This window comes from Eschscholzia californica, unplaced genomic scaffold (assembly GCF_041429995.1).
Source record: "Eschscholzia californica isolate CP2 unplaced genomic scaffold, dmEscCali1.0.p SCAF_3, whole genome shotgun sequence".
Classification (NCBI taxonomy): domain Eukaryota; kingdom Viridiplantae; phylum Streptophyta; class Magnoliopsida; order Ranunculales; family Papaveraceae; genus Eschscholzia; species Eschscholzia californica.
This window is the reverse complement of record NW_028238420.1, coordinates 17550489-17622577: the sequence shown is the minus strand read 5'-3', so window position 1 is coordinate 17622577 and position 72089 is coordinate 17550489. Positions and strand designations below refer to the sequence as shown.

The 72089-nt window shown below is 37.1% G+C and overlaps 1 protein-coding gene, 1 long non-coding RNA gene and 1 pseudogene across 5 annotated transcripts in view; all 3 read right to left on the bottom strand.

Moving 5' to 3' along the window:
- Positions 1-2802, bottom strand: part of LOC147548781 (uncharacterized) — a 3433-nt gene extending 631 nt beyond the window's left edge. The window contains exons 1-6 of one of the 3 annotated variants that reach the window (XR_015237283.1): positions 2557-2802; positions 1974-2114; positions 1735-1814; positions 1385-1512; positions 254-330; positions 1-155 (exon numbers count right to left, since the gene is read on the bottom strand). The exon at positions 1-155 is cut by the window's left edge and continues 56 nt beyond it. This is a non-coding gene — a long non-coding RNA (uncharacterized LOC147548781). The remainder of the gene's footprint in view (positions 156-253; positions 331-1384; positions 1513-1734; positions 1815-1973; positions 2115-2556) is intronic. The other 2 variants (XR_015237284.1, XR_015237285.1) reach the window with 2 other exon arrangements.
- Positions 2803-40063: 37261 nt separating this feature from the next.
- Positions 40064-41265, bottom strand: LOC147548780 (uncharacterized; annotated as a pseudogene).
- A 4822-nt stretch (positions 41266-46087) lies between these two features.
- On the bottom strand, positions 46088-70747 carry HVT1 (helicase in vascular tissue and tapetum). Of its 2 annotated transcripts, none has more exons than XM_086670379.1 (15): positions 70360-70747; positions 69997-70201; positions 62436-62526; positions 61801-62122; positions 61616-61690; positions 60342-60386; positions 58329-58419; positions 58160-58218; positions 53727-53888; positions 52105-52157; positions 51214-51247; positions 50997-51086; positions 49913-50905; positions 47119-48198; positions 46088-46878 (listed from the first exon to the last, which is right to left on the bottom strand). In XM_086670379.1, exons 2-15 carry the CDS (start codon positions 70133-70135, stop codon positions 46474-46476), a joined length of 3639 nt encoding a protein of 1212 aa, XP_086526505.1. In that variant the 5' UTR covers positions 70136-70201; positions 70360-70747; the 3' UTR covers positions 46088-46473. The 2 variants fall into 2 exon arrangements, with proteins under 2 accessions (XP_086526505.1, XP_086526506.1); XM_086670380.1 differs by having other exon boundaries at positions 70324-70598.
- Between the last annotated feature and the right edge of the window lie 1342 nt (positions 70748-72089).

Genomic DNA, 72089 nt, shown 5'->3' with positions numbered 1-72089 from the left:
CAGCATCGACCAAGAAGTAAAAAACTTAACGTCTTAAGAAGATGGATTTCATAATAAAGTCTTTCATGATCATTAGGACTCAATCGAAATGATCATAAAGCTTTACTTGATTCCAAGTTATTTCAATCCCTTCAAACTCATCAAAGACTACTTGGCTACATCAAACACACCAACAAAAGATTAACCACCTCTCCTTGTAAACAAATTTAACAAACACTCATTTTCTAAAATCACCAAATCAGCCTATTAATACCTTCAATTTTGCAGAAATTATAATGGGTTCAGGGAGAATTTTATACATTGCGACTCCATGCCAAGGATTTCACAATACTGCAACAAAATTGTGACAAAAAAATGTGAGAAATTAAGGAACCAAAATTAAGACCCTACACAAACAAAGTGGGGGGAAGCCTGAAATAACTAAACTTCAAGTACGAATAACACAAAACTGCTTCAAAGTTTCAATGTTAGAAATCATTATCACAATTCACAAGTCATCAAAAAGAATCAGATCTTAATATATTATGACTCTAATTTTTGGTAGTTGCTTCATTAAAATGGTTAAGTCATACCAAATTACTTCTTTGACAAACAAGAACATCACCTTAATTAACTGTATTCGAGAACCAAACCATGAAGATAAATTATTGTGATATAAGAGGTGTTCTCGAACATAGGCATCAAGTCAGAAACTCATATGTCAATATTAACTTCGGAAGCACATAAATTAAGTAAACGAAAAACTGCCTCAAATTATTTATGTATTAAATCATGTTTAACAACCTCCGTCATTAACTTAATTATAGGCCGACTTGTAATCGCCATTACTGATTATAGCCCCAATGTTGTTGGTATTTGGTACTGTAATGTGTGAACCTTCATCCGATTAAGACCCAAGTGAAGATGACCCAAAAAAACTATTTTGTTTACAAATAATAAGGCATTTAAACTATCAAAACTCAAGCAAGGGTATTTGGTACTGTAATGTGTGAACCTTCATCCGATTAAGACCCAAGTGAAGATGACTCAAAAAAACTATTTTGTTTACAAATAATAAGGCATTTAAACTATCAAAACTCAAGCAAGATAAAAAAACAAAGCTACTTGCTCCAAACAAATCAAGAAATAGAGTCTACCACAATAAGTCTCAACACCAACAAATAATTTCTGAAAGTAGAATGTTAATTTGGATACAGAACCCTACCACAACATACATTAAGCACTACCAAACAGCTCAATATGTCATTAACTTCTTGACAATTTTATCAACACAAACAAACCAATATGATGGATAAATTAACCAGAACGAAGTTCAGATCCACTACCAAAAGGGAAAAAAGACCTATGTACCATATGATGGATAAAGTCGGAGACGAAGTTATACCCTTTTTATGCAGTTTAGTTGTAAAATCAACATTACATACATTCCAAGAAGCGACATCCTTGGGTGTGAGTGCTTCATTCATATAATCTCACCAAATAGATTGATGTCTTATACGAACATCAGGGAACCTGAAACAAAGAAAAAAATTAGATCTCTCACCTTCAAATTCATGTAACTGGAGTATATAATTCATACATAATCAACAAACATAGAAAAGAAATCATGTAAATGGAGAATACAATTACTTAATCAAAAGAAAACATATTAGAAGAAAACATATCCAATTGAAAATATATGAATCGAAATGATCAAAATACGAAAAAAAAAATTGTAAAACCCTGTATCTGTACCGGGAAAATGGAAGAAAGAATTCTTCTTCGGTTGTTTCTAACTGAAGAGGAAGGGTTTGTAAAGTCTTCTCATGGGTCTTCTTATGCAAAAATCAAGAGAGGGAGAAAAGTATTAATGAAAACCCTAAAAACCCAAATTTATGTCTGGAGCTTACCGTTTTCTTCACTGCGGCCATTTTTCAACCCAATCATAGGGACAAAAAGAAAAATTGAATTGAAGCAGGTCTGGTAGAACTTACAGGTGAGTAGTTTTTGAAAAGATGATCAACCCTCTTAAGTTCAAATCCTTTTCTCTTCTCGGTCATATTCAATGGCCTCCTTCCCTCCGATTAAGACCCAAGTGAAGATGACTACGATTTTCCTTCTAAACTCCAATGGACCTGCCAACATTTTCCCCCCATTTAGAAAATAACCCAAAAAAAAAACTATTTTGTTTACAAATAAGAAGGCATTTAAACTATCAAAACTCAAGCAAGCTAAAAAAACCAAAGCTACTTCCTCCAAACAAATCAAGAAATAGAGTCTACCACAATAAGACTCAACATCAACAAATAAATTCTGAAAATAGTATTAGAGAAATCACATTAGAAACCACATGATATTATAAACCACATCGTATTAGAGAAATCACATCACATTAGAAACCACATGATATTATAAACATAAAATCTGTACAAATTTCAGTTTCATAAACCACATCATATTAGATAAATCAATTGGGCGCCCCCTTTAGGATCAAACTATGACCTCATGAAATAAAAATTTAGAAGAAACTTCAATTCCAAAAGTCTATGAAAATCCATGAAATAGAAAAAGTCATACCTGAAAGATGGGAGTGGTCAATAATTCTACAAAAACCTCGATTAGGGTTCTTAAAACGCGATTGGGATTCTCTGAAGGGGGTCCAATTGATGAGAAAGAAAGAGAGAGAGCAATGAAGATAACGATGGTGGAGAAGTGAAACAGTGGGAAGGAAGAAAAAGAAACGGTAGTGATGGTTTCAATCTTTTGGTTTTACAGATTTAATGAGGGGCTCCACTGATGAGAAAGCAGAAAAAGCAATGAAGATGGCGATGGTGGAGTGGTGAAACGGTTGACCTGATAATGACCGAATTAAAGAAATAATTAAAGGGGGAGGTGAGATAGGGTTTGGTTACACAGTTCCACTTTGTGGGTGATTAAATTTCTTATTTTTAGGGTGGGTAATAGATCAAAGGGTGTGGATCTTCTCAAAATCGCAACCAACGACCGGATTTGTCTTTCGATTTGTCCCAGTCAGCACAAAACATTGTGTTTTGTTATATAGATTATTATGATTCATTCAAACCATATTTCTATTTCGAATCGCCATAAGTTCCATAGATTTGTTTCCACGGTCTGAATTCTCTTATTCACATTTCTTTGATTTATGTTTTCTTCACTTCTCATGGTGACTTCGCGTCTTAAACTTCGTTTTCTTTCTTTTTGTTTTGTTTTTTACACTTTTGCTCACCAGTTTGGTACCGCTCCCCCACTTCAGTTATTTAAATCGTCTAAAACAAATGTCTCTCGCATATATTTTCTCATCGGCCTTCTAATGATTTCATTTCAAATGTGGTAAGTGATTTCAAAAGTAATATTATTTTCATATGTTTCAAGTTCCAATGAGATTGAAGACTATTTCACCGTCTTCATTGTGCATTAATCTTCTTCTCTCTTGCTTCTATTATGACTGTTGTTCTTTAGATTAATTATTTCTCTTTTCCTATCAAATGTAAATACCGTAGTATTTAATTGTTCTTTAGATTAACTATTGCTACGATGCAGTTTATTTCTTTGTTTTTTCTATTTGTAATTGTTCTTCCACATTTATTGTTCTTCTTTTCATCCCTTTAATCTAAATGGTTTAATATAGTGATCACATATTGTAAAGTCTTTTATATTTTCTCTTTAATGAAAACGCCTTAATATATTTCTAATATACTGTGAAGTGTTTTCCCTTCGGGTATCTTAATATGCTACTTTTATAATTGTTTTTTTAACTTAAATAATAATTTCAATTATATATTATAAATCATTGTTGTGACGTCCCGTGCCCCAAAATAGACACGACCACGTCCCGGCAATTCACAGACGAGACAAAATTCCGGCAGGTCTCCTCTGTAAATCGAACCGGTCGCACCTGTAAACCTGTCATGCAAACCATACATTCGCATAAACAAGAATAAACTATAGAGCGGAAGCTAAACAAACTCAACCTTACTTCGGGTCGAAACCCGAACCATAAAAAAACTATAAAAGCCTCATAAACACTGACATATATATGTATTAGAGTTTGGTTCTGCAATGACTACATAGTTATAAAATAATGAAAACTCAATTAGCAAACAACCGAAGAAAACGACACAACACCACTAGCCTCGTCAGACAAGATCACCGATTGGAATACACACTCCGCCTCGGGGCTACTACAAGCACTTGCATACTGACAACTGGTAGGGGGTTAGAATACTCACCAACACGAGTTATTCTGGTAGAAGACCAATCCAAAATCCATCACATTTTCAAAAGTTTATTTAATAAGTTCTAAACATAATGACAAAACGAGTTAACAAACCAATTACTATACATACTATATACTAAACCATTTTCCTTAATCTAGCAAGCAATAACAGTGATTAGCTGCCCACCCATGGTGCGCTCCCAATTAAGAGAGAGTTCCTCAAGAGAATCTAGAGTGCGTTAGATAGTACCCGCCCATTTAGGCACTAGCTAATGCACTAACGTCTCCTCGAGAAAGAGACTTACCCCTAGCCGGTAAGTCCATCCCCCACTAAGGTACTCCACAATCATTGAAGAGTTTACCTCATGATACATATATACCTTCACTACCAAAATACATTTTTGATCACCGAGTTCGAATAAGAGAGCCGTCCCCCAATACCCATGGAAGGACCTGAACCTCATTCTCTTCGGTACCCTGACATGCATCTAATGCGATATTTCAAAATTAGTTACGTTCACATATCAAAACCGACAATCTCATTCATATTATTATCTTATAAAATACGGAAATAGAACAACCAATAGTCATATCGCACACAAAGCAGAGAGATCCCAATCAATGTCACCTCCCAAGCGAGCGGTCAGGGTGTACGACCCTGAGCCTCGAGCTGGAGGCATGAACACCAATGACCAGCAAGTGAAGCACTTTACTCCCACGGGTCTCATGACTAGTGTTGCACCAATTCACCGGTCTCACGACTAGTGTCGCACCACCTCACCGGTCTCACGCCCGCCCATATGTCATCCTAACCTCAATGGCTAGGTGCCCATAGGTTGACATACTATGAAGTCGGGTACATGCAAGAAAATCCCAAGTAGTTCACAATCACAGTAAAACATTATGAAAGCATTTCTCGTATCACAGTAAAATCATTCATTCATATTTCAGTTCATCACATAAAATCGAGTTCATGCTACCTAAACTCCAATTATAATGCCGCATATATAACTATAAGACCTAACACATTGAATTATCTATAAAACCATGCAGAGAAATGGATTCAGAACCCCTACCTCAGGCTTTGCATCACCAAAGACCTCCCGTCTACCAGACGACCTAATTCCTCCTCATTTGCATACTCTGGAATAAGGAAGAATGACCAAACACACCGAACATAAACATTAGGTTCTTATATCAAAAATCTTCGTACATAAAAAAGAATAATAAAGGAAAACAATGAAAACTTTAAACACAAAAGCAAATTCACCACCTTCGGAAGACTTCAAATATATCTAAATCGATCTCTAATGCCCATTGAATACTTGAAATTCACAAACCAACCGAATTCCCATAAACCCTATTTTTCATTTTAGAGTCTTCATAAGCTGACAAATCATATAATGAATCCTACAATATAAATCTATAACTGAAATTGTCCATTTGTATGAAATATGACAAAATTCGGGTAACTATTTCTATTCCAATTCATTCCCGAAACTAGTCCACATAAGAAATTCGAGCAGTAAAATAATTCGACAACACCCCGTCTATATATGGACACCTCGAAATAACCAATAAGATCCTAAACATGATCCTGGACATAAATCATTCAAAGAAATGTAACTATAGCCATCCCAAATAGCTCCAAATTACGAACCCAAGAGATATAAGACTCAACTATATAGTATTCGAAATAACTCATAAAACCATCAAATTAGGACGAAATTGAAAGTTTCAAACCGCTAGATATGTAAAACAAGTCGAATAGAATTACCCGGAAGAAATTTCATTGAATTCCGACAAAAACTCGCGACGAAGTCGACGAAAGAGAATCTGGAACCTTCACGGCTAAAAATCCGTTTTACAAGTCGAATAGAATTACCCAGAAGAAATTTCATTGAATTCCGACAAAAACTCGCGACGAAGTCGACGAAAGAGAATCTGGAACCTTCACGGCTAAAAATCCGTTTTCCATCTCACGGCTGTTACCTTGGTTTGAAAGTAATTGTAAAATAATTGGAAATGATTAAAGAAAGTGGGGTTTTTTCCTTTTATAAGGCTGGTGACATGTGCATGTATGCACTGGGTTGCGTGTGAGGTAGAAAATGGTTTTAAAAGTGAAAGAAATGAAGTGGGTTTCTTGGGCGCCAAGTTTCGGTTATCAAGTGCCCATGAAATTAATTAATTCTAAGTCCCTGATTTATATGTGCTACATAAACAAGTCCTACTATAATTATAACTTAATAATTCAACTTCCACTCAATTACCATTTGACCCTCAATTTAACTCGAATCAATTGTCAAATAGTCCCTCAACTAACCTTAAAAACATGGGATGTTACAATTGTTTTTTTTTTGTTTAAGAAATAACAATTTTAATTTAAGAACGTAGAGTGAGTGAGGGTTAGAGATAAAGAAAACAACACCTTAAATATTTTACAAATCTCTATATTTTTGTAAGTTAAACTATTTTTCATAATTCCGATGAGTTGGTTATCCCTTCTTTTAACAACTAGGTGTCCACCGCGCCCGAAGATCCCTTTTGGCTACGCCGTTATGAGTATACAAAGATGCGCGAAGCATTTAGTGCATGTACCTGTCACAGTGGAATATGTCTATGGTATGTTTATATCAGGGGCATGTGCATACACCTAAACGTGTATACACCGCAAAATCATTTCTACAGCATCTAGGATCATACAGTGACATGTGATTCGCATAGAAGATGCGAATTACAAGTCCTGTTTAATGATGGATGGTATAGAAATAAGAATCGCGTTATATGCACGTTTAGGTGTACACACATGCCCCTGATACAAACATATCAATAAGACATATTCCACAGTGACAGGTACATGCACTAAATGCTCCACTCATCTTTGTATACTCACAACGGCGTAACCAAAAGGATCTTCCGCGCTCGTTGGGCATGGTGGACACCTAGTATATGTATATATATATAGAAGTTTATACCCAAAAACAAATTAGAGAGGAGAGAGCAATACCTAAATTACTCTTGATCGAGAATTTATGATCTCCTCAACGCATGTGAAGAAGATATTGGAGAAGGAGATAGACGGAGTTCTCTCGGTCAAGAGGTTCATCTAGGTGAAGTTCTTGGAGTTCTCTCGGTCAAGAGATTAGAGAACTAATTCCTAGATAGGATTTTATCACTTTAAACCATGTTTAGAAATTGATTTACATAAATTCCCCATATTTTTTTTGAAATTTCATTCTCCACCAGGTTCCGTCATATTTAACACCACAAACAGTTAAACTTTTCAAAATGACTGTACTATCCATTTTAATTACAAAATGCACCAGGTAATGTTAATTAAATTACGGATTACACCAGTTTTTTGAAATTACGTTTTGCACCAGGTTCCGTCAAATTTAACTATGCTCTTGTTTTTTTCTTCTCAAATTTAACATGTTTAAACATCTATTCATAAAAAAACATTTATTTAAACTTTAGTCAAACATGGGGATTCCCCGAAGACATCTTTAAAATTAAAATAAAATTGCATTTAAGCAGCCAAGTTAACATCCATTCGACAAAACCTAACATTCATAAAAAAATGGGTATTTAGCGATACCCCCTCATCCCTAATGTCCAATTAAGGATGCCCCTTTTTTAATTGGATATTAGGGATGCCCCATTTTTTACACTTAAAAGTACTTAATTACCCTTATTTTTATTGTTTATTTTTCTTCAATTTCTTATACCTCTTTGGTGTTATGCTTACCAACAAGTTTTTGTTTCTCATAGTTATTTTTCTCTTATCCATCTTTTGCTAATTTTCCAACAACATTTATCGAAAATTTAAAATTGATAAATCACAAGAATTCGAAATAAAAATCGTAAATTGTAATAAATTTTTTTTAATATATACGAGTTATAATTAATAAAAAGAACATTAGATATCAAGAGGTCTTCTTCAAATTAGTTACATATATCAATTTTAACGTAAAATGAAAAAACAAATGTGAAGTTAAATTTTTTCTTAAAATTTACAATTTTTATTTCGAATTGGTTTAATTTATTAATTTTAATTTTTCGATAAATGTTGTTGGTAAATTAGAAAAAGATGGATAAGAGAAAAAAACTATGAGAAGCGAAAATAAGTTGGTAAACATAACATGAAAGAGATATAAGAAATTGAAGAAAAAAGAAAAACAATAAAGATAAGGGTGATTTTGTACTTTTAAGTGTAAAAAAGGGGGCATCCTTAATATCCAATTAAAAAAGGGGGTATCCCTAATTGGACATTAGGGATGAGGGGGTATCGCTAAATATGTTCTTTTGGAATGCAAAATCAAGTACTTAACAATTAAGAGTTAGGTCGAAAATTTATGGTAATGTTTTTCTGCCTCACATCTCGTCCTGTTATGGTCTGATTTACAGACTCCTGCATGCTATGTTTAGATGTCTCTACATTAGCTCCAAGCCCTGCAGTTGATGTGGAGGATACAACTGGACGTGATTTTGTTGCTTCCCGTGATGCTGATGCTGCTCGTGATGCTGCCAACTCATTTAGTGATTGTGCTGCACGTGTTGCTCTAGGAGGTACAGATGGAGGAGGAGTAGCAGACTCTCCAACCTATGAAACGTTACCTACAACTGCACTTTTGATCCTTCTCGGGTTACTTCCAATCTCGCCTCCCGCACATTTCCTGATATTATGACCAGTTTGCTTAGTGGTGGACTGTTGTGGGGGTTCGTCGGCAAACTTATATCTGTTCACCTTTGGTCTACCAGACCTTCTCATCAATGGAGGTGTATTGACAATGTCAATTGTAGGCTGCATTTGTAAAAGTAGAAGAGATTATAAGTAGGTAGTTTAACACCTGTTATATAAGAAACCGTAATAACATAATGTAATTAAGATTAAAGTATAAGGAAATCATTCACACCTCCAAATGACATAGAAAACAACACATTAAATAATAATAAGACCACTTTAAATAACAGCTAGACAACAAAATAAAGTAACTGTAACATTTGAAAAATATTACCTTTACCCAATCACTGCGATCACCAATTGGATGCACACTACCACAGCAGGACCTCTTATATGCTTGACATCTATAAAGCTCACTGCAAATACTACATAAACAATAAACAATCACTTAGTAAGATTAGTATTTGCTGATGGCAAAAAATCAGCTTCCACATTTGGTTCACATCTTCTCCTGCTCCTCGCTCCTCGCTCCTTGTTCCTTGCTCTTGTTCCTTGCTCCTGCTCCTTGCTCCTTGATCCTATTCGTCTGTTCCCAAGGGCAGAAAACCTGCAAAGTGTTCGAAAATCACTCCGACGCTCAAGTCAGTCAGGGTGCTCTTTGCAGTAAAAGAATTAATATTGATTGATCCTTTTGGGGGGCGAGTTATGAGAATTCTGAGTTTCTTGTGATCTTTTTTTGGGGTAAAAAGATCGTGTACTGTGAAGGACGATGGGAGGGCCTTTTATAGGCGATGTTAGGCCGACTGTGATTAGTGGTAGTGGTGAGGCGGTTGCCGTCAAATCAAAGGGAAATTTTCCTCTCTTGAGTATCTAGGGTTTCTCTCAGAGTCTATCCCGGATCTTTGATAAGTGGAGGTTCCTAAGTTCAAGGATTCTCCGTAGATATCTTGCCGGTGTGATAGACTCTAAAGGAGAAGTTTCCTCTTTTAGATACGTGGAGTCCAAGCTGGCTTAAACACTTCGAGATGTGTAGCCGATTGAGATCTTTCTAGAAGTTTCGGGATTAAGTCGGTAGGTCGCGTGGCGCAGCTGTCTCCCCGGTTCCGGGCCTAAGACACTGGCCGAACCTGTGTGGACCCCCCCCCCCACTCCTTTGAAGACCCCATGGCTGATCTGTCCATGTCGAGGGCGTCTTGCAGGGCTGGTTTCTTCTGACCGACCTCCCAATTAGGGAACATTTGTTGGACCATTAGGAGCTCAGCGGTCCTGCTGCCTTAAGCCGGCTGGACCTTGTTGACTTCAGGTCTGATCTTGACTCTTCAGACGTTAGTCAACGTTTGGACATTTTATGCATCATCATGTGTCCCGCCACTCCTTAGTCGAAAGTAATGAGACTGAGGAGTAGAAGTAACTTGTGTGTTTTTAAACATTGAAGACCTTGAAGTCAAGGATTTTACCTGGACCAGAGCTGTTTTGTGAAGCTCGTCTTTCTTTAGTTTCCCAAAGCAGCGTATTCTAGAGCTGATTTACACCGAGCTGGTAGATACTGCGTATGATAAAAACCTCTTTTCTTTAAGGCTGTTCTTGCCAGAACTGACTCAAGTTTTGTATTGAAGGACGCGTGGTTTGTTCTCTCGAAACACGTTTCGACTTCTGCTCAAGCAATTAATTTCCCTTTCATGCGCGATTCTGTGACGTCATAGATTCGATCTTCTGATCACGCGTTTTCGACGATACACCTTTAGGTAACTGCGCATGACAGTTCCGTCATCATGCGTGGACACATGGCGTTTCCTCGGTGGGGGAATTGACGTGTTTCCTCGAAACCCGCTGATATCCCCTCGAATCTAACCCGTCTTGAACTGTGCGTATCCTTTAGTCATTATTCTCTTGAGCGTTCCCGAGAATTGTTTGGTCTTCGCTTTAATGACCCCTCGTCTGTTTTCGAGAAGTCCTTTGGCTATTTCTTCCCAATATAAATAGTCTGCTTTGGTTTTTTAACTCCTCATTTTCAAAAGTTTAAAGAAGAGAGGATCCTTTCTTTGCAAATACTTTTCAACTTTGTTCTTTACCTTCTGTTTTCATTGGAGATCCGAGTTGAGGCCTTTGTTCAAATTCATGCTAGCTACCTGCTTGGGGGAGGTTTCTCCATAATGACCGTGGTAAAGAGTGGACTTGTCTATAATGGCCGTGGTAACCCCATGTCCCGTTTGAGGAGATTCCACAAGGAAGTAGGCTTACCCGTGCTGCCTCCAGCTGAGGTGCAGAGAAAATGACAGTAGTGGAAAGTGGGTTATTTTTTCCTCGGTTTCTTTTTGTCTTGGCATCTCTTCTGGAAAGGGGTACCTGATAACTTCTCGACCCTTCTTCAACCGAATGGCGCGACTGCTCTTCTAATCTCTCGCGTTCTTTAGTTTTTTTCTTGCTTTGTCTCTTCTTTTTGTGGATTATACCCTTTGGGAAAATGGTTGTTTAGGTCAATATATTATTAATAATAACTAAAAAAGCATGTAACATTTTGTATTAACTAAAAGTTACCAAAATAATATGAGTATTGATACATAAGTTTTAAAATAATATGGATAATTATTATTAAGGTCATTTTCTATTTTATTCTTTCCCTAAATACCCTTACCCATTTAAATCTATCTTCTCTCTAGAAAACTCATAAACTTTAGGAGTTTCTTCTTCTTCTTCTTCTTCTCCCATTCGTTCTTCTTCTTCGGTTCTTCACCTTCTTCATCTTTGATTCAATGTGTACAATTTTTGATTACTTGATAACAAACTTATGTTCTTAGGGATAATATGCGAGAACATTCTTAATCCTTTGTTTAAGTTTTCCACTACCACCATAGAGCAGCTCGGGTTTTCATCTCTTTAACACCACCACCAGAGATCTAAGAGCAGTTCGGGTTTTCAAACTCAGTTTGCATTGTACGCACATGCAAGCGCAGTTTGCAATATCGCAAATGCAAACACATGTTTGCAATATCGCAAATGCAAATACATGTTTGCAGAACAGATTGTTGCAAACACGTTTGCATAACAGATTGTTGCAAACACGTTTGCAGAAAAACGTAAAGGAAAAAAATGCCGTTTGTTCTGAGTTTTTTTTAAAAAAAAAAGTATCGAAAGTGGATCTTGTTAAAAAGCTAATGAAAAATTATTTTTAAATATATAATTTTTATAGAAGTCCGATATCTCAAACAAAAGTTATATCGATTTAATGTTTAAAGAAAAATAAAACAATTTAGTTACACAAAATGACAAAAAAGGTATTTTAGTATTTGCACACTTTTTGACCTGAATAATAATTTTCAAATGTTTTGTGTTTTTCTACTCATTTTCAATATTATTTTGACCTTTCTAGAAATTACCCCATACCTTTTTTTGTAATAAACCTGAATGCTGGTTGTAACTTCAGTGTCTTTTTCTGCAAATTCTTCCGTAATAGGTCCTGCTTTGAGAATTAATGGAATTGATATTCGCCTTTATGTTGTTTCTCTTAATATTTCCTTTTTGCGCGTCAATATGTTGGTCTTACATTCACTTATGTTCGTCGTGACTCTTCGGTGACCGTGCCCCTTCATATATAACTGCCCTTCGTGCTGTAAATATGCTAGAAAGTTCAGTACGAGTATCTTGCAATTCTCGCCACGAGTCTTCTAATGGTTAATGGAACTCTTCCTGGTGGCGACGTGAGGGTTTCTTTCTACATGGTCCTGAATGACAATGATTCCTCTGTTGAGAACTTGTGCATGGAGGTGGTCGGTGAAGGCTTCATTGAGATCCTTAGTCCTCGAGACCTTCTAGATGATGATAATCTTTCTGCGCTGGCCGTAGCCCATCCTCTCTATCCCCTGGTTTATTCATTAATCAGCGTCACAAGTGCCTCTGAACCTGCTCTTTTTTCGACCGTCGGGTTTTTCGTTCGCAGTCGTGGGGGTGGTAGGTTACTTGCCGTGATTATCAAAGCCTCGGTGGTCGTTGGCGGTCCTCCTGCTGCTCCTTCCTCTACTTTCGATGTGCCATAGTTGTTCATGAATGACGTTTCCCTGTTTTATATATATATTATATTATATATGTGTGTGTGTGTGTGTGTGTGTGTGTGTGTGTGTGTGTGTGTGTGTGTTTGTATGTATATACCAAAACAAGCAGTCAATTTGATTAGTTCTACGCTTACTAATGCAGTTTTCCTAATCTTACTACGCATGCTCCAAATGATCGCCCCTGGAAAAGAATAACTTAGATTTATTCTAGTATGACCTAGGCTTACTAATTCCTTCTGCAAAATAGAACCTGAATTAGTGTAACTGTATAGTTTTGAATGCTTTTCGTGTTTGGATTTTGCCCCTGATCATGGTTGCTGCTCTCAGGGTTGTTTTTCGTTGGCTTTAGCACAACTAGTTTAGTTAGGACTTCTCCTTCAACCCCTGGTCATGGCTTTCGCTACCAGGGCTGGTTTCGTTGGCTTTAGCGCAACTAGTTTAACTAGGACTTCTCCTTGGACCACTGGTCATGGCTTTCGCTACCAGGGCTGGTTTCATTGGCTTGGGCGCAACTAATTTTCGCCTGGACTCCTCCAGCACCCCCGGTCGTTGCTTTCGCTACCAGGGTTGTTTTGTCTGCCTAAGCATGACTAATTTCGCAAGGACTTCTCCTTATACCCCCGGTCACCTTTGCCAGGGTTGTAGGTTAACTAAGACTTCTCCTTAGGATCCTCAGTGGGGATCGCGTTTCACTCGAGTAAAGTGAGTTTAACTAGGACTTGTCCTTATAAGGATTCTGGTCGTCGTCGTAGCTACCAGAGCTGCCTAATTAGCCAGCTTGAGTACGATCAGTTTAACTAGGACTTCTCCTTGAGACCTTGGTGAAGGGTCAGTTTTACTCGAGTAAAGTTTCAGTTTAACTAGGACTGCTCCTTGAGGCTTCTGGTCGTCGCCTTGGCTACCAGAGCTACATGTTTTGCCGAAGCAAAGTGAGTTAGAGTAGGATTCCTCCTCGGAGCTTCTGGTCGTCGCCTTAGCTACCAGGGTTGCCTGTTTTGCCGGAACAAAGTGAGTTTGACTAGAATTCCTCCTTTTATAGTGTCGCCTTCTTGCTAAAAATATTTTGTTTATTCATAAAATATGTAGCTTGTAGCGCTACTTCTCTCGCCTAGCGACATTATTTGCAAAATTACTAAAAGGAAATAAAAAATGATGGTAACCTACGTGGTCCTTGACTTTTAGTCCTGCATGTCTGCCGTGGGGTCTTCGTAGAAAACATTATCTCCTCCGACGGTGGCTGGGTTAGTGGTTTCTTCTTCACAGCCCTGAGCGAAGATTAGGTAGCACTCTCTGGCTACTTCTTGATTCCCTCTGACCGTTCCTATGAGATTCGTTCCCGGGATTGAGAATTTCATCATGAGGTGGTTCATAGAGATTATCGCCCCTGGCTCTCTCAGGAAGTTCCTACCCAGTATGATGTTGTATGCATGCATCTTATCGACTATGGCGAAATTTAACATTATCGTTTTCTTCATTTCCCTTCTCCTATTAGTACGAGTTGCGATGTTGTTCCATCGGTCTCGACTTGGTTGTCGCCGAACCCTGTCAAGCAAGACTTATATAATTTGAGATGGTGAAGACTTACCCCGAGTTTTTGGAAGCATGTTCGGCTCATGATTTCGGTCGAGCTTCCTGTGTCGACTAGGATTCGCCCTACCCTCTAATTGGCTACCGCCGACGTTATCACCAGTGGGTCCGCATGTGGGGTTAGTACCCCCACTAAGTCATCGTCGGTGAAGACGATGGGTGGCGTTTCCACACTGGGCTTGATAAACAGAACTGGTGGGTTTTTCGCCTCGTTGGCATATCTGCGTTGTTCTCTTTTAGTAGCTCTGCCGAGAGTCGACCCTCCCGAGATAGTATTGATATTTCCCATGACCCAGACCGGATCCTCTGGGCCTTTTGTTGCTTTCTTGGCGGTCAGGCTCGGTTCGTCAGAGTCTAGCCCATATCCGATTCATGCTCTGTTTGATGACCTTTTATTTTTGTATTCGTAGGGTCGTTACCCCTTCTGGATGTATTTGTCCAGCTCGCCCTTCCTTACCATTTCTTTAATGAGATTCTTGAGATGTCGACAATTATCAGTTTTGTGACCGTACTCTCGGTGAAAGGCGCACCATGCTGTCATGTCTCTGAACCCGAACTCCTCCTTATCATAGTTGGGTCTGGGAAGTTTTGCTTTTCCTTTCGCTATGAGCATCTGCAAAATTTCCTCCCTACCTTTCACCAGGGTATAGGTAGCAAAGTCAGTTCTGGGTCTTCTGTTTCATTCTCGTTCCGTGTGAGGCCTAACTTCCTCTCATTCTTTCTTTCGGATCGGTTCACTTTCATACGGGATGTTTGCCACCTCCTTCATCCGTTGGTAGTTTTCTTCTTTCCTGATGAATTGTTGCACCCTCTCTATTAGCTCTGCCAGGGTATCTGGTTCCTTGCCAGAGATGTCCCTGATGACATCATCCTGCCTAAGGCATCTCAATAGGGCGGCGAAAGCAACCTTTGGCTCCAGATCGGGGACCTGCACCATGAGGTTTTGGAATCTCTGCCAATAAATTGTCAGGGTCTCGCTTTTTTCCTTGAACCACGTTGAACAGCTCGTTGGTCTTTCTTTTGATTGTGGTGCTTGCTCGGAAGGCGTCGCAGAAGACCTGGGAGAGTTGTCCAAAAGATTTGTTTGATCCCGGGGCCAGCGCTTGATACCACGCCCTGGCTGGTCCTTTTAGGATTGTAGCGAAGACTACGCACCATATGTTCTGATTGGTCGTGTATAAGTTCATTACTGCAGTGTAGTTATTGATTCCCAGTTCCGGGCGTAAGAAAATGGTCGAATTTGTGTGGACCCCCCTCACTCATTTGAAGACCCCAGGGCTGATATGTCCATGTCGAGGGCGTCTTGCAGGGTTGGTTTCTTCTAGCCGACCTCCCAGTTAGGGGAACATTCGGTGGACCATCAGGAGCTCAGCGGTCCAGCTGCCTTAAGCCGGCTTTACCTTGTTGACTTCAGGTCTGATTTTGATTCTTTAGACGTTAATCAACGTCTGGACATTTTATGCATCATCAGTATTGTTCAGAAAATAAAAAGCACAGTAATAAAATAAAGTGTAGCTACATACTTTTCATATACTTTGTCACCCCCAATCAATTACTGCACCCATATCATGTACATAAATAAATTTTCTTAATTGTCATTGACCACAAGTGCAAGTCATTTCTCCAAGATTCACTGACCAAGACTTCTCTGAGTTATTCAAGGTGACTTCCGCCTCTTCGAAATTAGTCCATCCAAGACCATATTGTGCAACTGTAGATTCCATAACTTGCACTTATTTTTGCATCCTATGGACTAATGTGATATTATCACAAGAAATGTTTTTTCTCTTCTCTTTTTATGCATAACTCTGAGCATTTGGTTATGTTTGATAAATAACACATTATTGGTTTATCCCTCAAAGGTTTAGCCCAACTATTCAAAGACTCGCTCATTTCATTTGTTGTGTGCTCTGAAGCTGAATCTTTATCATAAAAAGCTCGAGCCCATGTATGCTTTGAATCTTTCATCAAGTAATCATAAGCTTCAATGTTCAACTCCCGAATCTTGTTAATGTATTTTTCAAAGTCCACCTCTTTTGCCTTCCACATTAGACCCTGCACAGATTGATCCTTAAAATACTTCTTAAAATTAGCAAACAAATGTCGTAAGCAAAATCTTGAAGTAGCATCAGGAAACACTCTCTCTACTGCATTTACAAGACCCTTTCCTCTGTCACTCATAATGGTAAGTCTCTTGTCATGCAACATCAAGTAAGGCTTCAAAATATCGAGAAATATTGTCCAATTTGCTTCGTTCTCATAATCATAAACAATACTAGCTAATGGGTATAGACCTCCCATAACATCCAAAGCAGTGGCTGCCAGTAAATTGCCACCATACATACCCTTCAAAAAAACAACCATCTATTCCTTAATGGGTCTACAAGAATCTTTAAACCCTTTGAGTGAATATTGGTATTGCCATATAATAATATCTAAACTCCATAATTATCAGATCTATCCCATATTGTTCCATACTCCCAGGGGTTGTTTCTAAATTTTTTTTGGCATAACATCAAATAAATGAATCTTCGAAACTCCCATAAACCCTATCTTTAATAAGATTGCAGGCTCTATAACCTTTTATATAAGGAATTCTCACCATGTAATGTTCCCACATATAGTTAACAACACTTTGTGGCGTGAAACTCAAAATGTTCTGCCTGACATATTTCTCTGTTGCATCAGCACAAAACACATAAGTCCACATGTGTTTTGTGCTATTTTGAATAACTACAGTTTTTGTTACCACCCCTAAGTCCACATGTATGAACATTATGAACGCTCCTCACTTTGATTGTTTTTGTACCAACAACCTGAGACACATAAACATGCCATGGACATAAAGGTGGTTTATTCATTTCAGGATTCGCTTCATGATAAAGGGGTTTTACAGCACAAACACACAAGATCCTATCACCATCATTCCTCGGAGTCCGCATGTAAAAGTTATTCAAAATATCATATCTTTTTAGCAATCTTTCTAAACAGGGTAACAGAAGAGAATTGCACACCCTAATGAAATGCAACGGGAACTTGACTTTCATCATTGAACTCCATCTTCTGCACTTCCACATCGCGAACAAACTCAACAAACTCTTGTTCTTCTTGTGCTCGATCAAAATGTCGTGGAGGTTGAGTAGGAGGATTAACGTCTCCAGGTGGATCATCAATGTCAGCGACAAATTCGACATTGGGTTCAACCACATTACATTCACCCTCATTAACAAACCCATGTTGAGCCCAAAAGCTATCTTCATCTTCTTCAGGATCATCTACACAAATGTCATCTAATCCCAAAATATTGTCGGTTGTCGGGTCTATTTGAGGCTAAAAAATATAGGAAAAGGATCATAGGGGCCATTTTGAACATATTCATCATTATAATTAAAGGTATGCTCACTAACACAGGTAGTAACACCTTTTACAAAACAAGGATCATTATCATATATAAACTAATCTAATATGAAATAAGAGAAGAACAACAAAACACATTACTTGATGGTGGTGGAGGTATTTCAAAAATCGGTTGTCTACCCATATATATTTTTTCAAGTTGTCTGTAAATTAATTGCTCCCCAATCAACTCAGTTATTATCAACTTGAATGACTTCTTAATTAGTATCAATAGCAGCATTCGTATCATCCTCATGAATTAAAGCCGAGTTGTCGACCATTCGTTTACGATGACCCTTACCCCCAATTGGGGCGTTGTTCAAATAGTTATACATTAACAACCATATACAAAAACTAAAGAAACATTTTGTTGAACATCCGTGCACAAAAGAATTGGTCGATAACGAAACTTATATTTTGTTTTTCGAGCTCACTACGTCGTTGGGCAGTCGTATTTCACGACATGAACTGTAACATTAACATAGCCTAAAATGAATTCATAACCTTACGAAAACAATAATAATAACAATATATAACTTAACCTAAAATGAATTCATAACCCTACAATAACAATTACTGCATGTGATAATGTGATATTACAGCTCTCAGTTGCTACTATATGGAAGCTTTATATGGAAATTGCTATTAATGGTTTAGTTAGTTTTATCACTTTAGAGAGTTGTTATTGTGAGGTTTGAACCCTAGTTTGGAAACTAACTAAACCAATTTGTACATGGCGTGAAGCTCTAAACCTAATAATTGTTTTTCTCCAACTCTTCTAAGTTCTAATTCTATTCAAACAATCTAGAACATGGTGTTAAGTTCTTGTCACAATAACAACTCTCTTTTAGTTTTTGGGAAAAACTAGGTTTTCAAACCTCACAATAACAAAGTATGCTAACCTGATTTTCGGTAGGTGATTAGAGAGAGAAAATTTATCTTCAATGTTGATCGTCGGAGGCCTCCATGATCGTCGGTGAATGAGTAGAGAGAGAAAGGTGGTTCCTTTACTCGGTTATGCTTGTTCTTCCTTCTCCTCATGAGAAAAACATATTTGACCCTAAGGAATTGGGGATTCCAAATCGGAAATGACTAATCGCCCCTCATGTTTTAGAAATTGGTTTAAGGGTGAAAATTGACTTTTGACATCCTTTTAACTGTTTGTGGTGTTAAATATGACGAAACCTGGTGGAGAATGAAATTTTAAAAAAAAACATGGGAATTTATGTAAATTAGTTTCTAAAACATGGTGTAAATGATAAAATCCCTTCCTAGATTTGATGGAGATAAAGATAATGGGGAATTAATTCATTTCCTATAATAGGCTACCAGGGTATATCATAATTACAGAAACTTCTAACTAGTCAATGAATTTCAAGAAACTGAAAAGGTAATTTTTTTTTTCTAATTGTTTTTTTTTTTAATTTAATGACAGATTAGGAAGAAATAGAGAAAAGATAGGGCAGACATGTAAATGACTTCAAATGGGCTAATTTTTATTTATTTAATATTATCTTAGGGTTCTAAACACCAGGGGCGGCCCAGGCCAAAGCAACCAAAGCGGCTGCTTTGGGCCCAACCTACCCGAGAGCCTTTCTCATCGAGTTTATGGGGTAGTTTATTTGTATTAAATAAAATTATAACTAAAATGTTTGCAAGAAATGAAAAATAGCTCAGTGGTCAAGATGTTTACTACCCGAGATCCTCTCTCATCGAGTTTATGGGGTAGTCTATTTGTATTAAATAAAATTATAACTAAAATGTTTGCAAGAAATGAGAAATAGCTCAGTGGTTAAGATGTTTAGTAATAAAGTAGAGTTCAAGTGTTCGACCCCTCCTATAGCCATTATAAAATATTTTTTTGTTCATTTTTGCTTATATAGTAAAGGGGCCCCATTTCTTGACTTGGCTTTAGGCCTCAATAATTACACAAAACATTAATTATTTCGAATTGTGTCGTTTTATTTCCATCAATGAAAATTTAGTTATGTTAATCTCCATGAAATAATATTAAATTATATATTTTCTTATTAATTAAAATATAACTTTTTTTAAGGAGAAATAAACTAATATAAATGATAAAAGTTACAAAATGGACTAAAATTATATTAAATTATATATTTTCTTATTAATTAAAATATAAATTTAGTTATGTGACCATTCATGATGTTTCCGTTACAAATGGACTAAAATTATAACTAAATTAACTTCAGAAGGATAAAAAAGCATGATTCAGATTTGGCGGTCCGAGGCAGCCAAATTATGAGCATCCAAATTGCGAATACGGTTGCAATAACTGAGCTCCATGTATCGTCCATGCACTCTTGATCTTAGATCGTTGATTTCGTTCGCAATGCGCCACGACACCTCTGGATCAATGGAGGAGATTAGGTCTAATAAAACCCTATAGCCTCCTTCAATTATAAAAGCATCCAGTTCTAAGTCATCCGCTAGTTTCAGCCCACTCTCAAACCCTAGTAACTCATTGTAAATTGGAGATCTTGGTGAAATCTCTCGAGCTTTAGTTCCTATAACAACACCCTCCCAATTTCTGGCTATGGCCGCACACGAAGCTCAATCTTGTCGGTAAGAACCATCAAAAATGATTTTGATTTGTCCCTATGGAGGTGGACACCATATCCCATGCTGCACAATAAAGTTAGAGATGAAAGATCTAATAGATCAGAGACATACCTCAGTGAATCCTTTGCCTTCCAACAACAACGAGTCAGATCTGGTTTCTTATGTTGAAAATGTAACTCGTTCTGAGTTTTCCACCACTCCCACATGAGGTACGTGATGGTAAACCAATCCTTATCTCCTCTTTCGTTTTGTAAAAGGATATTAGCCAAACATCTAACTAGATCTATTAATGTAATATGGAGGTTGGTGGTTCCTGCTATGTGGTTTAAATCTCTGTATCTTGAACATTCCCCAAAAAGATGGTATGTTGTTTCGACCTCCTCCAACCCACGTAGAAGGTAGTATTGGTTTATATATGGTACTCTCTTTCCTATGTTGCTTAATGTTGGTAACCTGTTACGTACCAACTTCCAAATAAACAGTTGGATCTTCGGATCTATAGATTTCTTTTTCCAAAAAAGGTTCATGGGAAAGAGGATGCCGAGTCAGACAAATCAGGTATTATATTAATCTCTCTGTAGTAGGACTTCGTGGTAAACTTACCAATTTCAGAAGGGCACCAAATTAACTTATCCAATTGAGTTTGATTAGATAATTGAATAGATACTATAGCTGTTGCAGTAGGTTTATGAAAGTACTGTTATTATACTCACATTCCATTGATTTTGGTTATGTAGGATAAGATCGGAGACCCAAAAAAATATTTGATGGTAAGTTGTGGGTTAAAATGGGTAGGTTATTTTACACATTAGGATTTGAAGGATGTGTTCTTATTTTAGTCGTAGTACCATCACCAATGACCCAAAAAATATTATTTCGCATCGTTTCCTTAGTCTCAATTAATAATTGTCTGCCAGAATTGTGATGGTCCTGATGAACTGTTGAATGTCCCAAAATCATCAGTTTTAAAATATTTTGCCCTCAATAATTTGACCCAAACCAACTTCTGATTAGTTACGAAGCACCAAGTCATCTTGGCTATAACGACTGATTAACTTGCTCAATTGATCTTATGCCTAGTCCTCCTCTCTGTTTTGGGCTTGTTAAGATCTCCTACCTAATAAAATGTTCGGCATTTCTTTTCTTGAACAGTGTCACAGCACCAGAAATTCCTCTCTATCCTTTCTAAATCCTCTACTACCTTTTTAGGCAAAATTTGAAAACTAAATGAATGGGTACAAAAGACAGCTAAAATATTTAATGAGAACTGTCCTTCCAGCTTGTGTAATAAATTTTTGCTTCCAACCAGCTAAAGAGTTATAGAATTTATCTACTAACCACTGATAACTTTGTATTATGTTTCCTTTGTTGAGTATAAGAGCTCCTAGGTATTTGTCTTGGTTCGTCATGAGAGGAGTTGTTAATCTTTGAACAAAATGGTCTTGGATGTCCCTGTTTGCTCCCCTACTGAAGAAAAGATAAGACTTAGAGAAATTTACCTGCTGGCCCGAAAAGGAAGAGTAGTGATTCAGGAGTTGTGTAATAGCATCAAGATTATGTATATTTACTTTGCCAAAAATAATGAGGTCGTTTGCAAACAAAAAATGAGTAATGCAGGGATTAGACTGATTGATCTTGTAACCTGTAAACATACCTTTAGATTCATAATAATCAAACGAGAGAGAGAGGGATTGCGCAGAATAAAAAGGTAGGGAGATAGCGTGCATGACACAATCAGCTTTAACATAATACTGTTAAGTTCAATAGCTTTAAGGACAAGTTCCAGAAAATCCCTGTTCACTCGATCACAAGCCTTAGCCATATCCATTAGAAAAATACCCATTTTTTGCTTTCGAATTATTCATTGAGTAAAGCAACTCTTTGTAATGTTATCAATAATATGATGATTGGGCATAAAAGCATTGTGAGCCCAAGAAATAGTTTCCTCTAAATACGGTCTGATTCGACTCGCAATAAGTTTAGTGATGAATTTATAAACCGAATTGCAAAGGGAAATCACCTTAAAATCCAAGGCAATACTCGGGTTCCTTTTCTTAAGAATCAAAGCGATTGTCGTTTGATTTAATATGAGATCAATAGAACCTGTAGAGAAAACCGATTGGATATAATGAATAAGCTCTGTCCCTATCGTGTCCCGATTGTGTTGGAAAAAATAACATGGTAATCCATCTAGACCCGGGCATTTTATTGATCCCATTTCCATGACGACAACTTTAATTTCGTCCGAAGATGGAACTCTAGAGATGTAGCCCAGTTGTTCAGCCAAAGAAAACCTTATAAGCATTAAGAATTTCGGTTGGAGGTTGACATGCCTGGTCAGCTGAAAATAAATTCGAAAAATAATGTACAAATTCATTAGAAATACTTTCTATTCTTTGAGTTGTTTGCCCATCATGTGGTGTTAACTGATGAATAGTATTTTTCTGTCGTCGGGTAGACATGGCCATGTGAAATGCCTTTGTGTTCCTCTCACCATTCTGAACCCATCTAGTTTTAGCTCTTTGTTCATTGTATATTCTCCAACGACATGATTTCTTCCGAAATTCTACTCTCAACATCTAGCACCTCCATTGTAGAATCGAGCATCTGTATATCCAGAAGTCTTTTCCTCAAAATAGAGATACTATTCTTTATCATACCAAATGCTCGTTTTCTCCAACATTTGATGGAATTCTTAACTTGCTAAACCTTGTCAGTAAACGAACCTTCGCAGTTGTTCCACTTTTCCCAAAATGTAGTTTTATAATCCGCATGTTTAGTCCAAAAAACCTCAAACTTTGATATTGTTTGGATAGGATTGCTTTGGACTAAGAGTTTTAATAATATGGGTGCATGATCACTATTGTAATGTGGAAGATGAAAGATTCCTGCTTCTGGAAATTGCATCCGCCAAAAGGAGTTACAAAGCACCCTATCTAGACGCTCTTTTGTTAAGTGATGAATAGATTGACTATTTGTCTATTTGTATCCTGGGCCATTATATCCCAAATCTAACAAATTTGCATCTCAAACAAGCTGCTGAAAATGAGACAGAAAAGGAATGTGAGAACTTCCGCCCCATTTTTCAAAATTATCAGCTAAATTGTTTAAATCACCTAGGCAATTAACAAATAAGATTTGTAATGCCTTGAATTCTATGTAATAGACTATTCCACAAAGTGAGACTATGTTGTACTTGGGGAGGACCATAAACACATAATAGGTCCCATTAGGCACTTAAAAGTGGTCACTGTTGCATGAATTAAGTTGGAAGACGAGAAATGGATATCAAGATTTACATCATTGGGCCAATGAACAATTAATCTACCACTTAAGTGGGGACCGAAAAATAATTAACTAGTTTAATTTTATTAAAAAAAAAAACTAAAGGTTTATAATTAGATATTCTCGTTTCCGAGAGAAATATGATAGAAGGCTTAGTAGCGCCAAGGAACTGCTTTAATGTTTCTCTTGTCGGGTTGTTCCCAAGCCCACAACAATTTTATACAAATATATTTATGGCTTTGCCGGCATTAGGGTTGCCGGTACCCTTTTATCTACTCCATCCACAGAGATTTGTCGTAAAGTCTTCTTGTATTGCTTTTTACTTCGAACTTCAGCAATAGGCATGTCTTCGTCCATGGAAGCACTCGAAGTTGACATAATCGTCTCATTTGACTAATGGATGACTAACTTCCTGGCTTGATCATTGTAGTTGTAGTTGTAGCAAGAAAGAAAAAGTGGTAATGGCGGTGGATACCTTTCTTATATGAGACTGGGTTATTTAGATTGAGTACAAGTGTTTAATGGGATTACTGGAGTTACATTAATGGTAGACAGTGGTGGCTTCATGGTAGCAGGTTGTTATTATTAAACAGTAATCATAGCTAGCTCAATGGTTGGAGGGCCACATTACCATTCTTGTAGTTGTGGGTTCGAGTTCGCCCTTCCACATTTTTATCTTTTATTCCAGAACTCTGAAGCAATAACATAGGGTATCCATGCATTACTTTAACATAACTTGAAACTTGGTAGATTGGTTGGAGCTTAAAGTAACTTTAGGAGGGATGAAGAAGGTTGAGGGTTCAAACCTCACAATCGTTAGTTGTTGAGTGTTAGGTTAGGTTTTTAGGGTTTCTAAAATTGGCCGAATTTTTCTAGCCAATTTTAGGCTACTTTAAACTGAATTTCTAAGTTTCGCAAGACTAGTTTATAAATCTATCCTAACTAATCTTCAAATCTTATGATTTCCTTTTTCAACAGTATTTTTTCTATAAAGATCGGATCTTTATTTTATAAATTATTTTATGTTTCTCTCAATACAACACTACCCACCAAGACTAAAAGATTTCAAGAATTAAGTGTTTGATTTTTGTACTTATTAAGTGATTTTCACTTAATAAGTGCGGGCCGGCAATTTTAGGATGTTTGATTTTTCACTTAATATTGAATATCACTTGTAAGCGGGGGTAAAGTAAGTGCAAAAAAGGAAGCTCCAACTTGGAGCTTATATTTTTGCACTTACTTTCTAAGTGCAAAAAAAGACATTTTTATCCTTCTCCGAATATAATATTTACGAATATAATTATAACTAAAAAGAAAATCTTAAATAATTGATAAGTAAAAAATCTTTTTATGACTTTATCCTTCTTCACTCATCCTTCACCTACGCTTTGCTCCTAATTTTTTTCGCATATCTTCCTTCATTAATCACGGAACCACCCGAACTCTATGGTGCAACGTAAGTTTTTTCTCGTTCATAATTCTTAATTATTTGAGGTTAATATTTTCAACACAAAGTATTTATAAACCGTAATTATCTGGTATCCAAACTCGCGAGCATAATGAATTAGCATGAAATGCTAAAATGTAACTACTTTAAGGTCAAAATAGACAATCTATAATTTTTATGACATTTAAAATTAACATAAAAACAAAAATCAAGCACTTAGAAATAATGGAAAACAAACGCCATAGGACTTACAAGTGATATCACTTACTAAGTGATAATCACTTAGTAAGTGCTAAAAAATCAAACACCCTAAGTCACCAACAATTCAATTCTATAATCTTTTTCATTCTTCAAAATTGGTATAGATGCACAAGTTTAGAATATATTTTTTCTCTAATCTCTGTAGTTACTTTATTTATTTTACATTCGCTTAAATATAAATTTACATATTACTTTGTTACAATTGTTTATAACATATTTAAAACTTTGAAAGTCAACTTCGTTATCAGATGAGTGATAAATGGTTGAGTGATAATATTCTTCCACCTTAGAAGTCAAGGGTTCGAGGCATGCTGACTATTAAAAAATAAACTCCTAGAAGTCAATTACAAATTATGGATTATAAAAGTATGAAACATGTCTAAAATATTAAGTTTTTGAGTCTCTTGGTATCAATTACTTGTGGTTACTAATTTTATCAATAAAATATTTTTACAGTATTTGCTTAAAATTCAGTGATAGTAATTTTTGGAAGGACGTAATAATATTTTAGACCCCCCCCCCCCCCCCCCCCCCCCTCAAAGTAAATTCTGGATATGCCACTGATGGTAGAACTTTGGCACTCACATTTTACTAATGGATGACTAACTTCCTGGCTTGATCATTCCCACTCAACTGATGCTTTCAATAGTTCCACCAACATCACCATTGTTAATCAAGATCTCACTCCAAGCTATCTTGATGATCATGTCAGAAATATAGTTGGTCTACTCTCTAAATTGTCCTCTGTTTACTCTTTTGGATTGATATATCTATATATATAGAGAGAGAGTCAAATAGTGAAGAAAGGTTGTGGGTTGGTGGGAGGAGTTAAACAGCTTCTTCTCAGTCTCTTTAATGGGATATGTACTTCCCGATTGATCCATTTACAATAGTTTTTTCTCGATCTCTTAAAAGTTGGAGGTTTTTTTTAATGAAAGATGCAAGGTGGAAGGTTGGTGAGAGTAGTTTTATATTACATAAAACTACAATTTGGGGTTTGAAAACTAAACTCTTCTTTCTCTAAAATTTTGCCCCTAATGATCCAAACAATGGAAAAATGAAAAATATTTTCGGAGTAAATGTTTCTCGGAGTAAATGTTTTTCGGAGTAAATATTTCTCGGAGCGAATTTTTTCCCATTTTATCTCCTTTCCCCAAATTGCTAACAAACACAACCCTAGTAGTAAAAGTCACTTTAAAAGATTCATTGTACTTTGGTGTCATAGCCTTTAAAACCAGACTTTTTTGAGAGTTTGATAGGTTTTGATTGAGTAAATCTTCGAAGGCTAAGATAGTCGGACAAAACTTTATAGTATGTCCAATAAAACCACAATAGAGACAAAATCGAGGCAGTTTTCGACTCGAATCTCAAGAACAATAATTTGTGTATTGGAAAGTTTTAAATAAACTCAAGGAGGCAAAGGTTTAGTGATACAAAGCTCTCCTCTAACTCGACCAAACAGACTCCATTTCATAGCATCATCAATTGCCGTAGGCACAAAGTCCCTAAGGAACCCGCCAGTCGGTTGACAGTAGTACTATTAAGATGACCGATACGAAACCCACGTAGTTGAACCCAAAACCAAACCGATTCGAAAACATGATCCCCCGGGGAAACCTCTGGTTTGCATGGTTGGAGGATAATCAATTTCTCTTGTATAACATGGAGAACTTTCAAAGCGATGTTCAGTTCTATTGCCGCTAAAAATTCATTAAAACACATTGTCTTTAACCTCTGTAAAGAGTAAATTTATTTTGGACCATGTATGACTCTGGATAATCGTATCATAGCCTGTCCAATGTTTATTTTCTTCATGATCTGTATCCACACGACCCCATGCTTAATAACATTAATAGTTGATGGGCCTAGAAAGTTTCCTAAATAGGTCTCCACCCGCAAGTATACGGGCGTCAAGTAATAAACCGGTAAGACCGGGATCGATCCACGAAGATAGGAAGGTAATACGAATATCGAGAAAGTCTAACCCACCGGTTTAAGTGTCAGTCACTAACTCAGACTAAAAACGAAAAGATAATAAGTTGGGTTTTTAGATTGATTTCAAATAAATAAACAAATAAGGCTAACTAAACTAAAGGTGAGAGATTCGGGAAGAGTCGAGCAAGAATCGAATGAGAGGGATACTTCGATCCACAAAATCGATAGTGACTAGTATTAATGATCTATAAGCATGAACGGTCTAAAAACCCGGAAGATTTTATCATTAAAAGCAATAAAACTCATTTGTCACATCAAAACATGTTTCACGAGTATCCGACTACAAAAGTTAGCTAGACATGGCGATACAAATAATAAACGGGAAGAAAACAAAGAAAGACACGAGTTAAGGTGAGAATCTCCCTATTCCGATGAGGAGCGAGACTAAGATCGACGGAAAATATATGTGTTGAAGTGTTGTCGATCTCCCTGTAAAATAATGCAGGAGTCCCTTTAACAGAATACAATAGGTGTCCTCTCAGCAGAACTTGACCTCCCCTTAACAGTCAGTCTTCTTCTTCCTCATAAACAACTATCCACCATGAAAGCTTCTTCAAGCTTTCTCTCTCTAGAAATTGGCGACCAAATAACAAATCAAACCATACGGGAAGCAAGATAATGATGTTCCAAACAAAAGCCCCAACTTTTCCGGCCAAGAAAATGGTCGGAAATACTCGCAATAACTCCGGCCAATAAGATGAAATCCGGCTAGAAATTCTGCTACTCCCGAGCTGCTGTGAGGTTCAGCCAGTGGTTCCCGTGCCTAGCTGAGCACTTGCTGCTGTCCGGAGCTTGAAGATAAAGAACACAACAGCTACCACCGTCTCTAGCTGCCGTTAAGCTTGAAATCCCGATCTGCTACATCTTTGAAATCCCGAGTTTGAAATCCCGACCAGCAACTTCTCCTAGCTTGAAGACGAGCTGCTGTTGTCCTCTCTGTTCGCCGGCATCTCGAGCTGTTGAAGGAAATCCCGAGCAGCTCTTCCCGTGTCGAGTTCAGCCGTGCCGGCCAAGGCTTTGGCCGGCAACCCCCTTTTTTTTCCTTCTCTTTCCCCTTTCTCTCTCTCAGTTCTCAACCCTCCTCAAACCCTAGTTGTTCCAATAGAGAAGATGATACCTCAAGTCTGATTCCTCCCTTTTTTGTTCACTCCCACAAAGACTAAAAACTCTTGACTTGTTTTTGGGCCATTGACTTGGTCTTGGGTTGCTTACAAAGTCTTCTTTACCTTCTTCTTTAGACATGAGCTTGGGTTTGGGCCTACTTCTCATTTAGAAGCCAAAATGGGTGCCTTCAAATTTGTCTCTACATTCTATAATTTCCAGAATAGACAAAAAATACCCTTCGACTTCTTTCTACAATTATTTCTCCGATCGAACTCCGATTCGACTTCCGTCTTCGTCATTGGACTCACCATTGACTCCACTTACCGTCTAACCTCTGATTTTCATAAAATTACCAAAATACTCCTGGTGCTCTTTCCTTCCGGTCTCTTCCACGTGAGATGAAAATGTGATGAATTGCTTCGTTTTGTTCCGAATGAAGCGTCAAACTCCAAATAAGGTACCTACCAAGAAAAACTTATAAATAATTATAAATAAAACCTGAAAAGAACTAACTCATCGAAGTTAAGTGATCCAAATGTGGCATTTTAACGCCACATCAATAGTCCACGCAACTAAATCCCCTCCATCTACCGTAATAGGATCATTATCATCAGCAGATAAAGCAGAGAATTGTTGGGGAAATTGTGAATTATTATAATCAATAATAGCACAGAAGAAGAAGGAAATCGAAACAAATATGGAAAAGAAACTAATAGAAAAATCTCAAGAATTAAAAGCCCCTTTAAAGAGCGAAAGAAAGATGGATCTCAGACTAAAACTTAGTCGGAATCTAGAAAGGGAATTCAAATAAGAAACTACCCAGAACCGTCGCAAAATGAAATATAACTACTAAAGTGCCTAAATAACTGCCTAAAAGAACTGAAACCACCTCCTCAATTGGTTGTGCTGATCAACAAACTGATTTCTCCGCCCAGGAGCAAAAAGTTATGGTTATTAGAGAGGATATGGGATTATTATGCTATAATAAAAATATAAGTTGAAATGAAACTTAATTACTATATAAAAAATAAAATAAAAAGACATAAAATAACAACATGAAACATAGTAGGGACTTAAAATGAAGATAATAAAAATACACACAATAAATTTAGACTGAGAAATAATTACGGGGACTTAAACCCTAAAAACAAAAGGCAAAAGGGCCTAAAAAGGGAGAGGGACGAAGAGTGCCTCTTCAGATCTTTGGAGACTTGGAGCACCATTGGAGCTCTCTGCTTCCAAAACTTGTACTTTTTGAAGGCATAGAGCTCCTCTTGAAGAAGCTCTAATTTAATAGTCCAAATATTGGTCATTAGTTGACAAGGTTGATAAGTCAAGAAGACACCATAAATTAGACGGGTCAACCCGTGCCAGGTTACCAATGAGGTGAATCTGAATGAGCTCTACCACTTAAACCGTGAATTGGGAGGTCGACACGAGTATTTTAGGCTCCTTAAGTAATTACTCGGTATCCCTTGTTACACTGAATCTTATGCGACTAGTAACCAGGCTATCCTAACATTCACGTGGAGATAATTGATTGAATTTAAATTTCAAAGATCCATCTTTCATCAAAGCTGCTTAATAGAGCCAAGAATTAGGGGATTTCCTTTTTCTTTAGGTCTTTCTTTAACACCTCTCTCTCTTATCTTATCCTCTCTTCAAATGGAAGGAAATCTAGAGAGAGTGGACGTGAACAGCTAGCCAGAGAAGATCAATTAGTTGTGTCAAGATATATAGAAAGCAGGAAAATCAAAGGGAGTTGAATATTTTTGGAAGGATGAAGAATAGAAGATGGAAAGAGATCTTGAAAGAGGGAGAGTATTCTCTGGATTGGGATTTGGTTATATCAAAGAGAGAAGATAATAATTTCATGGAGAAAGCTGAATATCTTTATTAAAGGAACCGAATATTTTATGCAGAGATGGAGGAAAGAATTGATGGAGAATAGTTGGAGATGGACTGGTTTTCGGTTCTGCTATAAAAACAAAGAGATAATAGAGCAGAAGGTATCTCATCTTTGGAGGTCTGAATCCTCTCAAAAAGCTCAACTAACAGAAAAATCAGAGAGAGAGAAAGAGAAACAGAGCACCATCATCTTTTATTGTAACATCTTTATCTTCTGTAATCTTTTCTTTTTTGTGAGAGAAAAGAGAGATTAATAGAGAGAAAGAGTGGCTGTAAAGAGATTGATAGAGAAAATTGTAATCAATCAAGAGGTTTAACAGTGTTCATCATCTTTTCTTCTTCTCCTGTTTTCTGATTTTTGTGAGAAAAAGAAAGAAACAGTGGGTTATAGAGAGAGAAAGAAAGAGTTCAGAAAGAGAGAAACAGAAGAGAGATAGAGAAAAAATCTTGGAAAATAATTTTCCCAGAGGGAAAGTATTTCGGAGAAGACGAGAAAATTATTTTCCTTAAGGGTGCGTTTGGCTGCCAGTGGAAAATAAGTGAGAAAAGTTCTGTTTTCCTTCCATTTTCTCTTATTCTTCATATTGATTTTAATCTTTGATCATGATTAGCTAAGACTCTTAATCTAGGGTTGATGATGAAACCATATTCGACCTTTTAGAAACATAAGTTATTTGGTTAATTCTTTAAATGTGATTTAATGTCTAAATTGTTTTAATTTGTCAAGTCGATTATCTTTTCACTATCTATGCTTTTAGGTTTGATGCATCGTGCTTAGGTTAAATCCTTTGACGATGCATACTTATTGATTGATAGATAGTAGTTTGGAAATTCATTTTTCAAAATAAATCAATTACAATTTCATGAGTTAAAAACCGATTTTATTGAAAACATCTCCCGGAATCAGGATAGTTCATTATCCAAAATTCTGAGTTATAGGAAAAGAGAATTTATTAGATATTGATTCTAAAAGTGATTTTATTGTGTGGATTCCAAAACCCTAGGCTTTCTCCCCCATTTGAGTTCATTTTGATTTCCGTTATTTTAATATTTTTGATATTTCAAAACCAAAACCAAATCATTTTAAAAAATCTTATTACTTCCTAGTTTTAGAATAGATTCAACTAGTCTCTGAGGAACGAACCGGACTTACCGGAATTATCACTTGACGCCCGTATACTTGCGGGTGGTGACCTATTTAGGAAACTTTCTAGGCCCATCAGTCATCATAATTAATTTGTTGGAGGAAGACGAACAAAATATATTGGAGAGACCATTTATCTACATTTTACGTCATTTGTTCATTTATCGCCCATGGAAGTTGTTTCTACCACAGGAAAGAGCAAAGCTGAAGTCAATTCCATGATGGAATTATTTCCGAGATGTACCTATGGCATCACAAAGGTCTCACCTTATAACAAGTCACATCAACAACCCTTCGACTGATGGATAAGCAGACGAAAATAAGGTAAAAAATGAAAGAATTATTGAAATAGTAGAATACCATTGGAAAGCACCCCAAATGTATAATTTTTAGGGGTTTGGTTATGCCATCAAAACATGCTCACAACCTGTTTGTCGAGGGAGATTTTAGAGGCAATGTCCAAAGTTGTTATATGCAATCTCGCTAAAGGCAATTTCTAGTTTGGTTAAAGGCGATGTATCATGCCTCAACCAAGGTTTAACCTAACGGCACCAGTCGTTGGCCAGAGCGACCTTGACTGAATTTCTTTTGTGTTCTTCCTTCTCCCATCTTCTTCTTCTTCTACTTCCTTCATCTTCTCCTTCTACTTCTTCTTCTTCTTTTTTCTCCTTCTTCTCCTTCTTCTCCTCTTCTCCTTCTCCTTCTTCTGTTTCTTCTTCTTCGTCTTCTTCTTATTATTATTATTATTATCCTCCTTTCTTCTTTTTTTCCTTCTACTTCCTTCTTCTTCCCTCCCATCTCTCTATTCTCTACCTATTGTCGGCGAAGGGGATGACCCTCGTCTTCGATGGTCTAGTTTACCAGACCATCGTCTGGATCTGGGAATCCTCCCCAAATCCAGACGACGAGGTAATAGTACTGTTATTCCTCGGGATGTTTTGCTTAATTGTGCCATTGATGCAATTTCGGGTGCATTAGGGCTTTTAGATATTGGGATAACCTTTTCTTGATTCTAATCCTAAATGGAAAGATGATGAATCTTCAATTTTTATCAAGGAAGCAACCAGTTCTCTTTCAATCAATTTAGGGTTCTTTTATTGATTTTATGAGTATTGGGTTTAAGTATTTGAATTTTGATTCCAACCAAACTAAAAAGTTAGTGAATTTTGAATCAAACATTAGAACTCAATTTAGGGTTTTCTCAATCAATACTTACCCGACCGCCGGTGAAGGGGGGTCCTCCCCTTCACCGGCAACAAAAAAGATTAGAGCGAAGAAGAAGGAAGGGGAAGAAGAAGAAGATGAAGAACTTTTTTATGAATTGACCAAGTCCATCTTCCAATATACAGTGCCTTTAACAGTAAATTAGGGGATTGCCTATAAAATCTCCCGTTTGTCGAAATGATCCAACATGACTGCCTATGGCGTCTCCTGTGACAACTCGAAAAGCCGGAAAAGTATTCATGAAAGTAGAAACATGAAAAGAAAGAGGAGGCCTAATGTAAGCCTCCATTTGGACAAAGGAGATAGTCCAACAGGGGATACATCTGGAAATGTTGATGGACAGTTGTTTTTCATGAAAACAAAAATGACAAGGGACCAAGTTCAGAACACATAGAAACCACACGTGAGAGTTAAATGGATACGGACACGCTTCAAGGAGAATTAGTGGAAGGAGTCGGAAAAGGAAGACCGTTCACACAATGAAGCAGTGATCAAGTTGCAGCAAATGAAATTACAATGGGTAACACCAAGAGGGATATGAAGAGGTGGTGAGGGGAATAATTGTGGGAATGGGTAACACCAAGAGGGATATGAAGAGGTGGTGAGGGGAATAATTGTGGAAGAAGGATTGATTTCTTCTGTGAACTTATCGTCAGAATCCACCTGTTGTATTTCAATGTTGTGTCCTTGTTCGACATTATCGTATCCCACTTCTCTAAGAATAGTTGATTGTTGCTAAAGAGATTGTGATTTATTAGAGGATAATATTTTGTTCAAAGTGTTAAACTCTTTGAGACCGCGTTCTATTATTTTTTTAATCGAATCATCCATCAATGAAACATCCTCTTTTCTCTTATCCTTAATTACTTGTTCTTCGGACAACGGCGCAAATTGCTTCACAAGTGTTGGTGGTGCGGAATAGTAAAGAGAAGATGGTTGTGTTGGTGTTGGTGGTGAAATTAGTGTCGGAGGTAGTGAATACGATGGTAGTGGATAATAAGAGTATGAAGGTGATCAAATTTCTCTTACGGGTTCTCCAAGATTCCAATGATAAACATACGAATCCCTATCTACATAAAAACATTATGCGCATAAGCACTGATGCGTTATTTTTTTTTTTGAATTGGTAAGCGTGTGCAATGATTCGTTATTCTTTGATGAGTATAATCTGATTGATTATCATTCTCTTGAGGAATAGAATATGATTGATATTGATTGAACTGGTATGGAAATTTTTTTCCAGAATCATTCACCCAAAACATTGATGGCTCTGAATACCACATGATGTAGACGCAGCGGAAATAATAAAACTTGAATAAGGAACGAATAAAATAAAGGGAAAACGATAAACTTTGATTAATAATTCACTTAAATCTGAATAACAAGGACATACCTGACTTCCCATTATAAGAACTTAGACACTTCTAGATAGACTCAAACTAGGATTCCTAAATATCAAAGAAACTCAAACATAGAAACTTCTAAACCTTGTTAAGGATAAGGACTTCTCTAACAAAACAGAATAGGAAATTCTGTTTTGGAAGTCAGTTAGTAGTGGGTCAGTTAGTTAATAAGGTTGTTACCAAGTTAGTTATGAATCAGTTACTAGTTAGTTGTTTCTCTCTCAAAGAAACCTATATAAAAGTCATCTTTGTATCTGAAAATCATATCAATAAAGGAATTCTATTTTCTCTCTTTCTCTCTCTCTTAATTTCAACATGGTATCTGAGCCTTGAGCTTGAAGCTCAAATCTTCATCTTCTTCTTCTTCATTCTTTTTTTTTTCTCTGTTAATTCTTCTTTAATTTGGTTAATCTCTTCTATTTCTTAAGAATGTCTTCTGAATCTTCGAATGCATCTTCAACCACTTCAATTCTTCCACCACCTTCTACAATAAATCAATACATCTCTAATAAACTCACTTCCACCAATTATATTTTCTGGAAATCTCAATTTCTTCCTCTACTTCGAACATATGATGTTTTAGGTTTTGTTGATGGTTCCATTCCTTGTCCATCTCGTCTGATACGAACTTCATCAACTTCTGAACTTACTCCTAATCCTGATTATATTGCGTGGCAAAAACATGATCAAATGATTCTAAGCTGGTTATTATCTTCTCTCACTGAAGAAACTCATAGTCAAGTTATTGATCTAAACACATCAAAAAAGGTATGGACTGAACTTGAGAGATCATATTCATCACATTCAAAAGCTAGAATCTCAAATCTTAAGAATGATCTTCAAAATTTGAAGAAAGGAGATGATAATATTCAAGTTTATTTCAATAAAGCCAAATCAATTGCACTTCAGCTAAAACAGGCATCTAAACCTATTGATGATGATGATCTCATAGATGCAATTATCAGAGGTCTATCTTCTGATTTCGGATCTTTTCGTGCTGCCTTCTCTCTAAAAACTGAACAAGTATCAGTCAACGAATTACTTGGTCTTTTGTTGATCGAAGAAAATAGGTTACAACAAGAACATCAATCCAATCTTGCAGCGGCTTCTTTGAATATAACTCAAGCTGTTTCTTCAGACAAAAGTAGAATCAATTCTTATCCAAGTTTTTCACGAGCATTCTCATCTTATAGAGGTCGAGGACGAACTGATTACAGAGTTCATGGAAGATCAAATTTCAGAGGTCGTTCCTCTTATAATCGAATAGTACCTTCTTCGACTTTTTCTTATAATTCTGCTCCTTGTCAGATTTGTGGTAAGCCTGGTCATACAGCATTTTTTTGTTATCATAAGAACAACATTGCCTATCAACCAAGGTCAGTTCCCTCAACTCCTGAAATTACTTCTAATTTTACTGAATTTGAAGATCAAATCCCAAATTTTTATCCAAATCAGTCTTATGCATATTGTGATTCATCCTACTGTCATGACACTCCATATAATTTTCATCATGATCCCTCTTTGGAAATGCTTCATCCATGCACTGAATTAGTTTCAGATCAATCTGAAATGCCTTCTTCGTTTCCTGAAATACATAATTCCTATCTCTCTCCTCCTACTTCTACATCTTCTTCTCATTTACATCGATCCTTCAACTGGCCTGTATCTACTTCTACTACTTGGAATCCTGACTCAGGAGCTTCTCATCATGTCACATCTGATTTATCAAACTTAGACATTCAAACAAACTACAAAGGCAAAGGACAAGTCAGAGTTGGCAATGGAGCAGGTTTGCCCATTACTCATACTGGTTCTTCTTATGCTTTGTCAAATTCAAACTCTTTTTTGTTACAAATATACTTCATGTGCCTAGTATTACTAAGAACTTACTTTCTGTTCATCAATTTGCCAAAGATAATAACTGCTTTTTTCAATTTTTCCCTGATTTTTTCAATGTCAAGGATCTTCAAACACATAAAGATCTCCTTCATGGACCTTGTATAGATGGCCTTTATCATCTAAGACTACAATCTCAGTCTTCAACTCAGCAACCTACTGCTTTTGCTAGCTCTTTAGCTCCTGATTGGCATTCAAGACTCGGGCATCCTGCCTTCAGAACTATGAAGCATGTTCTTTTGTCTAATGAGCTTCAATTTTCTTCTCTTTCTCCTTATGTTTGTGACTCTTGTCAGAGAGCAAAAAGTCATGCTTTGCCTCATTTTTCTAGTTTTTCTTCTGCAACTTCTCCATTGGAAATTGTACACTCGGATGTCTGGGGTCCAGCTCCAATGGCTTCTCTCAATGGCTATAAATACTATGTTACTTTTCTTGATGAATTTACCAGGTATACCTGGATTTTTCCATTAACACAGAAGTCTGAGGTATTTTCTATCTTTTTGTTATTCAAAGCTCATGTTGAAAACATATTTTGTTCAAAAATAAAGTTTCTTCAATCTGATTGGGGTGGTGAGTATAGGAATGTCTCTACTTATTTACAAAACCATGGTATTGGTCATAGGCTGTCATGCCCTCACGATCATGCCCAAAATGGCATGATTGAAAGAAAAAATAGGCATATTGTTGAAACTGGATTAGCTCTTCTGGCTCATGCTCAACTTCCTCTTAATTTTTGGGAATTTGCTTTTGATACTGCTGTCTTTCTTATTAACAGACTTCCCTCAAGTGTTCTTTCAAATATATCTCCTCTTGAGACATTATTTGGGGTGAAACCCAATTACAACTTTCTCAAAGTATTCGGTTGTGGCTGTTACCCTTGCTTAAGACCTTACAATAGGCATAAGTTTGACTTCAAGTCATCTCTACATATATTCTTGGGTTATAGCCCAAGACACAAGGGTTACAAGTGCTATAATCCTTCAACAAAGCGGATAGTCATCTCTGTGAATGTTGTTTTTGATGAAACATTGTTTCCTTATTCTTTATTAACAACATCTCCTTCGCCTATCTCTTCACATAGTCATTCATTTCCTCTCTCCCCACCTCCTATACAAAATGCTTATCCTGTTCAGCAACCTTCTGTAATGCCATCATTATCTCCTACCTTTACCTCTCCCACTCCATCCAATGCCTCTTTACCTAATGCTAATACTTTACCCACTACTGCCCCTCTTCCTCCTCCAGTACCTATTACATCTTCTCATCCTATGGTAACTCGTACAAGAGACGGCACTCGAAAGGCAAAAGTTTTTCAGACATCTTCCTCTGATCAGCATCTAGAAATAACACCTACTACTCATCTTCAAGCTTTAAAGGATCCTAAGTGGAGAGCTGCTATGTCTGAAGAAGTAAATGCTCTACTTCAAAATAGGACCTGGTCTCTCGTTCCTGCCTCTAAAGATATGAATTTAGTTGGCTGCAAATGGGTTTTTCGAATTAAAAAGAATGCCGATGGCTCTATTGCTCGATACAAAGCCAGATTAGTAGCTAGAGGATTCAATCAAATTGAAGGATTGGACTTCGATGAAACTTTTAGTCCTGTTATTAAACCTGTCTCAATTAGAATAATCCTCTCTTTAGCTGTTTCTAAGTCATGGCCTATTCGACAACTTGACATTAAGAATGCTTTCTTAAATGGCATCCTTAAAGAGGACGTTTATATGTTGCAGCCCCCAGGCTTTGTTGATGAAGATCATCCTCACCATGTGTGTAAGCTTCATAAGTCTCTTTATGGCCTTAAGCAAGCTCCCCGAGCTTGGTTTGAAAGACTTAGCAATTTTTTATTATCCCAAGGCTTTTCATCTTCGAAAACAGATCCATCTTTGTTCTTTCACATACAAGGATCTGATGTTGTCTATATCCTCATCTATGTTGATGATATACTTATTACAGGAAGTAATGCTTTATTGGTTCAGCAACTTATTGCTTCGCTTGCCTCAGAATTTGCTATAACAGACCTGGGTAATCTCAATTTCTTTCTTGGTATAGAAGTTTTGCCCACATCTACAGGAATTCTTCTTTCTCAACAGCAATATATATCTACTCTTCTTGCCAAAACCAAAATGTCAGATGCTAAATCTATCTCTAGTCCAATGGCACCTTCAACAATACTTAAAAAGGATGTTGGTGAACCTCTTTCTTCTACTGAAATTGAACTATACAGAAGTACTGTTGGGGCTCTTCAATATGTCACTATAACCAGGCCAGATATATCCTTTTCTGTTAATAAGGTTTGTCAATTCCTTCAAAAACCTACTCAAGATCACTGGAGTGCAGTTAAGAGGATTCTCAGATATCTCAAACATACAATTGACCATACTTTTCATATAAATCGATCTGATGTTCAGTTAGATGCCTACTCTGATAACTCTAATACTCAATTGGAAGCATTCTCTGATGCTGATTGGGCAGGTTGTCCCGATGATCGCAAGTCCACTGGTGGCTTATTAGTTTTCATGGGTTCAAATCTTATTTCCTGGTGCTCTAAGAAACAAAATACTGTGGCTCGATCTAGTACGGAAGCAGAGTACAAGGCTTTAGCTGATGCAACCTCTGAACTTGTCTGGATTCAATCATTATTTGCTGAGTTGAATATCAAGAGCTCCTCTCCTCCCACTCTTTGGTGTGACAATTTAGGAGCCACTTATTTGACAGCTAATCCCATATTTCATTCAAGGATGAAACATGTCGAAATAGCCTATCACTTTGTTCGGGATATGGTAAAAAAGGGGCAACTTCAAGTGAAACACATTTGCACTCAAGATCAACTAGCTGATATTCTCACTAAACCTCTTTCATCCTCTCGGTTTGCAATGCTTCGATTCAAACTCAACATTTCTCCTATGTTGAGTTTGCGGAGGGATGTTAAGGATAAGGACTTCTCTAACAAAACAGAATAGGAAATTCTGTTTTGGAAGTCAGTTAGTAGTGGGTCAGTTAGTTAATAAGGTTGTTACCAAGTTAGTTATGAATCAGTTACTAGTTAGTTGTTTCTCTCTCAAAGAAACCTATATAAAAGTCATCTTTGTATCTGAAAATCATATCAATAAAGGAATTCTATTTTCTCTCTTTCTCTCTCTCTTAATTTCAACAAACCTAGACTTAATAGGAAATACTCAAACATAGAAACTCCTAAATTCTAACCCTGATGGACTCGGTTGTGAGGCCCTACTAGCTCGATCAGGAGGCCTAAGCTTGGCCGTCTGACCCAGTAGAATATGCATCAGCCTCCCCTTCTCTCGAGAGGTTCATCCCGAACCGTTTGGTAAAAAAAAAGTTTGAAGCACCAGCATACGATGAATTCCGCTATGGCGATCTTTAGATTCCACCTTTCACAAAATTTGCTGAAAATACGAAGAAGACAATGATGGACCAAACCACTCACTATAATCTGAACCCCTTGATGCGACGAATTTCGCAAAATCAGCAGTAGTGAGGAAACGTCCAATAAATTGCGACATCGCCTGTCATCTTTTAGTTTGAAGAAGATGATAAACAACTTGTCAAGGTTCCAAAAGAAAATAATGATAAATTTTGTTCGCATTCTGTACAGGATACAAACTTCCAACAAATTTCTACATCTCCCATCATCTAGTAATTCGATGAAGAAGATGATAAACACTACAGTATTCTCAATTGAAAAGTCAGCCATGAATTCTGTCTTCCAATCCATCACGTTTGAATCCTCTTGAATAACGACTTTAACATCCATAGACCTCGGTTTCTGAGGCTCCAGAGGTGGTAACTTCATAACACTAACACTCAAAATCTCATCTTTACATTGTTATTCCTCTAGTATTTATCGAATACTTACTCCCATCTTACTCTGCAGTTAACAAGGCCTGCTTTTGTGCCAAAAACCCTTGCTTCAATTCTGGGATGTCAGTAATATCTCCAACAACAAAGACAATGTTTCTGCCCTTAACGCGTAAGTACTCATCAACCGTCAATCTTCCTCTAGGATCAAAAGCATCACCCAAGACTGAATTTTTAATCCAAGTAGTACTGAATCATTTTTCAATGCAAATGAAGTGACAATCTGCTCTTATAGTTTTGCCATTTGAAATCTGATAAGATTTGTTTTTCTCTTAATTAGAATTCAGATTCACTATCTTACCCAAAATAACTTCAACTTTCTTTGATGTCAACCAATCTAGAGTCTTGTTGGAGGCTTTCGACTGGATAAAATCTAACCCTCTGTTGTTTATGAACCAAAGTTACCTTCTTTTCAGGGAGATCGGCATCAATTTCACCAGCAATTTCAACACCCGAAGGTCCGCCTCCGACGATTAAAATTGATTCTGCTGAGCTTATCTTCTTGTAATCTGCTTGATATTGTTGAAGTCTGTGAGCTCTTGATTTGGGTAAGGATTACTTGTGACAAGTAGAAATGAAAAGATGATCATAAGGAATGTAATGGCCATAAAAAGTTAATACTTCTGTTTCAGTGACTCCAATTGCAGTGACTTCAATAACAAAAGTACTACAAGTGTCATTGTTATTTGTATGAGCATTAGTAGTAGAATCGACAGCTAAACAAAAAATCATCATCACCCCATTCTCTGTTCTTCCTTCAACTTTAATGTCAACCTCAAATTTTTGGAAATTGGAGACCATTAGATTAATGGAAGGGGTCTAGATTACTTACTTTTTCTTCCTCCCCAATCAGAAGAATTTTGTTATGTTCATCGTGAACGTCTTCCTTGATATCACCAGAACTTGAGTTTGAAAGTGGTGATGATGGTGTGGGTAGTAGTATTTCGGATGTGGTATTAAGTGGAGTAGAAGTGGTGGTGAGGGGAATAGTTGTGGGAGAAGGAGTGCTTGCTTCTGTGAACTTATCGTCGGAATCCTCCTGTTGTATTTCAATGTTGTGTCCTTGTTCGACATTATCATATCCCACTTCTCTCAGAATAGTTGATTGTTGATGACGAGAGTGTGATTTATTAGAGGATAATATTTTGTCCAAAGTGGTAAACGCTTTGAGATCGCGTTCTATTATTTTTTTAATTGAATCATCCATCAATGAAACATACTCTTTCTTCTTATCCTTAATTACTTGTTCACGAACAACGACGCAAATTGCTTCACAAGTGTTGGTGGTGCGGAATAGTAAAGCGAAGATGGTTATGTGTGTTGGTGGTGAAATTGGTGTCGGAGGTAGTGATTACGATGGTGGTGGATAATAAGAGTACGAAGGTGGTGAAATTTCTTTGACGGGTTCTCTAGGATTCCAATGAGAAACATATGAATCCCTATTTACCTAAAAACATGATGTGCATAAGCACTGATTCATAATTCCTTGATGAGTATAATCCGATTGATTATAATTCTCTTGAGGAATAGAATATGATTGATATTGATTGCACTGGTCTAGAAATTTTTTTCCAGAATCAATCACCCAAAACTTTGGTGGCTCTGAATACCACATGATGTAGACGCAGCGAAAATAATAAGAATAATAAAACTTGAATAAAGAACGAATAAAATAAAGGGAAACCAATAAACTTTGATTAATAATTCTCTGAAATCTCAGTAACAAGGACAGACCTGACTTCCTTTTATAGAAACTTTGACACTTCTAGATAGACTCAAACTAGGATTCCTAAATATCAAAGATACTCAAACATATAAACTTCTAAACCTAGACTTAATAGGAAATACTCAAACATAAAAACTCCTGAATCCAAACCCTAATGGACTCGGCTGTGAGGCCCTCTAACTAGCTCGGTCGTGAGGCCTAATGGCTTGGTCGTCCGGCCCAGTACAATCTGCATCATAAAGGCAAAGACCACTTGGTTTCTAAGCTAGATAGAAGTCTATATGGGCTAAAATAATCACCAAGAAAATGAAACAAGAAGTTTGAATCATTCAAGAAGGATGAAGGGTATCACAAGACGTCTTTAGATTGTTGTGTTTTTGTTCATAAATTTCCAAATGGAGATTTGATTATACTTCTTTTTTGTGTTGATGATATGTTGATTGTTGGTCTAATTACTAAATGTAGCAGGTTAAAGAACTATCTAAATAAGTATTTTGATATGAAAGACTTTGGTCCAGCAAAACGAATTATTGGTCTACATATCTCTCGTGATTGGAAAGCTAGAAAGCGATGTCTATCAAAAGAAAGATACATTGAGAAGGTTTTGGAAAGGTTTAATATGGACAAGACAAAATTAGTGAGTTGTCCATTGCTCACTCACTTCAAGTTGACTCGTGATCAGTGCCCATCAACTGGAAGTGAGAAAGAAAAATTGGAGAAAAATCCTTATGCTTCAGTTGTAGGAAGCTTGATGTATGCAACGGTCTGTACAAGACTCGACATTGCATTTGCAGTCGAAGTAGTAAGCAGATTTTTTTGCCAATCTAGGCAAAAAACATTGGACAACAGTGACTTGGATTGTGAAGTATCCAAAAAGTAAATTTTAAACTTGTAGAGGGTGTACTTGATATGTCCTATTTCCTTGGAAATAAGGTATTTCCACTGTTTGATACGAAACATATTTGCATTGCTTTAATTCCCTAGGGAATCTATTTCCATGAAATAGTCAACTTTTAATTCCTTGCTCCTCCTAGGAATTAGTTTCTGTGGAAAGTCAAAAATCAAAACAAAAATATTTTAATATATTCAGATACTTGAAACCTAATAGTCTCCATATATGTTCAAAATGACATTTTTACCCATAAAATCTAGAAAAATAAACTTTTACTTATATATTGGGCAAATGACATCTTTGTCCTTCTTACCAAATGACATGTTTACAAAGTTGTCAAAATGACATTTTGGCTTTATCTAGCAAAAATTAGATTTTTATCATTTATTATATCAAATTGACATTTTACCCTTAGTTGTCAAATGACATTTTTATCCTCGTATAATATCAAAATGACATTTTTACCCTTATGTAATCTGAATGACATTCTTACCTTTATCTTGTAAAAATGCCATGTCTACACTTTTACATTAAAATGACATTTACCCTTTTATATTAGTAAAATATCTTTTTTATCCATACGTTGTCAAATTTACATTTTTATCTTGTTTTATTCACAGTTTGACATTCTTACTCTTAAATTAGCAAAGTGACATAATTTCCCAAATAGCCCCTAACTTTGTGACCAGCTTCCTGTCTGGCCCCTAACTTTATCAATAATTTTCGTATGGCCTCTTTTTTCCGTTATCTTTAACTTTCCGTTACTCTCTCTCCTCCATCTCATTTTCTCTCACTACCAACTCACCTATCACGCCACATCATCATCTTCTCCGACAAGGGTCGTCGACCTTCAAATTTCCGGTCTGGGAAGTTCCCAGATCTGAAGGTCTAGGAAAAGAGAGAGAGAGAGGGAGAGGAAGAAGAAGAGAGAGAATAAGAGAGAGAAGAAGAGAGAGAGAGGAAGAAGAAGAGAGAGAAAATAGGAGAGAGAGAGAGAGGAAGAAGAAGAAGAAGAAAAAAAAATTAGGTTTGAAGGTCGTCGGCTGGAAATTTGGCCGACCGGCGACCCCTGCCGGAGAAGATGACGATGTGGCGTGATAGGTGAGTTGGCAGTGAGAGAATGAGATGGAAGAGAGAGTAACGAAAAGTTAAAGATAACGGAAAAAATGGGGCATACGGGAATTATTGATAAAGTTAGGGGCCAAGCAGGAAGCTGGTCACAAAGTTAGGGGATATTTGGGAAATAACCCTTCAATTATTTTACAACATAAGGGTAAAAATATATAATTTTGAAAACATAAGGGCAAAAATGTAATTTAGACATCATAAGGTTGAAGATGTAATTTTGGCAACATAAAAGTAAAAATGTATTTTGACTACGTAAAGAGTAAATAAAAAATTGAATATTATATTCGTAGAAGTTAGTTGTCAATTAAATAACAGAGTTCGTAATTCCACAGAATAATAAATGACTACCAAACGAAAGAACTCTTATTTCTACGGAATAAATTTCGTGGAAGACTTTCCATGGAACTCTTTTATTTCCATGGAATTATTTCCCTAATATCAAACACAACCGTATATGTATTTTGACAATTAAAAACTAATATTAGTGGGTCACACTGATGCAAACATGGAACGAGATGTAGACTCCAAAGAGTCCACATCAGGCAACCTATGTACATGTTCAAGGGAGATGTGTCGTGACAATCTAAATTGTAGAAGTATGTCGTATTAGCTACAACGGCTGCAAAATATATTGTCATTATATAATGTTGCAAGAGATGTTATAAATGCAAAGACTATTAGAAGATCTTGGTAAGAAAGGAAACAAATATGTTATTCATTGGGATAGTTAGAGAGTCATCTACCTCTGTAAGAATTTAAGTTTCCTTCCAAACCCAATAAATGTAAGATATCAGTAGATCAAAGATGTTAATGAAGAAAAAGATTTGAAGATTGAGAAAATCCACACTGACTAGTGACTGCAATGGTTCAAATATGATAACATTATCATTGCGAAACAGCAAACATGAATTGTGTACTGTGTAGCAGAGTTTAGGGATGGTAGGCCCCTCTTCATAAGTCGGAGGGGGAGTTTGTTGGGGTCTCTTTTAATTAAAAGTAGTGGTGGCCAACGGGTCGTGTCGGCACGAAAATGGACCGGCACAACCCGTTTATAAGGCAACATAACGCCGCACGGAACGTCGCGTGTCGTGTCGTGCCGACCCGTCACGGGTCGTGGCGGGTCTGGGATTTTAAGCCCCCAGACCCGTCAACCACGGCACATTAGGAACGGAAACACGACACGCCACGACCCGTAACGTTCCTAACCCACCACGGCACGCTAATCCGTTAGAAACGGGTACTTAATTTACAAAACATTATTGTTATTGTGTTGAAAGTAGTTGTTAATTGATAAAATTAATTAATAAAATTATTAAGTAATAAAATAAACATAGACTCTAAAGTTTAAGCAAATATCACAACGTTTGACTTGAAAATTATTTAGTGCTTTCTTTTGTTACGTTTGGCAACAGCTAACCCATTAGCCACGAACCAGCACGGAAACGACTAGGACCGCCACGGAAACGGCACGGCAACGGCTAGGTCGTTGCCATGGGGCGTTTCTGTGCCAAGACCTTGTAGTCTGGGCACGGCACGGACGGCTCAAAGCCGTGCCTGGCGTGGCTGTGGCGTGTCTAACACGCCACGACTGTCAAACGGGCCGTGCCGCCACGACACGGCCCGTTGGCCACCACTAATTAAAAGTACTCCCATTTGAAATAAAATTTTCTCTAGTTCTTTTTTGGGGTGAAATATGTTTCATAACTCTAGCTTAAGAATGGTATTCCATTTCTATTTCAACACTTGCCTAATTGTCGTTATGAAAGTAATACAAGGGAAAGATTGTTTGTACTTTCATATCCGAGAAATTGGAAGGAAATTAGAGGGATTTTTCTAGAGTTGTCCCTTCAAGAGATTAAAAGAGATTTCAACTGAAAAAAAGAACTTAAAATAGAATAATATAAATTAGAAGGAAAAATAACTGTTGATCCTGAAGCAATTTGGATTTGAATTGTACTTCTTCAACAATTGTGGTAATTTAGAAGTTATTCAAATCCAAAAAGTAAGAGATCTATATTTCTCCCTCTTCTACATTCACCCACCATAGTTTTTTTTGTTAAGAATTACTATCCAAGTGATTTTTACCTTCTGAGCTTTTTGCCACCTTAAATTACTTGATGCCTCTATTTTTTTACTTTCACATCTTTTATCTAAGTATTTGTGAACAAATTATTTCAATTATTTTTTCTAACCATAAAAGGTAAGTAGTAGGAGATATAAAAATGTAGCTAAAAATAGTAAGTAGTGGGTAAACAACGACGTGTTCCAGTGTAGTCCGTGGAGTGAGAAGATGAAAATCTGCATAAATCTGGAAATGAGAAATTTATAAAGATGTGTCCTGCAACGTCGATGAAATTAACTTCATATTTTCTAACCCAATATTACTTCCTATAAAAAATAAAGCAGAATCAAAGATGTGTCTATTCTACCATTTTCCCCTCTTGTTTTACAACATTCGGGAAAACCAAAAGACCCTGACAACAAGAATGTCTTCTGGGAGTATCGCAACCTAGCCATTTTGTGTATATTATATGCACAAAGCCGACAAGCATCGCATTCTACCTTGTGTAGAAGTTTGCGAACGCGACGCCAACCACATTCTTCCCCTATCACCACATCCACCGCGTCGACCTACAGAATCCCTCCGAAATATGAAAGGAGTATCATTTTTACTGTGTCCCACTGCCTCGACGCCGTTTGCTGGACTTTCTTCTTCTACTTTCACCTCCCGAACCACGAGTATCAGACCAACCAGCCTGACCACCCTGTTGTTGTTGTCCATTGTGGTATGACAATTTTTGGTGATTGGGATGTTGATAATAAGTCTGTGTTGCCTTATTGAAAAGTGTTGCAAGGTAACTTTTCGACATGCTGCCGCTCTTGGTTGGACCCATCATCTGTCTCTGACCCTCTAACCCCAAGCCTTGCGAAGGCAACCCCTCCTCATCAGTTGCGCAGTCGTCCTCTTTCGAGCGTGAAGCTATCCCCAATAGACCATCATGTTTGAGAATGGTAGCTATCACAGAAATAGATTCCCTAAGATTGGGAGGAAGATCTCTCCGCGGATGTTTTACCTACAAAACAGATAAATAGATTATCCGCCTACATCATCAGAACAAGAAGTAGATTCTACCCATTTTGAATTCCTGACATTACCATTAGAATATGAGAAATAAATTACCCATTATGAAGCTGTCAGCAGCCGAATAGTTTAACGAATAACCAATATGCATCACATATAACCATGGGAAGGCCAAGTAGCTCCTCAAACAGTACATATAAATACAAACTAGTAGACGAGAGGAAAAACTTACTTTGAACAAGATTGCAGCCTTTAATCGCTCCCTCAAGCAATACATCTGAGCCACAACAAGTGCCGTTGACTCAAACTCGAGCCAACGATCAATAACGACAGTAACGGTATTATCAGGGGCCGCCATGATTAGCCCAGCTCGTTTCCCTACTGATGCTGCAGCATTCATCTCCTCGTCACTTCCAAATGCTTCATCGTCTTCTTCTATGTCACTGCTCTCCTCATCTTCCTCTTCACCATAACCCTTTGGAGGAGCAACAACAATCTCCGTGGCAAGTAAAAATAGGGGGTATGGCCCGACAATACTAGTGTTCCTTATGTACATACCCCCATCACCCCGGGTTATTTCATCGTACATCAGTAGTGGCTGATTCTTTTTGGATGCAAAATTACAAGAGTGCTGGTGTAGCCGAACTTTGGAAGTACTAGCAGTCTCCACGTAAGGCCTTTGTCTACCTTTGTTGGGAAGTAATTTTCCAACCATAGGATACATGCCTGCCACAAGAACACCATGAAGTACACCTATATTACGTGCGTTTACGCTACAACCAGATACATCCTCTGGGATAAACCCTTGTCGGGACAATTCTTTCTGGAGCTGATTACGCATTCGAAATAACATAGTCATGGTACTTGAGGAGACAAAATACTGAGAACAGAATTGGGATTCTTGACCCTCGTTTCTTGCTTGCCTCCAACATTCGAATGCTGCAATTACTGTTAGCTGATCACTCATCCCACCATACATAGATGCAAACTCAGCTTTAGCATCCAAAGCTTTCTTCTTTTGATTTGGGATTGTGGGCAGAACAAAGGGATCTCTAAAATCAGAAGCACATGCGAGCGTCAGAGCTGGGTCTAAGCAGTTCATTAAAATGGAGAAAAGAAGCATCTTGCTTGTCAAAGGGTGCACTGGTAGAGAACCAAATCTCTCTCCAAGTTCAGTAAGAGACTCATCAACTGTCAAGGCTCCTATTTCTTGAAGAATGACTGTTGCATTACGTATTGTTTCATACACAGGAGGATCCAAAGTCTTCTGTAAGAAATCTGCTATTTTGCAGTTTGGATCAAGCATCTTCACCTGCAAAAAATAGAAAAGATACCCCGTTAAGTAACAAAATGTCATTGCTGGTGCCTGCAAGTTATAGTGAAACATCTGGAAAAGAAACTAGCGTAGATGTTGATACACATTAGTAATGGCAGGAGAACATCACAAAGCGGTCTAGGCGCTACTATTTCCTCAGTCCTAATAATTTTAAACATGGCCCGGTAACATGGGCAACACCTTTCAGTAATTGTTCCATCCACTTAGGTATTTAAGGTCGTCAGATATTCGAACAAAGAATTAATCTTCTTTTTTTTGGAAAATTTGAATTACTTCAACACAAGTATTTACAAAGAACTAGGGGAGAACTCAAAATATGACCATGTTACATTATAATCTGCTCCCACTTGGACACTAAATCATAATACAACAAATCCTTTGCCCAAGGAATTGACCTGCTCCAATGGAACAGAAGGGCAAGAACACCCTCCACCTCCAAGATGCTGTTCAAATTTGAGTCCTTAAAAGGGTTGCCATTCCTATGGCTCCAGGTTGTCCATATTATCGCTGAGGGAACAAGGTTCCATGACTCTTTTTTAACTTGTTAATTGGGAGAAACCTCCATTGCTCAATGGTCTGTGATGCTGAATTTGGGGGAGACCATTGATTCCCTGAGGATGCAGTGAAGTAATTCCAAACCCCTCTGGCTTTATCACAATGCAGTAGTAGGTGGTCTGCTGATTCCTCCGCATCTTTGCACCGTATGCATCTATTTGGGATAATCATACCACACTTCTTCAAGTTGTCCGTAGTTGGTATTTTGTTTTTAATTGCAGCCCACCACAAAACTGACTCTAGAAGGAATCCTAATGGTCCAAATGCTCTTATGATCGGAAGATGATGTGGGACCAAATCATTAATTTTATAATCATGAAATATATGTACAATTCAGTTATATACCGACGAGTATCCCAACTTATTATTTATGCCTAAAAATTGGAAACGCTAATTTATATTATATTTATATATATATAACACAATAAATATATATCATATACTATAAGTAGAAATAAATCTTACAATTTACAAACTGAAAAATGATTTGAGATACAATTTACAATCTGACAACATTTAACATATACCACGAGAAAACAACTTCCTGAAGATTATTGAAGTATTTAACTGTACTTGTCAGTGATATGCCTGACGCTGTGAAGGTCAAAGCATTGAACTCATTAAATTACGCTTTTCCATTGTACCTTATTCATGTATTGGTCTAATTGTCTAAAAGTTTTGTAATCAAAACACCACTTCGAGTGGGGTATAACTAGTATATCTATTTTACTGTTAGGAGAGCGATAAAACTGCTATTACGTTTATCATGCCAAATCGGGCAAACCAGCCTTAGGGCTAGGCTGAGTGCTATGAAGCATTCTTTTACATCTTACTTCAACGCCCTTTGGATCCAATTAAGAATCTGAACTGGCTCAGCTACTCTTGTATGCTGTTAGTTATTTATTCATTCAAGGCGTTTCCAGTGTAATTTTGAGTCTTCGGCAAGCGCTAAATTACTATGTTTATATGTACTAGACATTTCATATGTTCCCTTGATTTCTGCAAGAATATGAACATAATGGTCGAACTGTCTTAACATTTTCTGCCCACTAAATATATTCTAGAAACTGTTATCATTGTTCAAACTTTTAAAATTAGTGGGTGTACAATGGCACAATCTATATTCAACGAATACCTGTAAGCAGAGTTCTTCAATTGGCATTCGTTTGATTTCTGGAACTTGATACTCTGGTAAGGATGATGCTCGAGCCTTTGAGTAAAGATGGTAACATACTCCTGCCTGACAACGTCCTGCCCGCCCTTGTCGCTGTTTTGCACTAGCTTTCGAAACCCACGAGGACTGAAGTGTTGATACATTATTATAAGGATCATAACTTTTTTCTTTCATCCGACCACTATCTACAACAAAAACGACATCGTCAATGGTAACAGCAGTCTCAGCCATGTTTGTCGAAAGAATAATTTTACGACAACCATGCGGCGGTCGTCTGAAAACCTTTTTCTGTTCCACAGATGGAACCATAGAATGCAGAGTAAATATCACAAACTTCCTAGTATCTTGAAAAAATGGGTGCGAAAGTAATTTCTCTCGGGTTTTATTTATGTCGTCCCATCCCGGAAGAAATACAAGAATAGCCCCGTCTTTAGAATCACTGCATATTTTCTTTAATAAACGCTGTATGAGAACTGTATCAATATTTTCTGGATTGACAGTAGAAAGATAGTTTTCAAGTAGCTTTTGTTCTTCCATTGACTTGGAAAGGAGACTTGAATTCTCAATGTGGCGTTTGATTATTTCAGCAGCTTCTCCTTGATTTTCTCGTTCAGCCCATTCTAAAGCTGTTGTTCCATCCCTGGCACGAATACTGCAATCTGCACCTAATGAAAGGAGCATGCAAACATCCCCAACTCTACCCTTTCCAGCAAGCACCATTAATGGTGTGGCTCCAGTTGATGAATGTTGATAATTATATACTACCGAGGTTGCAACTGGGGAGACTAATTCTAGAAGGGGATCGAAGTCATCACTAGACCATGCAAAGTCAATAGCTTCATCAAGGGCATCTTTATAATCTACCGGTGACTCAGTACTTTGCGCTGAAGAATCAATATCACTACCACCTGGTTTTAGGATTGAAAGAACATCTTCCAAATAGTAAGTCTCGACCTGAAGCATAAAAGAGAAACAGATTACAAAAAAATAAAGGAAAAACCATGAAAAAATAAACAGATACTTAGTCTGATGGAAAGATATTCACGGGAAATGTAAAACCAGGGACACGGATAACTGGACATCCACCAAAATACTGAGAAAAACGTTCAGCATCGAGCGTGGCACTCATTAGAATCTGTTGATGCAATGGTCGGATTAATTATTAGGAAGTGGAGAATTACAAAGCTAATTATCATATAACATAAAATAACACAAAGAGTTAAAGTTATAAGTAGACGTAAGCACAGGAATAACAAATTTACCAGGCGTAGATGAGGATATGAAGGAAGCATGTCCCTGCAAGAAAGCAATGACAATGATGAGAAAGTATTATCAATTAAGTACGCAGATCAAGATTATATTCCAAATGACACTGCATGTTTTCACCAGTCTTTGATCTTCGCCTTTATTGTATTTTCAGTTACATTATGTCTTATGGTATAAGGACCCATCTAGGAGCACCTAAAAGCCAGGTGACCACGACATATTTATTTTTCTTCTCATGTTGAATGTTAATTGTTGCGTATTGGATACTTGAATTGTGTTGTATTAAAATCAGCATTAACAGACAAAGGCGGACCTACTACAGGTAGGAACAAGGGAAAAAAGACACATTGGACATGCGGCCACAAACCCATGCGCTGAAGTGATAACCAGATATTCTAAATGACATGTGTAGTCCTCGAGTTACGTCAATATAAGAGAGTGGAAGCCAGTAACCATTCCATTTATCTTGAACTTTGTGACACCTATGTCCACCTAGGCTATGTTTGGCTTGTGCGCAAAAAAATACAATTACCAAATCGTGTAATGCTATACCTGAAAACTGCAGTACCTTACTGTATTGCTTGGTTGTCAGAATAAGATTAACAGAGATAGATTTTCTTTATAGATTATGTAATTGATGATTCCAATGGGAAGGGGAATCGGGAATCCACCCACTTCCCTGGGTTTCGGGTTCCTCCCTGAGGACAAATAGCATTCCCCTTTGAAACGCGACTCATGCACTCTTGTGCACCAAACACCATAATGGAATGCTTTTTTTTTTTTCCTAGTAAGCGCATCTCATTACCGCGAGCCAAACATGGTCATACCAGTCATGAATCATGATCCATGTTGAAGTAACAAATAAAAGCAAAACAAATATTTCTTACCTCAGAATTGCAAGTATAAAATCAGAGAAGCGGTCTCTTTCATGTATTTCATCCTACATGGATAAGAACGAATAAGAAAGGGTCACGCAGAACTAAATATGGAAACAAATACATAAAAAGTAAAGGAAAATGACTATTAGTCTACATGTGTTCTGATGATCATCAAGCTCACAGTCACATGTAATATCAGAAATGAATAATCTACATGTTTCTGATGATAATTAAGCTGACATTATTATTTGTGACTGTAATACGTAAAGGTCTCGTATGATTGTAAGCATATTAACTGTTGTGAGCTCGATGGACGATGATCATCAGAAAACATGATTATTCATTTCTAATAATAAATAATGATGCCAGCTTTTCTCCATATTCTTGATATAGGACTTGAGTTCATAACCTGACTGATTGCTATAGTCATCAAGAAAAAAGGGGTGCGGAGTGTAGAGGGCCATTCAAAACAGAGTTGAGGAATAACGGGACCTCACAAAATGGAAAGTGGGTAATGGACAGAAGGTATTTGGAAAGATAGGTGGGTATCCCAACTCTATACATCAGTGCTGATTCGAAAGAAAAAACAGTGGAGCAATGTATAATAAACAATAAGGCACATGGGATATTCAATTGAGAATGAACCTAAGCGATTGGGAAAGCCCACTTATAGCCGAACTGCTAGGGGTATCCCTAACAAACCAACCAGATAGTAGGGTATGGAAGGAGAAAGAAGATGAGGAAATCAGTGTACAAAATTACTACATTAGGAGGTGCCAAGAAGCTCGGATTCTAAGAACAGATCTCCATAAGTCGATTGAGAGGAAACTGTTCCCCCGAGAATTAGTTCACTGTCTGGGAGGCAACCATTCAAAAGCTCCCCACAGTTAATTAGCTAAAGCAAAGAGGGTTCAATATAACAAACAGGTGCATTATGTGTAAATAGGAGGAAACAATAGACCATATTTCCTTCACTGTCCTGTGGCAGAAAATTTATGGAGATACTGCACTGGAACGGCAGGAATTAACTGGTGCAAGCCCAAGAGGCCAAGACAGTAGGTCAAGCCATCGAGCAATGGGATGGTTTGAAGATGAAGAAGAAGAAGAGAAGATCTATTTGGAACATGATTCATAAAGGCTAAAGCTATCATCTAGAGCATATGGAAGGACCGAAACAACAAACTTTTCAAAGGGGAAAACATAAATACTACTATGGATACAGATAATGTCAAAGGAAGGTTGTTTCTTTGGTATAGGAGCCAAATAGATTTCAAGATGTATTCTTACATTCACATTGTAGTGTTGGGAGGTTTGGAATTTGGATGATGTAACAAGTCATCACATCATTTCACTGCCCCATTGTAAATATTTTTCTTATTGATAATGCAAAGTTTTCAAAATAAAAAAGTAGAGCTACTGCCTAGTACTCAAAGCCTCATCTTTGATATCAATGGATAATTAGATGCCACTTCTAACTACTTGTTTTGAGATGGAACATAGTTAATTATGTACACAATGAATCAGACAAACTAAATATCATCCTCAAGTCAGCCAACATTCTTATGATCTAGTAGGCAATTAATTAATCCATCAGAATAAGCATTTGCAATCATGGAAGATAGGATAATTACCACAATGATGTGGGTAAGCTCAGAAACACTTCGATTTATAGTTTGAGTTTTGCCATCTTCATTTGATGTGCTTACGCCTTTTTCAACCAGCACCCTCAAAAGAACACCATTTGTGCAAAACATAATAGATGAGTCTTTTCCCCCTTTAGTCTCCAGCCGTATCTGATGTTTTATACAAACTATTTAGTCAAGTCAAGAAGTAAATATGTAACATAGTAAAAAGAGTCCATCATTTAAGGAATAATACTGGAAATTTGCATCAGCGCGTGTAGTTATTTGAAGTGAGGTATTTGTGGGCGGGTAATAATTTTTAGCTCGTTCTCCAATAAAAGAAAGAAAGTTCAAGTTTCTACTTCTCAAATCAACAACAAAATTTCAAAAATCAAATATCATCTTCTTTGTTTCCAACAGTACAAGTTAGGGTTTGGAGTACTTGAGATACCCCAATATAGGGTTTAGGATACTTGAGATCCTCCAATTTAGGGTTTTGGGAACCTACAATTTAGGGTATGTCTACAAATTGGGGGTTAGGGTATCGATGAGGGTTTCTCATAATTGGGGGCCTTGAATGGGGGTTAGAGTTTATCAGGAATTTGGGTTTTTTAATGGGGGTTATGGTTTGCCTGACGGAGAAGTAGAGAGCCAAACTCGAGTCTGAAACTCAATCATGGTTGTCGTTCTTAACTAGTGAGAGAAACTAGTTAGAAATAGTGTGTTTTCCGTGCATGGATATAACCTATGTTTACAAAAGTTTTTTTCAGCCACAATGTGATTTTCTTTGACAATGTGAGGCAGTAAAAGTGGCGTAGCTTCAATTTCATATATTTCAATGCAGTATTCTACACAATGTATTTTATTCTGTTAAATTTTTTTTTGAAAAGTTTGAATTAATATTAAGGGAAAAAAGGATGTACAAAAGAATTGGTTGTATCACATCTGAAGATGTTACTTCATGATAGCCTCCCAATTAGAAATAAAGTCTAAGTAAGACAGGCTCTTCGCCCAACTCATGTTTCTACTCCAATGGAAGAGAAGACCAAGGACGTCCTCCACTTCGACCACTAATTTCCTAGGAGAATCATTAAAGATGCCTAAGTTCCTAGCGATCCAAATGGACCAACAAATTGCTACAGGGATTAACATCCACAAATCTCTCCTAAGCTTCCTGTGAGGTATTTTCCTCCATTGGATTAGCAAGTTGGGAAGCGAGGAAGGAGAGCACCACTGAAATCTCGCTGCCTGGATAAAGAACACCCATATCCTTCTAGCCTCCTCACAATGTATAAACAAGTGGCTAATAGACTCCCCACTCGATTTGCATCTCGCACACCAATTAGTTAAAATCATGCCTCGCCTCTGCAGAATATCCATAGTTGGTAACTTTCCCAAGGTGGCCGCCCATAGAACAAAGCTCACTCTCGGAGGTATATAGCTAGACCACAGTCCTTTGAAGTTTACTAGCTCTTTATCGATTGATCCCTTCGCTATGATCCTGCTATAGCAGTTCTTCACCGTCAAGTCCTTCTCGTCTTCTATAATCCAGACCTTGGTGTCGCCCTCGTTACTCGGTCTGTACTTATCAAGCAGATCCATCAAATTTGCATAGCTCTCAATTTCCCAGTCATTAAGGTTCCTCCTAGTCTTGATGACCCAAGTATCATGGTCCCGATCATACATATCCTGCACTGTGGACCCTATGGAAACAGCGATGCGATATATAGCTAGATATCTCACTTTGAGGGGTTCATGTAAACACCAAGTGTCATGCCAGAACCTAATGAGGCGACCATCTCCTAACTTCCATTTAGTGATTTTATCGAACTCCTTTGCCACCCCAACAACGCCTTTCCATACCCCACAGCCATATGACGATTTGATAGGTTTATGACCCCAACCTCCTTGCACCAGCCCATATTTTTCTATGATGATGGTCCTCCATAGAGCTGTATCCTCCTTGGCTAGCCTCCAGAGCCATTTCGATAGCAGGGCTTTGTTCATGTCCTTGAGGTTCTTAATACCTAAACCCCCTTCTTCCATATCTCTGCATATTAGGTCCCAAGCCACCCAATGTATTCTCTTAGAGCCTTCTAAGTCATCCCACATGAAATCACACATCTTCCTGTCCAAAATCTTGAGAATCGAGCAGGGAATGCTAAATAATGACAGGAAGTAGAGAGGTAGAGCTGATAGAACAGATTTAATGAGTGTAAGCTTACCTCCCCGAGATAACGTTTTAGCCTTCCATGAAGAAAGCCTCTTATTGAACTTCTCCACCACAGGGTCCCACAGTGATTTGCACTTATAAGGCTGACCCAGAGGGAGCCCCAAGTAGCTTGTGGGAAGCTTACCCACCTCACAACCAATTACCATAGTGCTAGCAGAGACCGGTTGATGCGTAAGGACAGGGAGGATAACTGATTTCGTGTAATTGACTTTTAGGCCCGAGGCTAGTTCGAACCAAATGAGGATATCTTTCAGCTTCCCAAGTTGGTATGAGGAATCATCTAGGAAGAATAAGGTATCGTCCGCAAATTGTAGGTGATTGACTGCCATTCCAGAATCCTTTACCTTGAAGCCCTTAATCCAACATTTTTCTTCAGCCACCCTCATGCAATGACTCAAAACTTCAGCAACTAATAAGAATAGCAAAGGGGATAGGGGATCCCCTTGCCTAATACCCCTTGAGCTTTGAAAAGGATTGGTAGGATTTCCATTAATCAAAATGGAGAAAGTAGCTGAGCTAACACACCCATAGATCCAAGCCCTCCATTTGTAACCGAATCCCATCCTTTCCATTATCTGGTACAAGAAATCCCAAGCAACTCTGTCATAAGCTTTTTCCAGGTCCACTTTAACTACAAGCCCTTGATTACCCTGTCTTCTCCTGGAGTCTATAATTTCATTGGCTATTAGAACCCCATCAAGGATTTGTCGACCGGCTACGAAGGCCCCTTGGAATGGGGAAATGATTTCATTGAGAACCAACTTAAGTCTAGAAGCTAAGACTTTAGATATAATCTTATATACCCCACTGACCAAGCTGATAGGTCTAAACTCAGCTAGAGTGACAGCATTCTCCTTCTTAGGAATCAACACAATAAAAGTGTGATTCAACCTCCAATCCAACCTGGCTGTGTCTGTGAACTCCTTGACTGTAAACATGAAATCCTTTTTGATAGTCTCCCAACATTTGATGAAGAAGCTGATAGGGAGACCATCGGGTCCGGGCGCTTTATCAATTGCTAGTTCCTTCATAGCTTGTTTCACCTCTTCTTCATTAATCTCTGCTTCCAACATCTTGTTGTTGTCGAAATTGATCTGAGGGAGCATCATATTATCGATAGGGGGCCTCCAAAAGCTGCTCTCCGAATAAAGCTTGCTGAAATGATCGATTGCTGCACTCTTAATATCCTTCACTTCTTCAATCCTAGTACCCTTATGGTTGAGCTCGCTGATTCGATTTGATCTAGCTCTGCAATTGATGATTTTATGAAAGTAGCTTGAATTCCTATCCCCGGCTTTAAGCCATTGAACCCTAGACTTTTGGCGGAGACTTATCTCCTCCAGGTTGAGAAGCTTATGAAGAGCCATCCTATCTTTCCTTCTGGACTCGAAATCCTCAGGAGAGAGGTTGTTACCTTCCTCCTCCCTATCCCATACCTCGATTCTTTCCTTAATCTCTTTTACATCCTTCTGAAGTTTGTTGTACTTTTCTTTTGACCAAGCCTTCAATTTATCTTTGATGTACTGGATTTTGCCCCACAAAATGTAGCTAAAGTTGCCTTGACAAACCGGTTCCTCCCACCATTCTTCGATTTTCTCTCCGAACTCAGGATCATGCATCCAAATCTCTTCCAGCCTGAAGGGGGGAGGGTCAGACTTGACTACTTCAGTCCTCAACAGAATAGGTGAGTGATTGGATATTGTTCTAGGAAGAATGAGTTGCTCAACCAGAGGGAATTTAGCCTCCCAATCGGAGTTGATCAAGAATCTATCTAAAACACACATAACCAGAGGGAATTTAGCCTCCCAGGGAATTTATTCTGTTAAATTGAGTTGTTTATTGTACTACAACTGTACAGCACATTGGATATTTAGAAGTAAAGTTATGGGATATTAATGATTTTCTTCAATTGGTGACTACCTCTACAAGTTAAAGAAAATTAAGGGAACATCTATATTTTACCTCGAGGTGTGCAGATCAATGCGCACCTCATGCACCTCTTTCAACATTACACATAAGATTGTATCAAATGCACAAGCACAGATTCAACACAAAAAATGCACAAGTACAACTAAGTACCAAAAAGATAAGGACTGTTTCATTCAAGGGAGAAAATCAGGTCGAACGTGAGAGTAGGCGGACATTTTATAACAATCAATTGCTAGAGGTGGTGCTATCTATGAAGTATGAAACAGGAATTAAAACTTACCTTGTAACCAACGGTGTCACCGACATTTTCTCCTCTCTCATAAGCAATTCTCTCAGCAACTACAGAAAAATTCTAGCCCGTGAGTGCAATACAAAATGAATAAAGATAATTAGAAATGAAAGTAAACGAGATCTATAAAGAAAAGAAGAACGAAGGTCATGTCATGCACCTGACGTAGCTGATATACGTCGAGGTTGAGTACACACAATTTTACATGCCTCGCCCTTACCCCACATATGGTCCAAAAGATATTGTGGAACCTGAGAAAATAAACAAGCACTTAGAAATGTATTCGAAAAAATTCAAGAGCAGAAATCTGACGAATCACCCCACTCTTATATTTGGAATTCCAGAACAGGAACACGAGCATGCAAGTAAACCCACTTTACGCCAAAAAAATTACACAAGAGACTGAGAACATTTTTATTTCACTCGCATAGTCACGATGATCTAAATAAATAACAAAAACCTAATTTAAGGCATAAGTTTCTCGACAAGACCTAGTAAAAAATATTAGCCAGTGATGAAGTGTATCACCCACATCTCAGCCCCCTAATTATTAGACAGGCTTTGCGCTGAACATCCATTTTATTAACGTATAGGCATACTGATGTGAACATGTAGATAGAAGCTTCAATGCAGGTCTACATTTGATATATTTCTAGTTTGACCTGCTCCAACAACATATAGTGAAAGAGCTACTCTTGATCAACAGCTCGTCCAATATTTAAAAGTAGTTTTTCCGCCTCAAGACGAGCTGCTCCGAAAAAGCGAAGAGCCGTCTTAAGGCGTATTCCTCGATGCTTAACAGGTGTACAGTAGTTCTTTTAGAGGAAAGAAATGTTACCACATTTATATAAAAAGATATCATGAAGAATCGAGTATTGAGAAAGAAGAATATAAATGTTGTTATTTCTTGTGTTACACAAACTTAATCAATACTCATATAGTCATATGTTCTGGTTTTCGATTGTAAATGTGTACACCTTGGGGCAAAAGAAATATAAACGTTGTTATTTCTTTATATTTCTTGTGTTGCAGAAACTTAATCAATATTCATATGTTCTGGTTTTTTTATTTTAAATGTGTACACATTGAGGTAAAAGCAGACCGAGTTGCACTTTGTCTCGCCTCTAGGAATAAGCATCTACCAAATTTAAAACATCGAAATCACCTTTTACATGGTATAAGTCTCAAATCAGACACTTCACATGTATACTTCTTTAGCTCTTTTTATTATATGTTTCTTTTTTCGTATCAAACACCCTGAGTTCTTAAATGGGGTATTATGTGACGTATGCCACATGCTTTTATAAAAAAAGAACTTCTACCGTACATTTAAACTGTACTTGCACAAAATCCATGGTGGGACCACGACAATGAATGTCAACAGATTTCCACCAAAACATTTACATTTCCTACTCACGCAGCAGGAAATTTCACATGGTGTTTCCTTCATATATATTTCCACCAATATGTTCAAAATAAAGAAACATGTAGACGAGCAATATGTTTTGACAGAAATTTGGACAAGATTAGTAGAAATGATTAGGAAATTAGCTTCCACGCAAAATTTACGGGAAATTCAGGATGAAAAATAGAAATTAACGGTAAATAATCGAACTACGAAATAAATCAAAAGAGAAATGGGGAACAATCAAATCTAAATAAATCTGGGGAGAAAGATGAAATTTTAAAATAAATTTGACCTTGACCATGTAATTTACACGAACAATTTAGATTAATATATTTGGGTAGAATGTAATCATGGTCAAAAACTTGGAAGCAAAAAAGAACAAAAGATAAATGGCCTGAAACTAGGAACAAACCTACCCGCGTTTTATCTTTTTTCATTCATTGATGATGACACTTCGTAACTTTCTCTATTTCAGATAGATAATAGACTATCTAACATGAGAAACTGATCAGCTAACTTAGTTGAAAGGTAGAACCACTTTGCAGGTTGAGTAATTGCAGAAAAAGAAGCAAAAAAAAACTTACAAAAATATCAACTGTTCCCAAATTAACTAAATCTTGTTTCATGCTTTAAAACAACGACACACCGGTAAACTTAAAACATTGAAACAAAAATTAAGAATCATGCTAATAACATTGAATTCAGACAGTAAGTTTCACGCAAGTTATATTAAATTTACCAAAAGGAATAAAAGCAACCAATTACCTGTGTGGTCTTCCCGCACCCAGTCTCACCAGATATAAGCACCACCTGCTTCGAAATATAAAATGAACAAAAGATTATTAGGAAATAACAGATAAGCTTAAGAATTCAAATCGCGTTTAGAGCATGCCAAGGAAAGTTCAGCAACAAAGATACCAAGATAAAACTTTAGCAATAGAATATCACTTGATCATTTGGGTTGGTTCAAGTTATCATATGAGATAAGTCGAGCAACACTACATTCAGCATAATGGATAGTTCTTTATTTTCAAGAAAAAATCAATTTACAAATTGTTTTTTTTTTCAATCATTTAAATTAAATTGATAGCTCAATTTACAAATTGTTGCAATTGCATAGGCAGTTGGTAGTCGGTACTAACCATAACCAGCGACGATGATGGTGTCAAAGTATTGGTTACAATTCAGGAACCACAATTCTAATTCTCCTAATAAAAACCTGATCTATCAGAGAAATGTATATCATGCTAAAAGTGAAGACAAATATTAGGAAAAAAAAGTACACAACGTGGGTACTCCTCCCTATTCCCTAATATCTATTGTCGAGTCAACACTGATATTAAAAAAAACACTGATATTCATAGCAGAAACTTGGATACTCCAGCCACCTTTATGAAAGATTTAATAATATGCATACGAATGAAGGACCACCAAATACGACTCCTGGTCAACAATATCCTTTGTGCATATGATGTGGTTGATCCAAAAGTAGTAATATGAATACAATGAAGGACCCATAACAAAGACAAGAAAATGTATATAACCATATGCCCGTGAGACCTTACTAGATTATTCACCTGCAATATTCGAGATCTGTCTCGATGTCCATGTTATTGTTACGTTGTAAATAAATAAGCAGATGAAAAGAGAAGAAAAATAAATGGCCATCTTAGACGAACAATGGGATCCCTAGTACTAGTAAAAGAAACAGGCATGCCACACACAATTTTAATTTGATTCAGCGACGTTTATTTCCATAAAGAACATCACTACTTGCTATTAAATCCAGTTTTAAAACTTTAACAAGCTACTTCAATCGGTTACTAATTCACTTATAAGCTAATATCTTAGAAAACTTATATGCCAAATGTGAGTAACATCTACATATAATCTTCATTCGCCAAATATCCATTGTAAACATTGCATGAGTAATATGTATATTTGCACAACAGTACCGAAGATCTTATTTAATGTTATTATATATAAACTGCAAAACATAGAGGATGGTAGAATAATATAAATGCAAATGGTTGATGAACCTGGTGAGATTCTAATGTAGACGTGATGACATCCTGGAAAGATGCAATTGGAAGCTTAGACCTCGCTTCAATAATCTGCAGCAAGGGTTATTACAAACTTCAACAAAAAGGAAATAATCTTTCCACAACAAAGCTTTGCGAGCATGTGAGAGAAACTTTTAGTAAATCTAGTCTTCAGGATAAACCTGTCTTAAGTTTTGGCCATTTTCAACTCTAGAAGCAAATGACTCCATCTTCTTTCCAATTTCAACTTTGTTCATTGCAGGTTTGCAGAAGCTATTGTCGTTCCTCCTCTGTCCTTTGTCAGCATGTCCAGTACGTCCCTCAAGCTGACCATTGCTCAGCTCAGCAGCATCAGGAGGAAAACGAGTAAACAAGGTCTGCAAAGCTTCGTTAGAATCTTCTGAAAATGTCAAACAGGCTAGGGTTTCATTTGCCTTCTCCGCATGAGTACCCTTATCCTTCTTTCGACATTTGAAAACAGAAACACACCGCTGACTACCTTTCCTGTTCATGTTGAGATACATGGAGAATTACTATCCAAATTTATGCAGATTTAGTTTTGAATCACACCACAACTTTTTATAGACTACTAAAAGCATTTGTAATCTTGTAAAGGATACAAGATCATGTATAGCAATAGAGATACATATAATCCTCCAATTGAAAAGGTCTGAAGTTACACTTTTCAAGCACAACCTAGCATGTTAGATTCTTCTAAAAGCACTGCCTGTTAGTGCACGTACGAGAACATCTTAATATATTTTTGAAAACATCTTACTGAATGTCCAAATTTAGAAATAAAACCATATTAACTCACCCAGAACTTTTTGACCGCAAACCCATTTTCCTGCACAATATGTGCACAGCAGCCCGTTCAGGATTTGTAAGACCAGGTTCAAACGTAAGAACTGCAAGTTGGAAGCGAAGGGATGAAATCAGTAAGGAAGATTAAAGAGATCTTATCAGTTGTACGGATCGTGAAGCATCAAATGCATAAGAAACAAATACTACTCTCTTATCAAAACATCTCGAGTAAATTATTATTGGATGGGAACTCAACATAAGAAAACAATAGGTAACTTGCAAGCGAAGTGCTGAAATGTACTCTAGATGTTGGCATACATTGCCTTCATCTCTTTCAATTGGTTTGTCTAAACATCAAAAACCAGTACAACATTTGAAAGACAAAATATATAAAATTAATGAAAAAAATCCAACTGAAAAGTCTGTCTACAGATCTGCCATTAGTAGATAATAGCGTAAAATCAGCATATAGACAAATGATTGGGCCTAGTAAACTGGAATACTGAATACACGTAGACAAGGTTCCACAGAATGATCTTCATTGCCAAATAATAAAAACTGGAAGTATATACGCCAAGAAATGGGAAGGATTCTTTAATGAATATATCCATTAATCAATCTTCTTCCTGTGGGGCTTTTTGCATTCTGTTGTTATCACTGGTTCACCTCTAGTGATTAAACATTGATTTCAAAGAAAGGATATATGAGCGCATATATATATATATATATATATATATATATATATATATATATATATATATATATATATAATGTTTGGGGAAGATGGTCCGCATTAAACTTACAATAAAAGATCTGTAAGCAAGACCAAGCTAAGAAAGATAAAAAATTGATTATCATTAGCAAGAAGAGGAGTATGAGAACCCATGTGGATCTAATCTTCAGCATCTAGAGTTCTAGACGGTGTTTCAAAAGACAAATACGACCACAAGCAACACAATTCAGTAATAAATGATAGGGAATCCCACTTAATGAGTCAAGATGAATTCTTAACATATAGGATTTGAGTAGTAAGATTCAAACCATCAATTGTAGGATTCGAAAATCAATGATGGGCCATATTCAAGCTCAAAAATCATACATAAGCAATAAAAGAAGTACACAGATATAGACTAATCCTATGAAAATTCTGGTTTAGGTACGCTGTTATTAAACTAACCTAATTCACCATCAATAAAAACTCAAGCACATTAACTGGAAGCAAATAGTCACCATCTCTTCTATTAAAAGATTTTTACATTTAAGGAGGGAGAGAAAAAGGAGAAATTCTACCTAGGGATGTCATTCAACTCAAAGTATGCATCCACTAATCCGAAAGAAGAAAAATAATTTCTTACAATCTCCATATTGTAAATTTTTAATAACCGTTCTTTTTGTTTGAATCATTTGAATGAAAATTCAAGTAGGAGGTGGAATAACCAAATATGTTACAAAGTAGACTATAGGTTATGTTACATTATAGTATTCTCCCAGATGAACACAAAATCATAGAACGACATTGACATCATGGACTTAATTCTTCTACTCCAATGGTATAGAATCCCTTTGCCCTTGTCATCCTTGAGGATCATGTCCATTGTCGATTCTTCAAAAAATTTATTGTTTCTATCCTTCCAAATGCACCAAATTATGATTGTAGGTATCATATTCCATAGTTTCTTCCCTTTCTTTCTTTTTTCTGGTCAGATCCCATTGTCCCAAAGCATCTTGGATATGCAGTGGCTTGCACCAGCTTGTATTTGCCGACATCAGGAAGTAGTTCCATAGGTCTATATTGACTTTACAATGCAGGAACAGATGATATGTCGTTTCTTCCTCAGTCTTGCACATTAATGCATTTGCTTGTAACTTGGAAACCCCTGAGGTTTAACTGATCCACAATTGGACTTCTATGCAAGCATGCAGCCCAAATGGTTATATTTACTCTTCTCGGGATATGCTTACTCCTCTCGGGATATGCTTACTCCAAATTAACTTATATGCTTGTATCTTTAACTCCCCCATGATGTTAATTGATCTCTGATACCAATTTTTCACTGAGAGAACATCGTTCTCTTCTGTTCTCCGAACTTCGGAATCCACATTATCCTTAAGCTAAGCAGTACGACTCGGCCAAGTCAGCCGAGTGACTTGGGACTCGGCTCAGACTCAGACATACACCGAGCCGAGTCCTGCCTAGGGTATGACTAGGATATGCCAGATTTTTTTTTTCCTTTATTTGTCACATATGAATTCTGCTTTTGGAAGTACTCTAGAAATACCAAATTTACTGTTTTTGTCAAAAGATTATTAGTAGTAAGTTGCAAGTACTAAAAAAGTTTATTATTAGTAAGTAATTAAACCTTTGGAATACCAAAAGATTTTTTAGAAATATACCAAAACATAGTCATAGAAGGTTGCATTTTAGTAGTAAGTAATTAAAATCTTTAGAATACCAAAAGATTTTCTAGACATAAAAAGAAAAAGCTTATTAGTAGTAAGTATTCAAAATCTATGGAATACTAAAATATGTTCTAGAAATAAAGTATTTAAAATCTGTTGAATACCAAAAGATTGACTCGGGCAGACTCGGCCAAGTGACTCGGTTGACTTGCCCCCAGACTCGAACTCGGACCTTGGCCGAGCTGAGTCCGAGTCGGACTGCTTGGCATGTAGATTTATGACTTTTCAACATATCCATTAGGTGCGAGTAGATAGGAATTTCTCAGTCGTTCAAGTTTCTCCTAAGGACCAAGTCCCAACTGTCATGCTGCTCGTTGAAGATTCGGTATACCAAGGCCTCTTTCTGATTGGATAAGGCATAGATGGCCGGAAACCTATCCTTTAAGCTGATGGTATTACACCAAATGTCGTCCCAAAATCTGATTTTTTTTTTTACCGCTACCCAGTTTCTATGTAGGGAGTGTATTGAATTCCTCCAATCTGTTCTGGAGTACTCTCCACACTCCAAACAATAAACTTGTTTCTTGCAACTTCTAATCCATAGCTTTTTTTCGATTAATATTATTTCAAATCTTCAAAAAAAGAAATCCATAGCTTTTCTGGTTCTCCATACTTTTGCACTATTATGTTTGTGTTCCTCCATAAAGCTTCCTCCTCGGTTGTGAATCTCCAAATCCATTTGGAAAGGAGTGTGTTATTCATTACTTTTAGGTGATTCACCCCTGGGCCACCTGGTTTGATCTCTCTGCATATCTTGTTCCATGTTACCCAGGGTAGTCTTTTCTTGTCCTCTTGATCATTCCAGAAGAAGTCGCACATTTTCTTCTTCATGCACTGCCATAATTCAATAGGTATGTTGAATAATTAGAAGAAATAAATTGGGAGGGCAGCTAGAATTGCTTTCACCAAGGTGAGTTTCCACCCCTCGGAGAGGTACTTGTGATTGAACCATTCTATCACTGCAGAAGCTGTAAACGAGATGAGGAATCAGCCGTACACCTATTCTTCAAATTTGATAAGGCTACATTCCTATAGTTCTTTTTCTCTACCTTCTGTGTATATCCTCCTTTCTTTTTCAATTAATATTATTTCAACGTTTCAAAAGAAAAATCACTGGATCCCACAGTGCTTGAGCTCTATAGCCTTGCCTCAAGGCAGACCTAAGGAAGTAGGTAGCTTTCCTACCTTAACAACAGAGTGCATTGATGAATGCATTCCTAAGAGGTACTATGGAGTTGTGATTAACTAGAAATAGGAAAGCTTTATGGTAGTTCACCTTTAATCCCGACGTCAGCTCGTACACGACCAGTTTATGCTTTAGCATTACCAACTGTTCAATATCCTCATCTACGAAAAATAGTGTCATCTGTGAACTGAAGATGATTGATTGGTGTGCCATTTGTTCTTGCTGTAAAACCTATGACCCATCTTAGCTCTTCAGCTTTCTACATATAGGAACTTAGGACTTCAGCCACCAAGAGGTAAGAGGAACAACAGACTGACAAAGGGGACAGAGGGTCCCCTTACCGAATACCTCTTGAGCTCTAGAAAACACAAGATGGGTTGCCATTCAAAAGGATTGAGAAAGTTGTTGATGAAATACAACCATAAATCCACCTCCTCCATTTGTAACTGAACCCCATCTTTTCCATGACCTAATAGAGAAAATCCCATCTGATTTCATCATTTGCTTCCTCCAAATCTGCCTTGAATGGGAGTCCATATTCTTTGTTCTTGGTCCTTGAGCCTATGAGCTCGTTAGCCACCAAAACCCCATCCCATATTTGTCTTCCTTTAACAAAAGTCCCTTGGAAGGGAGATATCACCTGGTGATAACTTTGGAGTGCCTATTGGCCAAAATGTTGGAGATGATGTTATATGTGCCTCTGACCAGGCTAATAGGCCGGAAATTTAAGAATCTCTCTGATTTAGATTTTTAGGTATCAGTACAATGAAGGTCTAATTCAATCTCCATTCCAATTTAGCCGTCCGGAAGAACTCTGCTATAGTGGCTAGCATTCCTACTTTAATAATGTCCAAACAATGTTCATAGAAAGCTACAGACAAGGCACCGTAGCTAAGCTCTCCTATGCTCCGACCACTTCCTCTTCTGTACATGGAGCTTCCAAGATGCTATCTTGATCTTCGAACGGAGTCTTAACGTGCATATTCTATTCCTTTCGCCGGTAGAGGTTGCTGAAGTAATCCACTGCTGGCTTTTAAACTCATCGTTTTCTAGAAGCATACTATCTTCCACCAGGGTGAAGCTGATCCTGTTGTTTCTAGCTCTACAGTAAATGTTGTCAAATCGCAAATCGTATCGTAAATCGATTTTTTACTTTAATAAATCAAATCGTCAAATCGTATCGTAAATCGTAAGATTTAAATTTTATCAGGTGTTTATATTTCTTATGCATAATATATTATGAAATTTATTTCAAATGATCTATTAGGTTAGTTATTCATTTTATATTAAAAATATATTTAATTAATTAAAGTTTATGAGTTAGAATACAACTATTTCCACCAAATATAACATTCGCTTACATTTACTTTGGGCTTAAACATAATAATTTCATACAGGAAGGTCATTTTAAATGCTAATTTATTCTTCCCAAATTCCAAGAAAAAAATGTGAGCTGTATTGATAAGACTTTAAAGAACGTTTTAGAGAGAGAGCTTTCTTTCTCTGACCCGCTAGCTGTCCATTGAACATGTTTAGTAAAATTTCTAGAGAGGGAGACTAAACCAGAAATTTCCCTCTCTCTCTCTAAAAATCTCGAAAGAAGACGACAGAGAAGAAGCCTAGAAACCCTCTTCATCTATTCTTCGACAAGTTCATAAAACTTTTGAAGAACCCTAGAAATCCTCTTCATCTATTGTTTTCTTCAATTTATCTGAATCGTGGGATTCAACCTGAATCCCACGATTCATGATTTAAAAAACGATTTCGCATAAAAATCGCCCGATTCGGTGTAGATTGCGATCTACAGTGCGATTCAAATCGAAATGGGTACGATCCGATTCAGATCGTACGATCTGAATCGAAAATCGTACGATTTTGACATCATTGTCTACAGTTACTAATTTTATGGAAATATGCCGAATTTCTATCCCTTACCGCAAGCCATTGCACTCTACATTTCTGCCTAAGGCTCACCTCTTGGTCATTCATCAGTTTATGGAGTTTTGCTCCTAACTGCTTTCGGGCAACTTGATTCCTGTTGTGACTGACAAGTACTCTCCTCCTTCCTATCCAATTCGTGGATATCTTTTTGGATGGAGTTAATATTAGAGTTAAAGGCCCAAAATTTTTCTCTAGACCACGGCTTTTTTTAATCATTTGAATTAATAGAAAGAGAAAACAATACAAGGGGAGGGAGCTAAAAGCTCAAAAGGAACTAAGAGCTGCCCTCCCAGAGGAAAGGAAAAACCAAACGACAATAAAATAGGGCTTTTTCAACAAGTCCTCCCAGTGTAAAATAAAATCCAAATAAGTTAGACTTTGGATTAATTCAAACGTTACTGAAGCGTATTCCAAAGGGTCTTGCACATGGTTTGTCCACTTTACCTTCCACCATTCCTTAACCTCAGATTCGAAAGGCGGACGGGTATGGTTTTCTACCTCACTGCACAAGAGTATAGGAGAGTGATCTGAAGTTGGCTTAGGTAGAACCAACTGCTCCACCAGTGGAAATTTGTCTTCCCACTCCTGATTGATAAGAAATCTACCCAAAAGACACATAAAGCTATTTGGGGAGATATGGAAGAATAGGAGTAGAATCATTTTTGAGAACGAAGGTTATGGCACCGAGGAGACAATCAACAATATTCAACCCACTCTTTACCATTGGAGCAAACAACTAATTTGGGCCAGAACGCTGTCTCCAGTAGATTTCACTGTTAACTAGGAGGCCTGAATTAGCACAACGTAACATCGGCCATCCCTAGTCTCCGCAAACTATTTGTGCCTTAGCAGGCTCCATCTCTTAAGAATCCTGTTTATCTTTGTATTTGCTTTCTTCTCTCTGATTTTAATCAATTCTATCAAAAAAGGGGGCAGTGTATTGGGTGACTCTTAACAGAACTTTCTCAGCTAATAACCCAATTTGATTATACAATATGTCAATCTCACAATTCAACATTATGCCCACCACAATAATCAACATTACTTTTAATTTTTAACATCAGTTCGAGCTTTTATAACATCACCACTTTTAGAGGACCACTCCTAAGCAAAATGATTTTATTACTCTCAGCTAAGAACACTATCAAGGTTTTTGTTGATGAAAATTTCAAACCAAGTTTGGCAATTGTTATTAACTCTGATTCAAACTACTAATTAGGACATCAATGGTGCAACAACACGAAAGACCCATGATCCACTTATAGGGTCTACAAGTCGACTGGACCAGCACCTTGTGTTGATTAGTTTTAGGCAGTGACTTCACTATGGTTTTTTCAATGATGAAGTGTGGGAGGCATGTCTTAGTTGCGGGTGTGTGGGTAGTTATAGGTAGTTATGTTGATTTTTCTAACATCCATTGGTCTTATTTTGCTGCCTGATAGCTCGCCAAAAATAATAGATGCCAGATTATATACCAAAACCTAGCATTAAATGAAAATGTTGGAAGATTCAGACAATTAGTACCCAGAGAACAATTCATATCAAAACTAAACCCCAAAATTTAGAGAAATTGTTGATAAATTAATAAGTATCCAAGAGGAATGAATTAATGAATATAAGTATACAACAATTCATGCAAACCATGTACGATGATTAGTGAAAGTTAAACAAAGAAAAGTGACAAATGGGCTTGTAACCAATTGGTCGTGAGGATCACTCTAAGATATCGAGAATCCATGGGTTCGAGTCAAGGTAGTACACTAGTAGTAGTTTCCCCTCTTAAACATGTAACTTGTAGGTGTATGTATATGTATTAAATAAAGTAAAGGTACCCCATTTCATGCCCTTTACGGTCTGTAATGGTGCATATTCTGTCCTTTAATGTATTGATGCCATATAATTTCATCAACACAAAAAGGAAAAGGAAATCAACCTAAACTGGAATAGTGAAGATATTAATACGAAATACAAGAAGTAGAGAAAGAACCTTCATCATCCTTTTCACGGAAATCAGCAAGGAGATTAGATATTTGAACTTGAGAGGCTTCGTCAATAGTTATAGGTTTTTGTTTGAAATGTTGCCCTTTCTCTTTCTTCTTCTGTCCATTTGCTTTTGATCTCGTCATTGTTACTATTGATTGTCTTCCCACTCCAGATTATAAATGAACAAGAACAGGAGAAAGGAAGGGTTCCTAACAAATTAAAAAAAAACCATTAATGATTGTCTTCCAACTCCAGATTATATGAATGAACTAAAATACAAAGCAACTTCGACAGAAATGAAACAGAAGAATAACAGTGTTTCATGACGTACAAATAGAAGAATAAGATAGTTAGAGAGAGAGAGAACCCTAATTCACTTGCGAGTGAAAAGAAGCAGCAAGAACGGCTGGAAAGACGACGAGCAGAGGTCAAGAAAATGACTTTCTTTTTGGCTCGATAGTTTCGTGCTAGGTTTCAGTTTTCTCAGTTTGGGTGAAGTCTGAAATTTTGAGTTCTTTTAGGTTTCCTGGGTGGTCGGTCAGTCGGCTAAATTTCCCCTTTCTTTTGTGAAGGCACAAGGTTCTGTTTGATACACTCTTTCCCTAGGAAAAGAGAATTATTTTCTCTTAAGGTTGTGTTTGATAGCAATCTAGGAAAAGGAAAAAAAAATAGAGAAATTTTTACTCCGAAAAACATTTTCTCTAAACTATTTTTTCCTATTTTCTTCTGTTTGGTTAGCTAAGAAAAAATATCTTATTTTTTAGTGTCTCTTTTCCAATGTTTGGGTAACTTATTAGAGAAACAAATATATGCATGACCAGTAGTTGTGTTTATTCATGATTTTAGTACACGACAAAGAGATAAGAAGTATTGTAAAACAAATATGCATGACCAATGTTAGTGTTTAATGCTATTTACGACGAGTGATACCATCCATAGTCTTAATAAAAGTTGCGTCAATACGGAAAAATATTATGACCAATGTACTATATTTTTTTTGTTGAAAATCATGTACTATTTAATACTCGTAATGAGAATGAGGAAGCAAAAAAGATATATTTATATAGATAGATAGATTAAATAACAAAAAATTTGATAATTGTAGACTAGAGGAGGCCAGTGTTTTACTACTGCCCTAATTAGTCATGTATGTTGCAGTGATGTGGTCATTGGCCCACATTACAGGAAGGATATGAAAGAAAATGCAATGAAATTAGGAGCTCTTGGATCAAGGTTTAGAGGATGAGTATATTAAGCTAAGCAAAGTGAGAGAGAAACAGAACACTAGTCAGCCTATATAGTGAAAGAGTAGAACATATAGACTAGTATGAGAGATAAGAAGCGAGTTAATACTAAGAATGGTATGAAAAGGTCAGCAAACATTATGAAGTCTTAGAGAGATAAACAGAGAAACGAGTTTGTGAGGAGGAGATTTTTATACAGTAATTGGAAGATGAGAGAGAGAAGCAATGGAGATTGCACGCAAAACAAAAAAGAAAAGAGTTAGAGATGGGAAGAGACGAGATGAAGAATTGATGACAAAGAAAGTGAAAATAAAACTTTCATCATTTTGGAGAAATTCTTTCTCTAGTTGGAGGGGGTAAGCGATTCCCTCTTTTGGAAGAAAATATGGAAAAAAAATAAGTCACATGAGTACTCATTTCACATGAGGGGGGTGTGTTTGATTGGGAGTTTCTTGGAGAAAATAGAAACAGTTTCTCTAAAATTTTTGATTTTCATGTGTTTGTTGGGATTTTCAGGGAATCATAAATTTTCCCTCACGTGACAAGAATTTCTTAATTTTCCATAAAATGTGGGAAAGTTTTGACCCACCTCCCCCCTAAGTATCTCTTTCCCAATTACCCTCTTAGGCTCTTACCCACCTTGCCATATTTCTCTCAACAACTTTGACCCAAAGGCCAAAGCTTCACATCCTAATAAACATACAATATTTTTTATGAGAATTTTCTTCAGCCATTAACTTCTCTCTAACTCTGTCATCACCAAATTTGATTCCAAAAACTTCATCATCTTCTCGATCAATCTCTTCTTCCAAATCTGTTTTCTTCAACCATGGAAGAAGATATCTTCTTTCGA

Bases quoted from the DNA above. Each gene is read 5' to 3' on its own strand.
- HVT1 (XM_086670379.1), bottom strand. From the start codon at position 70,135: ATGACGAGATCAAAAGCAAATGGACAGAAGAAGAAAGAGAAAGGGCAA. The intron at 60,387-61,615 runs GTTCATCAACCA...ATTTCGAAGCAG, and splicing joins CTACATTAGAATCTCACCAG to GTGGTGCTTATATCTGGTGA. The intron at 46,879-47,118 runs GTAAGTTTTTCC...TCTGTTTTGTAG, and splicing joins AGGCTGCAATCTTGTTCAAA to GTAAAACATCCGCGGAGAGA.